The sequence below is a fragment of the Lytechinus pictus genome, chromosome 3, assembly GCF_037042905.1.
Source record: "Lytechinus pictus isolate F3 Inbred chromosome 3, Lp3.0, whole genome shotgun sequence".
Taxonomy (NCBI): domain Eukaryota; kingdom Metazoa; phylum Echinodermata; class Echinoidea; order Temnopleuroida; family Toxopneustidae; genus Lytechinus; species Lytechinus pictus.
In genome coordinates, this window is record NC_087247.1 from 81,402,706 (window position 1) to 81,474,794 (window position 72,089).

Here is a 72,089-nt window from a genome sequence, read left to right on the forward strand (position 1 = left end):
ATGATCTCTTTAACCCAGATAATCTTTCTCTCGGGTGATCAGTTCATTCCAGGTCATAAACTTCAAGGGTCATTGACTGAAATACCTGCTGTTATTACTTCGCATGCTAAAATTTGTCTCACATTAACTTTCTCAAATACCACTATTTCAATGAAATGTCCGAATAATATTACCCTATTTTGACAATTCATTTGATTTACATACTTGTTACAATATAGAGGGGAAACTGCATTATGTGTTTTAGGTGTCTTAATGTCATTGAATACGAACAAATCTATACTCGCATTTCTGTTTCAGTTCATTTTTAACCTCGGAGTATACAGTCTTGAACAAGACTCTTATCAGTTGTTGAAGATAAGGCTTAGATTAAGATTTTCTGAATCGATAAGCGCAGTGCATCTCATGTAACAGTCTGTTTTTTCAAGGTTTAAAAGGTGGCGTACACATGGTACAGCTGTAATCTAAAGAACATGGAGGAAATTACACATTCATACAGAGGTTCGAGCCCTGGTAACGTCTTTCAAACTGTCGGTCACAGGCGTTAATATTCACATTTGATTGATCCACGTCTGCAAGAACTAAATCACTCACCCACCCACATACACCCTCACCTTCACACACACACACACACACTCACACCCCACACACACACACTTGGTTCTGAATATTATTGTAATATATTGTCAAACGTCTTACTACAATACCCCTCTTTTTTATCCCTCTCCTCCCATGAGCGACCTTTCTCTTTCTCTATGCTCCCTGCACACACACACCCTCACCCCCCCACACACACACACTCTCTCTCTCCTTTCATAACAACTGATCTGTCTTGAAGTCAAATGAAGATTTTTTTCAGATTAGTAACTTGTACATAATGGACTCAAATCTGCCGATCAAGCTCACATAACTGAAAGGCCAAATGACAATGAACTTCAAGCCACCATCAAGGCTATACCAATTATCGTGTTTGTAGATGGAACGAGATGGGTGAACATATTGAATCAACACGCGAGATTCACACCATCTACTATTCCACTTTATCATATAATTACTTCCGAACGATTTGGTTTATTTTCTAACTGACCATTTGAATTATAAAATTGTAGGTCCGCTTTGAAGAAATATTGTTCAGGTTGTTTCCTACCTCCTTGTTTCATTTGATTATATTGTCAACTTTTTGGATATTCCATGTTCGCCCGTTTGTATATTTTTCATTTTCCTGCTTCTTCTTTATCATATTCACATTTCCTTTTTTCCTTTTATATTTTTTTTCTTCTTCGCATTTCATTCTTTGTTCTTTCTGTATTTATCCATGCTGATCATTGCCGTTTCGTTCCAAATAATTAACGTACAATATAACTTGTTATATATTTCCATTCGCCTGTATTTTTTAATTGAATGTGTAATTGTGTATCTAATTGTGCCATTTTTATTATTGTCAATAATCTAACTCTGATGGTTACGATGAATTAATAAATAAATCTGTATCATATCTATGCTGATATTCGTTTTTCTTTAAATCGGGACTTAATTTAGTACGGGTATAAAAATGGCAATGATTTATATAGCGCTTTTTGCCAGAGGTAGAGTTTTCACTTAGTGAGAATATTAGCTCACATTTCATCAACCTCCTGCATCAAGACTTTAATCATAATTCTATCATGTCTACAGCCATCTTTACAGGGTAAATGAATTCTCGTCAAATCCCCCCCCCCCCACCCCTTCGATAGCAATACAAAAAATTGTATTGGAAATTTTCGTGTAGACCCTTTTCGGGGCTTCTCATTTTCTGAACAAAAAAGAAAATGCCCCCTTTTCGAAAATCCTGGACCCATCCCTAAAAACTAGTTACAAGCTTAATGAATAACAACCACTTTTTAGTCTCACAGACTTGTCTCTCTATCTCTCCCTCCCACTCTCTCTCTCTCTCCTTCTCCCGCTCCCACCCCACTCTCTCTCTCTCTCTTTCTCACTCTCATTTTGAATACACAACGATATAAATGGGTTATTAATGTTTTTAATAACGCATTAATGTCTTGTTACTCATTCCTTCGTTATTTTACTGCAAAAATGGAAAATGATAGCTTAGGTCGCTTGAGCCCACATCCCTCATCAAATAGAAAAGAAGAGATATAACTGATCCAAGCAATCTCTGTAACCATGGTAACAGTATCAGCAGGGTACAACTGCTGAAAATACTTCTCAAATAATCAGTGTACCTCGGCACTGTAGACATGCCCATAATGTAGGATATATGTTATTTTTATTTTGAAAGTGATATTGAATTTGTCTTCCCGGTAGGAGGATCATCTAGTTATGTTCATTATTCTTCATGTATTTCTTTTATTTCCATATCGCGTACAGCTGTCTTCTGTGACAGCACGGTGTCACTCCTTTATTGCCGTGTGATACTTCAAGTATAGGACACAGGGCGGAGAAATATAATGGCATATACGTAGTTCTGTTGTGGTTCTTTTTTTTTTCTACTAATTATTATAGATATTTTGTAATATACACATAGATCGTAATCTTTGTACTTGATGAATCGGGGAAGGGTATATATGAATCTGCTCATCACTCACCATGACTCATATGAAATTTCATTCTATTTAAAGTATCATGAATGTAGGTAGTGAAAAACCCAAGCCTTCGAAACCATAAAGAATATTTGAAGCAACTTTCTATTCTTGTCATGAGATATGGATCCCCTATCATTCCATCTCATCACCTCATCCTCACCTGTATAATACTATACTATTATAATAATCACCAGAGCAAATAAAAAAATCGTAATTTCACTGAATTATTATTTTTAACATTTTCGTTCCCCAATACTCTACATGGATATTTTGTATTTTACTTTGCTTGATAGTCATTCATTAGCCTAGGGGCCGATGGCCTCAAAATTGGTGAAAAAGTTGTTTGTCAGGTTTTTTTTTCATCCGAAGTTAAGTGACACTTTTGGATACTTTACATCAAATTTGAGTGGCGTATTGCCAAGTTTACAAAAGTGATAACCCCTTCATCGTATATTAGCTGCAAGAAAAACTGTTCATGGGGGTCCAATTGTATGTTTTTCTTTTTTTTTCACTTTTTAGCTGGGAATTTTGTTTCCTACTATTTACAGTAACTTCCTTGATAAAAAAAAATCATATTTAAATTTTCAGGAATGGTTACATATTAAGATGTTATATTATGGAAATGAAAAGGGTTTGAAGATGTGCTACCAACCCAAGCCCCAAAATATCCATCGATAATTCACTTTCGGTCTATCAATATACCGTCTGTAAAGCATTTCGGTAATCTAACGAGATGCTTTAAAGCATTATTTCGTGGTGATAATTGCATATTATGATTATTATATTATGTCGCTTTCATATGTTTGTCCAATGGAATAAATAAGTTGTATAATTTTTATCATATTAGATTGAATATCATATAAGGTCTTAAAGGGGAAGTTCACCATGGCGGAAAGGTGGTTTAAACAAACAAAATATGTTTGTGAAGATTTGCGCTATCAATCAATAAAGGGTAAAGGTTGTGCTTACTACACTGTACTAAGTGTTGACATTTCAATTTGGGTGGCAAAATTGTTACGGATATTTTTTTCAGTTTTTATTTTGTGACTCCAAATGCGAGAAGCTTCCTTATGTATTATGTGATAAAAGTCCCATTTTCTCAGACAATTGAAGACTATTTATATTGTACATCATACCCTTTCTACAAGTAAAATATATTCAGTGATCATAAATCATCAAAAATGAAAATTTATGGAATTCATATAATGTGCTCTATGAGACAGCTTCTCGTATGACGTCAGAAATTCAAAACTTTAAAAATTATTTAGTACGATGAATGTCAAAAGGAAAATAGAAGACCCAAATAGTCACCTTGTTATCATTTGGGTTGTTTATCAGTCCTGCATGGGGATTACATTTTGTTGATATCTCTGTGATTTTATTTTATTTCTTTTAATGAACAAGGACATCAACAGTTTTTGTTGCTGCCTTCTAAGCAATGAATCACAAGTCACGTGACTCAGGCATGTTCATTAAGAGAATGTCCGGTCATGTCTGAGACAGCGATGTAATTTCCTAAATGCTTTCAATAACACTAAAGCCTACCCTGGGTGGTGTTTAATACATCATATCACAACACATTATTTTCTTAACAGTTATTCTAACACTAATATAGTCATTTAATAGTAGACTTAAAAGGGTACACTCTTGATGGAAATTGGTATGCGGTGAAAAAAAACACAGGTCCGATAATATGAGCATAATGCTTACTTGTAAAGGGGCAAATAAATATGTTCCATTACTTGAAATATGATAAAAAACTATTTGACTGAGCGCATGTGGCCGCAACATAGTGATATCAGAGCCGGGTATCAGAATAAATATTTCTCAACTATCTAATCATTTTTTGTATGTTGAAAATAAGTAGAAGTTTATCAAATGTGGATTTTAAAATTGTCAATTCGTAAGGCATTTCACACGTTGAAACTGTTATTATACGATATTTAGCCAAATTTGATGTGAATTCATGTACAAATCCAATGCAAATTGTGTATTTAGCAAAATTTCATCAATGTATCATTATTTCTACTTTTACTGATTAAGCTTGATTAATTTTGTCTTGTTTATAATCAGAATTAAGTCTTCAACAATTTCCATCGAAAAAAACAATAAAAAAACAAAAAGTAAAAAAAAAGAAAAATACATAAGAAACTTAAAAAACAATAAAAGACATAAGAAAAAAATTGAGACACCAATTTTTTTAAAAAGGAAATTCGATCGGGATCCTACAAAGAGTCTGTGAATAAAAATTAGCAATTTTTGGGCCGTATGATAGTTGATTAGAGCAAATGTTTTATTTCATGCATAAGTTAGCATAATTAATTCATTGAATAAAAAATCTTATTATTTCAAAAAAATTAACCATAATTTATGTAGGCTTGTAGATTTTATCGCACACTACCACCGTGCAAATTTTCGCGGCGCTCGCGCGATCGAAGGCCGAGATCACGGGGGGGGGGGGGGGGTGGAATCCCAGGGAATCCGCCTCCCTCCGCTGTGATCGAGATGGGTCCAAATAACCCGGCTCTTTTAGGGTTAAGAGTGAAAATTCAAAATGAGTTTCATGAGTGTGGTCATATTAAATGTGATATACCTCAGCACCATAGATAACATGTTTTTGTATAAACTATGCTCATATTGAATCTTTTAGTATTGTAAAAGTAAATAAGAACTTCGGAAATGTGCACGTAAAGCCCCCATCACACTTATTCCGAATCAAGCAGAATTGGCCTAAATGAAAGTTGGACCAGTTGGTCATTTAAATCTACTTCGAACACCGTTCGAAAATATCCCTCGAATGTTTTGAACATGACCAAAACCGTCGGGACGGCCAAAAGAAGTGACAAAAATATTTCGAATGCACTCAGAATGCAGTCAGGATATTTAGAATGTCCCTAGAATGTCCAAGAACGTAGCACGAAATATCAATCTGACTCCATTGCGGTTCATTTTGACTAGTGTATGATGATACACGTGGTCAATTTACTGAATTTCAACTCCAGTTTGGTGAATTCATAAGTTCCTCCCAAAACTTTCTAGATTTTTTGAATAATTTTTTCTTTCCAGCTTCTGCTTGATTCATGCTGATTCCGAATAAGTGTGATGGGGGCTGAAAAGTGTGCTTACACCTGTACTTCGTTTCACCATGGAGCTATAGCTCCATGGTTTGGTTTCACCTTGATCTTTGTCATATGATAGGAAATAATCTCTCTCTTCTCTTTACTCTCTCTCCCTCCCCCTCTCTCTTTTCTTTCTCTCTCTCTCTCTCTTTCTCTTTCTGTATTATTTCTTTCTCTAAGACTGAAAGCCCAAGATTCCTACCATAATGCATGTCGTGCAAATAAACCGGCGTATAAATAAAATAGGACATGTTTTTATGAGGTCTATAACTTTATCATTTATTGCCATTGTCACTGTAATTATTGTTATGTCTAAATAGGCAAAAGTGAAACGTCAGGTTTACATATAGTCCGGTCAATAGTTCCATGAATGCAATGCTTCTAAACGTTAAGATCTAATGTTATGGGCAGATCGTATCAAGAATAATGCCAGTTTGATAATGGTGTGCGTGTGAGGGAGGGAGGGTGAGTGTGTGTGTGTGTTTGTGTGCAAGTTTTACTTCAGGTCTTTTCTATAAACCGTCCAAATAATAATCTCCTGGTAAAACAGCCTTTCCTCTGAAGCTCTGTCTCTCTTGAATCCATGATTAACAGAAGCACAAGAGAAACATTTGAGTAGTCTCAAATCATGCACGTGTGACTAGAGACAGTCACTATAAAAATTAATCAAGCAAATTTTTCTGAAAGTATGTACTATAGAGAGACGACAGAAGATGGAGAGAAGGCGAGATGGATTAGGAGAAAGGGGGAGTGCAGGAGAGAGAAAGATAGAGAGAGAGAGAAAGGGAGAGGGAGGAATAAATATAAGAGACGGAGGGGGGGGTAGAATGATTGTCTCATTCACATCCTGGTTAGATTATTCTTAGTTAGAAATATGAAAAATTAAGTCAATAAAAAACCGCAGGATATATTGCACATCTTCTCTTCTCATTGTTTTGTTTTTATTATAGACTCCTATCTAGACCATCATTCTCAACGTTGCGGGGGAAGGGGTGGGTCCCAATGTCAATGGCAGACTAATCAATTACCATGGTTACCTAAAATCCAGCCTGTGGAATCCATTGAGACCGTCAATATTGATTAAGCTTTACATGTCACTATATCGTCTGTATGTATAGTGCTCTGTGCGTATACGACTACTGAACTCTCTGGGTCTCCATTCATTCTACTTTATATCAATAACATGATAATATTTTTATGAAAACCATTATATCAGCCAATCATGTGCCACAAATTCAATATCTGTTATCGTTGATATTATTATTATATGATTTATGAAAAGGAATCCCGGTCCGCGAGATCGAGCGCGTCTTTCGGAAACCGGTATAGTTAGTACTATCTGATGGATTTTGCAGTAAAATTTTCTTTCTGGTACAAAAATAATCCAAGTAAATCTCTATATTTTCGTTGACGTCCGTTTTGATGGGTCAGATGTAGGGATCAAGCATCGCGATGTTTCGGTTTCCGGTTTAGTTTAAATGGGAAAGAGTTCCTCACGCAATACGTGCAAACTGAAGACAAGTTATCCCTTGACCTTGGAGCTTTCATTCAGTTTAATTCAACTATGAAATAAGCTCGCCTGTGTGATCCCTCAACACTGAAATTCATTTGTAGAAATGATCCTTTGATATCCATCGTCTGCCAAAGCAATATTTTCTTACTTTTAAAGTTATGGCGGAACTTTATTACTAGCTATATGTCGTAAGAAATAAGTTTCTACTCTTTAGTTGTGAATTAGTTCCCACATTTCGACTTATATACACAATCATTGCCTTTGCCTCCTTAGGGCCAACCCGGGGGTGCTGGGGGTGCTGAAGCACCCCCAAGATTTTCCAGGGGTGCTGCGTGTATTATTTTCCATAGGCAGCACCCCTGGAATTCCTGTAGGTGTAAAATTGGAGAAATGTATGGAAAATGACCAACATTTTGTGTTGAAACCCTTAATTTTTGTTTTGTTTTGCTTGTCCAAATTTTTTAAACCAAAACAACCTGCATTTTATAGTGAAACATTTTTTTTTTTTTTTTTTGGGGGGGGGGGGAACCAACACTGCCTTAAATTTGGAGTGAAAACCTTTTTTTTTTTGGTTGTCAAATTCATTTCAGCAACCAAAAAAAAATCGTTACCAGGGACCTGACCGTCTTCTAATCGATAGAATTGTCGAATAATTTGTTTGATAACATAAGTAGTAGGATATTATTTTTCTACATCAGTGTCGTAATTAGACAGGAGAAAGCAAGGAACTATTTATGTAAAACGTGTCTTAGACTTTTAGACCCCTAATTATGTTTTCTATTTTGTTTTCTATGTTCAGTGTGCTTCTTATAAAAAGGCGCTTTCTATATAAAATGTATTATCATGATTATTATTATAATTATTACATTAGTAAAGTCTGTTTATATTCAAAGATTTCCCCCGGGGGGTGGGGGGAAGGGAGTTGCAAGTTAAACATTACCAACCAGAATGGTTTAGCACTATCGTATATGGCCTTTAACAGTATTGGATTTTATTATTCTAACTCGAGGGGATGGAGCATCACCATATATCCCCCGATTATCATATTCATTTTTCATCCAGCTTGTACTTTTGCTTGGGCGACAACAGTGTAAAAACAAGTATAACAAGTCTTGATTTCTGCAAAGCTAAGCGAAACGATTTCCATGTATTATTTTTGACAAGAGGAATGGGAACAAAATAAATCGTAAATTATAGAGTGAAATTGAATTTGTCGCAGATGACAGTGCTGGTAACTTGTTTATTATTTAGATGCAAGGATATTTCTCCCCACGCTATTCAGGTTTATCTCCCGAGGGGGCAAAACGTGCTCTCCTCTCTGCCGAGATGTTTCGCTGTCATACCACTTATATTTCTAATGTTTTATAATGTTGTATACATCCCATCCTTAAGCATACCAAGTCAACACTTTATCATTCCCCGAATTTTGTTTTAATGCAAAATATGTCATTTCATTTATCAACAAACAAGACTAATTATGATAGAATAATCACGGATCTAAATTATTATTTAGAAAGTCAGCAATGGAATTAGTCTTCAAATTATTTGTGGTCTGCAAATTGAGATTGTATAATGGGCCTATGATTAGAACAGATTTCAAAATAAATAAATCACAAAATATACATGTACATGTAAGGTCGGCTCATATACAACTACCTTGTATTTTTTTCGAATATGAAACTAGTATCAAATCGAAAAGGAGATACTTAATATACATAGTCCGAAATCTCTAACTAAATATGCCCTGAAAGTCAGTATCGCAAAAGATCTTCGACACAGAGACCTCTATTTCATTGGGATCAAAGAGGGCGACTCTTTTGGGAGGCCACATTATCTACTTTCGGTAGAAAAATCTTATGACGTCATTACTTCCGTCTCTAATGATTGGTCAATGATTGATGCGTGAAGTCAATTTCTATGGGAAGATATAGCTAGGGTTACAAAATGTTCTTAGAAATTCGATTGATGTAAATATGTTGCTTTGCGCTTTACAAAGGATTAAATTTTATTACAAATTACTGTTGTTTTTATTTATATATACATGTAGAACAAGACACGTATACTGTATACTACATCGCACATAAAGTTTATTTACTCTCTCAGCAAAAATCTATTGATTCAAGTACTGCAATATTTAAAGATATTTTCAGGTCGTTAACATACTTTGTCAGTCTAGAAAACAACCGCGTTCAAAGTTTCTTCATAACTTATATTCAAGATAAACAATAACAACAATGGTTTCACAGGAAAGGAATCGAAAACCCAGAGGAAAGCATTATCTTTCATTACGTAATTTTGTTATAAGATCGTTTAGAAATAGTAACGGTTAACCGTAATCGGAGTACATAAAAAGGACGACTTCCAATATAAGAAGTCAAGGAAAGAAATTGGGGTGATAAAAGGTCTTGCATATTGTACTTTAAAATCTGCAACACTTTTTATTCTACCATAACCATATATTTTAATTGAAAAGGAGAATTCAATTTTGAGTCGTCTTGTCTTATATAAAGATAAATGTCCTCTTTTTCCTTCTTCTTTTTTTTGTGCTATGTAACAATTGGCAATACTACATTTCATAATACAAATTGTACGTAAATTCGTTCTGATCATATAGACATAATAGAGAAAGTCCATCCATGCACTGATATAACCAGATGTATGATCCTCACTTGCTGTGTATATTGTTCCATTTAAACAATAAATTACAGGTGACAGAATGTATGATGTATGTAAAGAAGTGAGTTTTTATTGACTTTATCTTTTTATCAGGTATATTTCATTAACAAGTCAAGATTATTTTTTTCTTACCGAAATTACGGCAACACTTGTGCAATTGAGAACAAGACGCCGCCCACAATAAAGAAAAAAAGTTTATGTACCAAACTCAACATTGGTATAAATGGGACAATGGCAAGTGAGGATATGATGGAATGGTTCATCCATGGGTGAAAGGTGTTGTGGCTCAGTGGATACGTCTTTAGACTTTGAACCATAAGGTCCGGGTTTCAAATCCAACCGCAGCATTCGCGTTCATTGGCAAAGCATTTATCTACGTTAACCACTCTCCATCCAGGTGAGGTGTAGTTATTATAAATGTTGAAAACACTGTACTAGATGGTTCTTGGAATGTTGCCCCCCCCCCACATCATGCTTCCTTTCCCAGTTTATTCAACATAAATTATTTAGACTGTGTCTACATAGGAAAATAAATATACACTCACTCGCACGATATATCCGGTAATTTAAACTCTTTCCAAAAATCAAAAAAAATATCGTTATATTATTTCTTTATACAATATCCTGTCGTTATAACAATAACGACCAAATTACACTGTCAAGAGCTTCCCTTTTCGTCGTTAACAATCCCGTTTATATAACGTTTGCAATTACAATGAGTTCCTCTGAATGATGACTGAGATCATGTATTTTGAAAAATATGTATGTTTTAGAGGTCATTACGCATTTACACTTTGCAAATTTTCACATTTTGCGATACCATCCTGTTAATATCGTTCCATAAAATTGATCAGCGCTCAGTGCCAATTACTGTTCTGTGCTTTGCGCTCGCATTATCAATGTAAGGAAGATCCCCAATTACTTATCCTTTTCATGATTTACCAGACATGAATAGTGTCTTGTTCAGTAGGTCTAAATTTCGAAATTTTCCGCTCGCGCTTCGCGTTCGCATCAATTGTTTGGTTATATACCTATTCTGTTTAAGTTACAAAAGTGCTTAGCATTTCCATTCTTTGGGTAAAAATGTCAACAAATTTCAGCTAGCGCTTTGCGCTCGCATTATTTGATTAAAAAAAATCTTCATGGCTGACCGCAAGCAGTCTTTAACAGGTATTTTTTCCATCAGTTCATTTCTGCTCGCGCTTCGCGTTCGTAGTAATTATCTAGTTGCATACACATCTTTTTAAAGATAACAAACATTGCCCAGAATGTTCAAAATTTAGGAAAAATACATAAGATTTCCTAAATAATTTAGCTCGCGCTTAGCGCTCGCATTATAAAAATAAGAATTATGATATGATATAAAAGAATAAAGCTAAGAAGTGACTATTAGGACTACCCCTTAAAAAAATCATCTTCGAGCAGCCGATCGGGGAAAATATGGATGAAAAAAAATTCTGGGCCTCCCCTATTGGCGAAGGCTGGATCCGCCCCTGTGTAAGGGGTGTGTTTCTGGGAAGGATTTTAGAAGGTTGATGTGTGAGCGATTGGGTCTAAATGGGGACAAATCGTGTGTTATGACGTTTGTTTATTGTATTAACATTATATTCAGTCATTTTTTTATTCATAATATTCATTTTTAATTTGTTTCATTATCAACCGTCTGGAGCGTTGTGGCCCAGTGGATAAGTCTCCTGACTTTGAAACTGGGGGTCGTGGGTTCGAATCCAAGCCATGGAGAAATTTCCTTCAGCAACAAATTTATCAACATTGCGCTGCACTCAACCCATGTGAGGTGAATGGATACCCGGTAGGAAGAAATTCCTTGAATGCTTGAGCGCCTGGGCAGCCTAGCTAAAGTCGGGGTAATATTGATAGCAAGCCCGCTGGGAGAACAGTTTTCAAAATTTAAGTGGCTTCCCTAGGTAAATATACCTAAATTATTATTATTATAACCTTTAATAATGAATAAATTATGTTGGCATACAGAACAGGGACGGAGGAACTGGGGGCAGGGAGGCAAGTGCTGCCCCCCCAAAAAAAAATTGCCTTTTTTTCAAAATGAAATACCCTTTTTGAAGTAAAACATAATACTTTTCAGGTTAGAAAATCACAAAACTTTTGACTCGTGCTTCGCGTTCGCATCAATTGTTAAGTATATGATATTCGTCCTGTTCATGGTTACAAAAATGCATAGAATGTCCAGTTTTTAGGTTGAAATATCACACATTTTTGGCTCATGTTTCGCGCTCGAATCAATTATTGTATTTTAAGGTACTCATTCTATTCCAAGTTGCAAACAGTGCTTAGAATATCAAGTTTTCAGGTGAGAAATCACATTTTTCTGGCTCGCGCTTCGCGCTCGCATAAATGATTGTTTAGTAAACTACTCACCCTGTTCATACAAAAATGCTTAGAATGTCAAATTTTCAGGTTGGAATATCATTCATTTTTGGCTAGTGTTTTGCGCTCACACCAGTTATTGTTTATTAAGGTAGACATTCTGTTCCTGGTTTAATAAAAATGCCTAGAAGGTCAAATTTTCAGGTTGGAATACCACATATTTTTGGCTACTGTTTTGTGCTCGCACCAATTATTGTTTATTAAGGTAAACAATGATATTAAGGAGGCAGTCTGTTCCTGGTTTATTAAAATGCCTAGTATGTCCAGTTTTCTGGTGAGAATATCATACATTTTCAGCTCGCGATTCGCGCTCGCATTATTTGATTGGTGAGATAACTAGCCCGTATCCTATTCAGTCACTAAATGCAATCTTTAAAGGTTCCTTTTTTGGTCAGTATATTAAAATTTTCAGCTTGCGCTTCGCGCTCTTGTTAATTATTTAATTAGATTTGCACCCTTTTTTTCATGATTACAAAAACTGATCGGAATGTTTACTTTTCATGTCTTATTACATAAAATTACATAAAAATATGAGCTCGTGATTCGCGCTCGCAACATCTCGCAAGGATGCCATTTTAAAAGTAATTAGGTCCATAATTGACCAAAAAGCGAGTTTTACAACTTCAGATTTGAAAATGTTTCCATACCACTCACTCGCGACAAAAAAAACTAAATACATGTCTTGTCAATCAGAAATCACTTCCCCAAAAACTTTGTTCAACCTAATTACTCCAAAAAACACAACTTCTTTACACAGATGATAATCTCATGGTGAAAATATCCGTTTGCACCATAATGCCCTTTTTGGCATATAAGTGCCCTTTTTTTTTGCCCCCCCCCCCCCACGAAAATGCGTTCCGCCGCCCCTGATACAAAACAAGTAATGCGCCAAATGATCAGTTGTTATCGCTCTATCCGATAGAAGAATAAACTTATTAAAACCCGGCATGGCAATAATTAGGACTTTTTGTTAAGTTGAACCACATTGATTTATATTTAACATGTTTAATGAAGGCAAGCGGACATCCGTCTAATTTTGAATTGTTGAAACCTCTGATAACTTCGATTGTTCTTTTGTGCACTTTTACTCTTATCTCGAACACGAACTTCGTGGATTATATAAAGTGGTAGAACTTTGTTAACCTGCCACTGAACTACACAGAAATCATTTTTAAAAGGATCCTATGATAAGTGATGCAGATATCCCTTTTTACACTTGATTTCTAAACAGTGAATAACTGGAATGTTATGATTAGATGGGATAGTACTGTCACGTTGTTCTACATGATTTGTTTCTATATCCTGATATCTAATGGAAGTAATTATTTTCCTTGTACTTGTCGTTATCCATTGGCCCATATATTGTTGAACACGTGTTTCATCTTATTCATTGTGGAATAAAATGTAAATCTACGATACACGAATAGTTCTCTACAATATCACAATCTTAATTATTATATAATCTATGGTTAAAGTTGGAATTAAAGTTGAATACCAACACCCTGGTATTGATCTGTTTTGAAATGGAAGAAAATAAGTGTTTATTTGAATTGAAAAAGTTTTAGATCATGCATTCGAATTTCATGGCAACAAAATTAAATATGCGTGCAAGATCAAGGGCCGCAGAAACGGGGGGGGGGGGGAGGCTGGGTTGGCTTCAGCCCCCCCCCCCCACGTTTTTACAAAACCGTGTACAAAAACGTAAAAATTACCATCTGATTATGATTTTGTGTGTGTGCATGGTCATTTGAAAACCGTTCCTCGGCCCCTGAAGATTTCCACAGAGTATATAGAATGTAGACCTTTTGCGCATGTAGGATCTCAGTAGAGAAATTCAGCACAAAAGAGCCAGTAGACTTTCATTGTTATGTCGGGTGTTGCTCTATATTGCTGATGGATAACTGGTTTTAGTGAGCAATGACGTCATATAGACCAGAAGTGGAATATAATATCCAGGATATTTGAATTAAGTCGGTGTGGTTTTTTTTTTTCCATTTACTACCAGAGTACGAATTAATATGCCATGGTATATAGTTAAACGAAAGAAAATCTTATTCTTGGCTAAAACACAAACATTTTTTTGATGGAATGAATAAAAACAATTTTTCAGCTTACACTACTGTAGTCTCTTGTTGAGGCACTGAGGGCTGATATTTTTACCACAAACCTGGCTCACTACACTCGCTCGTGATATTAATCGACAAATCAAGAGCAGCCACCAGGGCCTCGTCAAGAGGCTAACACTACTGTCATTTAGGGAATTAATATATAAAAGATAGTAAATCAGCTAAATAAAAGGTAGAAACTTGACAAGACAAGGCTAGTCAATTTTGACGCGATACTATCTCCCTGCCCACCCTCCCCTCTTCCTCTCTCTCAAATAATAGTAAAAAAAAAGTAATGGGACAAACTTTTCATGATAGGAAAAACAAATTACTTGTTTTGCCATTATTTCAAACAGATTTATTCTGAGTCAATGATGACAGTCTGTTTGTCAGCACTCATTTCGCATGTTTAGATGATTGGAGTCTTATTCATTCTTTCCACTGAAAAAGATACAAATAAGAAAATAATAAAAAATCTTGTTACTTTAACCATTGTCCACCAGGATCATCAATAACATTGTAATGATGAAGATAATAATCATAATGATAATTGATAAATAAAATACAATTTTGTATTAAAGGAGAATGAAACCCTTGAAACCAGCTGAATCCATATCAAAGAGAAAAATCAAATAAACATATTGTTGAAAGTTTGAGGAAGATTAAATGAATAATAAGAAAGTTATGAGCATTTGAATATTGAGATCACTAATGCCATGTAGATCCTTCCAATTGGCAATGCGACCAAGATCTGTGATGTCACACCACTGAACTAGAGATACGTATCTCTAGTTCAGTGTGTCACACACGTACAACTCCCTCATTACTTTAGTACTTATTTCACTTATATTCTCACTTTTATAGAGTCTATCACAAGGTGAGGTGTTCTCTTTATGAGAGGACAAGTACAGAGGTTTCACAACATTATATCATTGATGAATCGTTTGTCATATGATTAGAATGAGCAAAAAGAGATGTTTTGGGGTATATTTTCAGCGTCCAAAAGGGGAGAGTTGTTCATCTGTGACATCATAGATCTTGGTCGCATTGCCAATGGCAATGGGAGGATCTCCATAGCATTAGTGATCTCGACATTCAAATGCTCATAACTCTTCTATTGCTAGTCCTATTTTACTCAAACTTTTGTTGATCTTATTCTTTGATTTTTCTGCTTTCACAAAAGCTAACTTGCTCCAAGAGTTTCATTCTCCTTTAATGACGTCATATCAATATGAAGTCATAATGGTGAAGGCTAACATGTGAGAACTATGGCGCAGTGTTATTCCATTGACAAATAACAACTGGAAAATAATGTTTTTTTTATATGTTTGTATTCCTTTACAGTTGCGTTCATGGTTACGATCTCTCCTGCAGTAACTTTCCAATGTCTCGACTGCAATGAAGTCCAACTCGACTGCCAAGGCGATTTCTGCGTCCCCATCGAATGCACGACGTCAACAATATGTACAGGATATTGTTTGGTTGCTACATTCCAGACTACCAATGGATCTGACCCTTTGAATCAAAACATCATTGGAATGTTCTCCTGCATCAATGATACCAATCCTGACATAGTGGGAAAGAAACATTGTCAGGTAGAAAGTTATTGATTGCGTATAATCAATTTAGTTGCAACAATTTTTTTATGAGGATGTCACATTTGTTTTTTTTTTAAGATGGCAACCACACACCACTGAATCAGACAACGGTTCTTGGCGTCGGAGTCCATACAGGCATGGGTGTCGATCGGTATTCTTGGTTGGGGGGATGATTGACACAAATGTTCTTGTGGATGGGGATCTTCCAACATTACCCCCACTAAAATCACAAGTTAGGACATAATTTGGGAGTGGTTGATATGCATGGTGTTCTTGCAGTGGCGTACCGTGAGTCACGGCATTGGGGGGGGGGGGGGGCACCAGCAAATTTTTTGAGTCACTTATATGCTTTCACACTGCATTTCCTTAACCCCATACTATCCTTAACCCCGGACTATCCTTAACCCCATACTATCTTTTTTTTCCGATTCACACTGTCTTTCTTAATCCCGTACTATTGCTTAGCCGGGGTTAACGCCTTAACCCCGGGCAATCACACAACTCATGAATATTGATGATTTTTACCATACAGAGCGCGATTAACGTGCAATTTCGACTTCTGTGATTGGCTAATGCTTAGCCCCGCTTTTGCTTAGCCCTGTTTCGTTTCACACTGCATCTCTTAGCACCGCAATTGTGGTACTAGCACCACAATAAGCCTGCTAACCCTGCTTTTTTGCAGGGCCAGATAGTATCGTACTATTTACCGTGCTAGCCCACTTTGCTAAAACGTAGTGTGAAAACGAAGTGGGCTAAGCTTAACCCCGGGAAATTGGTGGGGCTAAGACCCCCCTTAGCCCCACCAATTTAGGAAAAAAAAGTGCAGTGTGAAAAGCATATTAGTGAGCGCGCGAAGCGCGCTCAGTTGCCAGGTATACTGACCTAATAGGGACATTTTAAGGACAGTGCCATTAAACGGATATGTTTCTCACTGCTCAAATAATGCGAGCGCGAAGCAAATTTTTGTAATCATGATACATACCTGTCTCGCTAAACAAACAATGCGAGCGCGAAGCGCGAGCTGAAATTTTTGTAAATATTGACCCCAAACAAGGACTGTATTTTAGGAATCCATTAGGAGTATACATATCTCACCATAGTCATCTAATGCGAGTGCAAAGCCCTTGCTGATTTTGCTACATCTAAACACATGAAGCACTTTTTGTAGTCATTGTAATCATGATAATACGCATCTCGCTCATCAAATATTGCGAGCGCGAAGCGCGAGCTGAAAATTTAGGATATTCAGACCTGAAGAGAGGCATTCTAAGGCCTGTTTGTAAGAATTCACTAAGACCATACGATACGTATTTCACTAAACAAATGATGCGAACGCGAAGCGCGAGCTGAAAAATGTTGATATTGAGATCAGAAAAAGGGACATTTTAAGGACTGATTTTTAGGAATTCATGAAGAGCAGTCATATCTCACCAATCTACTAGTGCGAACGTAAGCACGGACAGGAAATGTTTTATTTAACACCTTAAAATGGGGCAATCACTTTAAGAAGTCATGAAAAAGAACCATATGTCACTACATCAAACAATAATAAGTCGAAGTGCGAGGAAATATATTTGGTGTATATTGACTTAAAAACGTTAAACAGACAATGCGAGTACCGGGAAAAATGAAGACATCTAGGCCTGAGCAAAATAAAGTTATGAAAAAATGTTTCTTATGTATTATAACATAACATTATTATAATATAACATTACAATGAACAATAATTTATTTATTCCCACTACGTTTCTCTTCCTTTCTCCTCTTCCTCGTTTTTTTTTGGCCAGCCGATGGGGGGGGGGGGGGCACGTGCCCCCATGCCCCCCGTAGTTACGCTACTGTGCTCTTGGAAATTCTTTCGTTGTTGCAGTGTACTGTACTTATATAATTTTTTTGAAAATTCAATTTGTGTTACAAGTAAGCCTATTTTAAACTCATACGAAAGAAAAAATGACAAAAATTGTCTGGACCATGTACAAAGTGATCTGTTTATTGAACATGATGTATACAACTTCTCTCTTAAGTCTAACCCGACTGGCGATATCTTTTTTCTTCTTAATGCATGATGATAATATGCAGATTCGGACAAATCAAGACTAGCACAAATTACAAACTGTGTGGCTTCTCGTGCGCCATCGGGCTTACCGTCATTTCGTAGACGACTTTAACCCTGGATTTTAACATGGTTTAAATGCTTTATAAGTGCATAAAACAAAAACAAACATAAAAACAATCAAAACTCAACTGTCATGTTATGATATTTCTCCAACATTTTCTTGAACAATCAGTGTGTAATATCAGCTAATATATGTGTTAAAATGAAATTTACGTACCGCACGAGTGTGCTCATATAGAATGCAAAACTGTCATCCCTTTCCAAACTCAAAAGAGATTTCTTTTTGCCAAAATAAGAAAGAGTCAATCAAGTTTAGTTATTCAAGTCCATAACAATAACAAGAATAACATGGAAAAAAAAACATCCGATGTTCATATCCGAAGATACGCTTTAGAGAGAAATGAATGATTATTCTTTCTGAAACCATTAATTGATTTCACTAATTAAAAAATTGTAAAAATATGATCACATTACCACTGGTGGGATGGAACACCCTATCAACAAAAGTTGTTTTTCGTCGGGGTCCTTTTATGTCATGTGTTAAAAAATATCATTTACATAAACATTTCATTCTTTTTCATCTTGAACCTCCACCCATCTGTTTAAAAGTCCTGGAAAAGAATATTTTTATTTAATAACAATATACACAAATTGCGAGGGAAACAAACTGATTGATGGCATACTATAATCATCACTATAATCATCATGATCAAACTTTTCATTTTTCATCATCATTATTATAAATTTTCTACCCTAAATTATTGGGGGGGGGGGGATGATAATACAGGCCATCCCCCCACTTGAAATATTTGGGGGGGGGGATATATCCCCCCCCCCCCCGTGATCGACACCCATGCATACAGGCTTTCGAGATCAGTTGTTACTATATAGCTTCCACCCTCTACTCTGCATCACCCGTAGTGTCCTCATGACCTCCTCCTTCTTCTGAACTCCGACAGGACACCACAAAAAATAGCATTACTTCCCCCATGTTCCTTGTGTCCTTAGCCATGTTAGTGGTTTATAGGATCTTTGGCAGGGGATGCCGAATTGCCGACAAACCGCCATCTCATTCAGCGGCGAGTGTTTTGGTGTTTGGTATCGTTATACTCGAAAATAGGAGTAGTATTTAAACCGATTTGTTCTTTATTTGGAATAAACAAACAGTCAATATTTTTTACCCAATCAGAGTAAAAGTTTCGATACATAATTGCTACGGTATGCAGACTTGTAAATGCACTATCACCATTTGATGTAGATCTGTTCGATTAAATCACTTGAGTTTTTTTTTCATTTCTGTAGGTAGAGCTAGATGAGTATAGTTACTCATCGGAAGGATCTTATTCATGTACCTGTGATAGTGATGTCTGTAACAAGGTAATATACATGTCAGAGGCTACTCTTCCTGAAGAACCTACGGTATCATCACCTTCCAGTGAGGCTACAACCAAAACAAGCAATTCACCAGTTAAGAATACTGGTGAGTTTCTAGATCTGTTTAATCACTGTTAAAATAGGGTGGTGATACACATACGCCGAAAGTTGACTGAAGCCGGCGTCGGACGGGGCTTCACTTATGTGTAACACCTAATTTTGTTTATTGCCGGGCTGAAACCGCCTTGGACTGAGTCAAACTTTGGATGTGGTTTGAAGGTGCCTTCACGTCGGCTGTGTATCACCCTATGGTATCACCCCAAGTGGACTCAGGCCGGCTTGACCAATGAATTAGAAATAGCGAACAATATTTATTACTAACGAAATGCCCAAGAAAGGCAAGGACACGTTGCACAGTATCACCATTCGCTGCTGATACTGTGATTACTTTTGGTTGCTCAACTGTCAGACTGTATGAGAGTACCATTTAAAAAAGGTTCGGATAGTTCAAATTAAGAAAATGACCACTTGCATGACTTGTGAACCAAACAACACTTAACAAAGTAGAGTGTTTGATTTTGAAAGTAAAATGTCAAGCTGGAAAGTCATTACAGATGTTTTATTTAAAACTATCTTAATTTCCATACGTTGTGTGTCGCTTTGTTGTAAGTTTATGTTTCTAGTGCGTGATTGTATGTGCGATCTAACGACCCGACTGCTTCTAACCCTCACCTAAAGCATTTAAAAGTTGCAATAATATTTTTACTAGAGAAATACATTCTAACATTCATCAAACAAATCAAGAACGGTGAATATTCAACAGTTCAATTACCATCAGAAAAAAATACAAACTGGAACTTACCTTACATATCCAATGCTCCTATACATCTATATATAGATCCTGCTCTGTGACATGTTTATAAACATGATGAACTAAGAAAAACTTATCAAGATGCTTGAATTCCAACTCTTTTAACTTAGCATGTCGTGTTTTATGTGTTTATGTAACATTCGTATTCTCTTTCCCCATGTTTGTTTCCTAGCATTGTTTCCAAGGTTTTTTTTATAATTGTTCTTGTTTCATCAACAGCTTAAGAAGGGGCGCGGAATGGTCCTTCGAGTGGGGACTGACCATGAACGAAAATCACAATAAGATGATAGTTTTTACGTTTTTGTACACGCTTTTGGAAAAAAGTTGCCCCTCCCCCCGACGGTTCCTCGACCCCTATTTAGATTTCAGAATTTTTTACGGTAAACTAAATATATATAGATCAAAAGTAGCTAGTTACGTGGTATTGTAAATAATGGTTTCAGGCCGACGCTCTAGAATGATTGATTAAGTGACTCCATGGTAAATGAAAGTGTAGCCTTGAATATATCTCAGATTAACCATTCAATATTTCTCAATTCTTCCACGTAAGTAAAGATAGTTACTCCCATTTAACAGAAGAAAGTTGATTACGATCTGAACCCAGTAGCAAATTGTTAACTATACCAGGCCTGACTATACATTTTAAAAAATATGAGGGTTTTCGTGTGATTTCAAAAGCTCGAGTGTTGTACATTTTGAATGTTAATGGTGCCTTGATAAGGAAAAGAAGTTATATATTTATGTATTTTCATATATCCCACTAGATCCAGATAGAACAGAAGGAGGTACGAAGGATCAGCTGTTGGATCGTGAGATTCTTGTCATCGTTGTATGTTCAGTTGTACCAGCAGTCCTTCTCACTATCGTAATTGCTGTTGCCGGATACATCCACATCACTCGATACCGACAACCAATGATGGATGAGCTACATACACAGACCCAGACAAGTAATACAGAGAGTACGAGTATTGATATGACAACTGATGAGAGCGAGACAAAGCGAATTGGAGAAGACAGCCCTCCAGATAGTCCACTTCATCTCAATGGAAACTACCTTCCAATTACTCTAGATGAACTCATTGGCAAGGGACGCTTCGGTGCAGTGTGGCGCGCCAACTGGAAAATCAATAACGGTACAAAAGAGCGCACCGTAGCTGTCAAGGTCTTCTTCGAATACGACTCAGCATCGTGGAACGTCGAAAAAGAACTTTTTACCGACCACTCGGTAATGATGCGACATGAGCACATTGTGCAGTTCATCTCAGCCGAAGTCCGTCGTGTTAGCGTGACAAGTCCGACGCGTCAATATTGGCTTATCACAAAATACTACAAGAATGGTTCCCTGCACGAATACCTGCGGCAACGTACAGTGAATTGGATCGACCTCTGTAAACTATGTGGTTCTGCAGCCAGAGGATTGGCACATCTTCACGCAGAGACGTATGGCTCTCAAGGATTACACAAGGTACCAGTTGCTCACAGAGATCTGAAAAGCACTAATATCTTGGTGAAGGATGACGGTACATGTGCTATTGCTGACTTTGGTTTGGCTATTCGACTAGATCCTCAGTCTTCAACGGATCAGCTGGCTAATAGTGGTCAAGTAGGTTCTACTCTCATTGTCTGCATGATCTCATTAATTATCCATCAATGTATATGTATTCCCTCGCAGCATTTTACACAGAATTATATCAGTTCTTGAAGGTTCTTCACCATGTAAATTCTGTATACCGTTATCTAGTGTTAATTTCAAACCGAGCTCATTGAAAAAATGAATTCATACCGTATACAATATCACTCAAGCATAAGCAGAAAAGGAAGTTATTTTTATAGCTAACTATAGTCATGACCGTTTTATCAGGCTTTCCAATACAGTTGGCTGCCTGTCATACGTTTGACCATGATTTTATCAAAGACAATAGACTGGTGATGGAGATGAAGTGAGATCAAGGATACTAGAGTAATCCACAGTGACATTTTGGTGTTTAGTGACATCCAATATGCGAGAGAATTTAAACAAGAAAGGAAGGAAAATATTAGATTTCTTCCCCGTTTCTTTCTCTTTATTATCCAAAGTTGTCTTTGAAATGATACACACAAAGTATTATAGGTATAATCTACAAAGGTAAGGATTGGATGACAAATTGTAAATGACAGTTAGAATAAAGAGAAGTCTTACTGAAAATAACTTGATCCATTCGATATCGACCGTGTTCTAATTTCTCATTAGAGAAGTTTGGGGAATCATGCTAATCAAAGAAGGACATCGTGAAAAACTAATGAGTTTTTGTGTGAACGACATCAAGAAAGAAGATGATAATATTTTGCTCACAATTTCAAAATGGTTGGTATGCATGCATAAAATAAAAACGTCATCAGATAGGCCTATAAATTAATAAATTAATCTCTTGAATTAACTGACAATAATAACGGATTGTATGTATTTTGTAGGCAAACAGATCTTGATTGCCACCTTCAAAATTCATAATGATTTAATGAGAAAGGGAATTGCATTATGGTGAGATGAAATTTCATTTTATTCAGTTTGACGACATGATTTAGGTAAACCAAAATTAGTCTGCATGCAGAGACCCTGATTGAAACTTTGATCAACAAGTGTGTCTCCACGCAAAGACTAGCACATAAAAAACTTGCTGTTTCAATTCCTGAGCGAGGCATGAGTAGGTTGCAATTCAGACCCTGTACTCGAGTGAAGGGTTTGCACAGTAGACTATACCAAAATCGGGATACTGGGAGAGGGAACACTCAAGCTAAAACACCAGAACAATTCCTCCAAAACATTTACACAACCTCCCACATGCATCATTGTATATGAAATATAATCAAAATAAAATGAAAAACGAGGAAAGAAGAGATGATCGTATTGTTCCTGTGAATGACACCCTGCTCCGAAGACACTGTCATGATCTAAGTCAAAGGTCAAAACATAGCTGGTGACACCGAGAAACATGACGTTTTCTGAAATATCCAGCTAAGTATATATAGAGGATCTGACACAAAGGTTCAACCTACTTTTCGTAATACGGAGTCAAATATTTTGAGATCTTATATACAAATAATATACCAATTTTCGTTATATTACAACTTTAACCATTTACTCAGAATTGTCACATTAGATTTGAAATGAAATTCAAGTCATAGTAAGAACTTGAAAAGGGTATTATAAGGGAAAGATATTGTTACATCGGTAAACATTTATAACTCTCGTATCAGCAGTTATGTTTTATATTGATAATTTCGATGTGTCAGGTGAAAGTATGGTATCCGAATATACCAGCATTATAACCAGAAGAAGCAATAAAGACACACAGTAATTAAGAAAACAATGATTTCGAAATAAAAAAAACACAACAAATTTGTGATTTTATTTTTTCACAATGTTTTCATATCAATATCAAATACATGTAGCACACCCCTTTTTACAGATCAAATGTTTAATACTCTTTGTTTCAGTACTGAAAAGTTGCAATCATTTCAGAACATTATATTCTTAATAAGCATTGTCAAAACTTATATAATTTCATGGTATCATATTTGTAAATTGGCGAAATAATACTCTTAAACAATAATTCGCCTTTAAAGAAACACGGTGCTTCAAATCAAACTAACAAGTTCAAGCCTTGAAAAATATTTGAATAACATTCTAAAACAATCTCGAAATATTTTGAGAAAATTATTGGCAACAAACTTATCATCAAATTATTAAACTTACATTCATTATGAAATAAAGAGTGTTTATCTTTGATCTGGTCACCAAGTTTATTTTGTCTAAATATTCATTGTATCAGATGTTACCAAATCAAACAATTCTGTGTAAATTTCGTACCACTCTCTCCTTTTAATCAAAGAATCATTACCTTTAGTTGGCGAAAGCATCCCTAATTCTAATGTCATATTCGTGGTACGCCCTGACAAAGAGTGTTTAGACAATCTTTGACCTCTTGACACTCCGTTTATCTCGTGTGACTAATTGATATCCTATCCAGCTTGAAATGATTAGCATTGATTGAAAATGATGGGATACTAACAATAATAGTGGGATGAAGAGAAAGAGAGAGTGAGTGAGTGTGAGAGAAAGAGAGGGGGGGGTCCGTCAGCTGGATAGTGATATTCAGGAAAGGTTTTACAATTGGTTGCTTGTATAGAGGAACTCAATGGTAGGAAACGTTTCGCTTCATTTGTTGAAACAAAATAATGGAAGAGATTAAATTTTGCTTTGATAAAGTAGGTGCTGATGCCCTTTATTGTTTCTTTGTTTTGAATATAGTGCACATATGTGGTATCGTCAGTATATCAAAATGATTGATATGTTGTCCATAAATCCAGCCTGCGTACGAAAGTTTTCTTTAATAGAATTGTACTCTAGTCACATTGACAACCAGAAACATCCAACTTTCATTGCAATGTACATAATTGTGTACGTGTATTTGTTTTCTTTATTCATTTTGATATTTACTCAATAGTTTACTCTTCTTCATCAACTGTTATGATTTTCCCGATCAGTGATCAGTCAATAAGTAATATGTAACTATAAATTCAAAATTAGAAATTAATTGATACCGAATTCACAATTATTAGAACCATACAATGTAATTACAAATCACGTCAAACAGCAGAAATAAAACAATTAATATATCGAATGGATGATAACAATAGATTAAAGGTAATCATTCGTGAATAACAAATAGAATAGCATCGGTTAAACATTCTCTTTCTATGTTATTGACATATCACTTCTTTAACGTGACAACCGTGGATTAAATCAACTTTAATCAGTGAAAAGGGAAATAAATTCGGCCCTGGTAATAAAGCATATTATAGTCCATTAAACCCTGTCTGTTGCCTCGTTAAATAAAAAGTGTTAGATGATCAAGGTCTATGAATCTTGTTTTCATTAATGTGTTTTTCTTGTCTATTTTTAAAAAGACTCATCACTTTGAAATAACATTGACAGGTGCAGTACCATCATTGTCCACGTAATGGTGGTGGTAGTGGGGTAGGGCTATATCCGTTGTAGTCCATTATGTCTGATTTGCACTGTTTTATAATTGCAAACAGAACGTGTTATTCAATTTCATTCAATTTTGATCTCTTAATCATAATCAACAGAAGCTGTAGCCTCTCAAATGCTCTTTCATTTTACGTCATACGTAAGCTATAAGAAGGTGTCGACACAGAAGTCGTCATAGGACATTCTTGTTTCCAAGATTGTAACAAGTAAGCTTTGATAAGCTATATAGCATCATATAAGACAGTATCTTTACTCTAAATCTTCACACACAATAGAGCTTTCAGTGTAGTCAATCATGTTACATTTCTAAAAAGAAAGTAAAAGCTTGATTATGTTGACGAAAGATTGTTGAAATTAATCTGTATGATTCTCTCTCCCTGTCGCCCCCTCTCTTCCCACACCCTCCCCCCCCCCCCTCTCTCTCTCTCTCTTATACAGGTTGGTACACCGCGATACATGTCACCTGAGGCCTTAGAATGTAAGGTAAATCTTCAGGATATTGAATCATTCAAGCAGATGGACACCTATGCCCTGGCTCTTATCCTATGGGAGATCACCTCAAGGTGTACATTACTTAAAGGTTTGTTCTTTCATCTTCATTCTAGCGTTACTTTACCACTTCATAACAAATCGTTCTGTCAGGTAGAAAATTAGAAAATCACCTGACCATATTCTTGTGTTAAGGTTTTTTTTAGGGGGGTGGGGTGGGTGTGGATTTCTTATTGGGTATTTCCTAGCTCTTCTTAGATGCTAGTAATAAAGATTCTCTTATTGATGTGTCATAATGTAAAGATTCATTTTTGGGGAATAATGTTCAGTCTTCGATAATTCAAATATTCATGTAGGTAAAGTGTATTACATAGACAAGAAAGGGTCTCTTGTACAGCAACGGGAGCTAGTAAGCCAGACTAGTGTTTTCTTATATGCATCCAAAGCCCAGCGCTTGTTTCCGCCAATTTCCGCCCTCTGTCTACAACTCTTATGATCTCAGCATTATTCTTGATGAAGACGACGTTTTCTTCAAGACATTTATAATATGAGTAACAATGTAACCTCGGGTTTTCTGCTCCTTTAGCTAAATCAGGGAATACATGTTAGTTCAGACAGTAACGTCATTTTTAATTAAGTTTAAGCTAATAATATCTATAATGTATTGTGCCCAACCCCCAATTAGTCGGAATTTACCCAGGTTAGAATCTTCCCAATAATTCGGTGTTCTTGGCCATTTCAGGAATCAACTCATTGGGGCAACATTTTTGTTTGTCCTACTGTTTTAAATAAGCTGATAAACGTGGTTTAAGGCAAGCAGTAGGACCAACATTGCCATTAAGTTGACTGTCAGCAGGTATCATTAGAGTCACTGGCATCTACATTGATATAAAGAAATTTTTTTACCAAAGTGTGAATTCTTTGTCAAAAAGCTGAACTTGAAAAATCACAAAAACACCTGATGTGTGAAAGAAGTGATACGAGAAAACTTTACAAATTCAAATATGACAAAGAACTCCGAACCCTAATATTTTATAAAAATCATGTTGATTGATATAAAACCACTTCAGAAGCACTGAACTAAAACTAATTTTACCCACATTCTTGGTTAATTAGGACCCTTTACCCGATTAAACCATGAAAAACTCGCGACCGAGGAAAAGTGACAGACACTCAAGATTTTAAGTTATTGGCCAAGTTAAAATAAATCATTCCTTTATTGAATCTTTACGATGAATATAGTGACCAGTTTCAGTAAGACATTCTCGGTGAATTGTGCACACCTGTAGTACTAAATAACTTAAGCCTGTGAGTAGGCATAGATTACATACAAAAGACCACTCAGGCGCGGATTCAATGGGGGGGGGGGGGGGAGCCGGCCCCGGCCCCCTAATTTGGGGCAACCAAAAAAGTGTCCTTTTTAACTTGAGAAATACGCTGAAAACAAAAAAAGTAAGAAGAAGGTATTATACCCATGTTTAATTTACGCCCTCGTAACGATCGGCCCGACCCCCATAGACCTATACTCGCAGTAGCACCGCATTCTGTAATGTACGCAAACCACACTATCGCACCCGGGCGCCCATCAAAGACATATTCTCCAGATAATACGGGCATGGGTCCATGATTTGGGTTTCCTGCACGCCATCAACGGCCGAGTAGCTCTGCATATAGGAGGATTACCATGTATTCGCTCAAGTAGGCCGTAAGACAATATTAAAAAGTGCCTAAAATTTCCAGTTTTCAGGCCTTATTGTTAACATATTTCGCGCTCTCATTAAATATTAGATTGATAAATAACAGTTTCATGAATTCCTAATAATGAAATTGTCCCTTTTTTCAGAATGGAATATCGACAAGTTTCATCTCGTGCCTAGAAAGATAGTCATCATTTTCATGTGATGACAAAATGCTCTTACAATGTAAGTGCTAGGTCTAATTAATAATTAAAAAAAATCAGCTCGGGCTTCGCTTTTATCATTTGTTAAGTGCGATCCATATCCACTTTACAATTTTCCTACACAATGCTTGATATATTGCTTAAATTTGACTCTTCAGATCGTTATATCATTTTTTCAGCTCGCGCTCGCGCATTATTGATTTTTATAATAAAATAAATGTATCTAGAAAGCCCAGACTCTAGGTCTCAGTCTTATGAACACGTTCAGACATGTTTATTGAGATACTCGGCTTGTTCAAAACGTGCTTAAATTATCCAGTTTCATACCAAAATATATTAAAATGTTCTTCTCGCGCTTCGCGCTCGCATTATTAATATAAGAAGATACCCAGTTACTCATTTTTTTTATGATTTACAAAACATGAAAAAAGTGTCTCGTTTTTAGGTCTAAATCTCCACATTTCCGCTCGCGCTTCGCGCTCGCATTGATTATTTAGATACCTATCCTGTTAATGAAAACAAAACATGATTAGAATGTTCAGTTTTTATGTCAATGTCAAAGGTTTTCAGATCGCGCTCGCATCATCTGATTGTTGAAATATGTATCGTTTTCATGGGCAACTGCAAACAGTCTTTAACGGGTCCCTTTCGATCAGGCCAAAACGTATATTAACAATTTCAGCTCGCGATTCGCGCTCGCAGTAATTTTTTAGTTACATACACATATTGTTCACGATCACAGACATTGGTCAGAATGTTCAATTTTCAAGACAAAATACATGAAATAAAAAAAAAAAAAAAAATCAGCTCACGCTTCGCGTTCGCACAATTCATTCAATTAGGGCTTATATGAGATTATTATATATTTATGTTTTGTAAAAGAATAAGCAAAGAAGCATGGAAGTGACTGTTAGGACTACCCCTTCAAAGAAACTAACAAAAATCAACTTTGAGCGGCCGATCGGGGAGATATGGGTGAAAATATAGTGCCGAAAGCTTTGTTTGTTTGTTTGATCATTTATTTTCCATAATCATAAAAAAAACAGTTCATTACAATACAAATTAAATACATGCAATAATATACATTCATAAGATAAAAGTAAAATACATATAAACAGTTTACAGAATGCCTTTCAATGAAAACAAGAAAGGGTAAATACATGCTAAATTATTTGAAAATGAAAAAAAGGGAAACTAAAATAAGGCCATGTGGCCCTGTAAAATAAGTTCCCTTATATCTATATTTAATACAATAAAATATATCATGTGTTACTGAAAGACATGTTTACACAAAAGAAACAAAAAGAAATGTGTCAGAGGAACATCGACAAAAAAAGAATGGCAATACATGCACTACTTGGGGTACATGTACATGTCAGTATTTGGACAAAAAGAATGTTTTCAAATGTTTTTTAAATGAGTTTTGGTTATTACAAAGAGAAATATAATTTGGTAATGAATTCCAAATGATTGGAATACTACATCGAGGACATTTTTCTTCATACATAAATAAAACTTTTCAACGATGAAAATTATATCGATTTCTTGTATTGTAATTGTGAACATTAAGATTTGAAGAGAACATAGTAGAAATATTATATGGAAGTAGATTGTGAAAATACAAGTAACCCAACACTGCTGTTTGATACTGATATAAATCACTTATATTCAAAGTTTTTAGTTTTATAAAGAGAGGAGCAGAATGGGCAAGGTAATGGCTGTTGGTGCAAATTCGCAAAGCTTTTTTTTGTAATCTAAATAAGGTGTTTATTTTTAACTTAGTACAATTACCCCAAACGCTGACACAATACGATAAATATGGTAATAGAAGAGCATTATATAATGAAAACAAAGAATGATTTGAAAGTTAGTATTTAAGCTTAAATAAAATACCAATACATCTGGATACTTTGCAAATAACATTGTTAACATGGGTATCCCATTTTAAATTACAGTCAATATAGATTCCAAGAAAATTTACAAAATTTACCCTCTTTAGAGGAATGGAGTCAATGGAAATGGTAATGCCAGTCAACGTGTTTGAAATATCAGATAAGTTATGTAAAGAGAATATCATGAAATTGGTCTTCTTTTTGTTTATGAGGAGTCTATTAGCTTTAAACCAATTACACACTTTAGACAATTCGAAATTAAAGTTTTGTTCTAAGTTTAAAAGGTTAGGTTGCGTATAAAATATTGTTGTGTCATCTGCATACATTGTAAAATCAAAATTACCAGAGGATTTAACTATGTCATTTACATATATCAAGAAAAGCAAGGGGCCGAGAATAGACCCCTGAGGAACTCCATTATTTACCATAAAACGATCCGATGAATATTCATAAAAAACAGTATATTGATATCGGTTTTGTAAATAACTCTGAAACCATTGATGTGCTATGCCCCTTACACCATAATATTTAAGCTTATATAAAAGAATGTCATGATTCACAATATCAAAAGCTTTGGAAAGGTCCATAAACAGACCTATTCCAAAGTTGTTATTTTTTATGGCTCCAATTATTTTGTCTTGTAAATTAATCAAAGCATGTACAGTTGAATGGTTTGAACGGAAACCATATTGACTACTAATAATATAATTATTATTATTCAAGTAAGAATAAAGACGTTTGTGCATACACTTTTCTAATATTTTTGACAGAGAAGGTAAAATTGAAATAGGTCTGTAATTTTCAAAATTATGACAATCATCTTTTTTATAAATAGGAACAATTTTAGCAATTTTCAGTTTGTCTGGAACAATTCCAGTAGCTAAGGATTGATTAAAAATATGTGTTACTGGTTTAACAATTGAATAAATAATCTTCTTTAAAACAACAGTGCTAATAGAGTCAAACCCACATGACTTAGTATTTTTTAGTGTTTTACAAGTTTCAATAATTTCACTTTCATTTACCGGTATCAAATATAACGAAACAGCACTTGGAGTTGTCAGATAATCTTTGAAATCAGAAAATAAATAACTATTATCTTGAAGTAATAAATCGATTGCCTTGGCACATGAATTAATGAAATGATTATTAAAATCATTCGCAATTTGCTGTGGATCATCAACACGTTTATCATCAAATATAAAATACTTAGGAAGATATTTTTTTGTTTTTCTCAGTATGTTATTCAAAACAGACCATGTGCCTTTAACATCATTATGATAATTGTTCAATTTATTGGAGTAAAATGATTTTTTGGCGTTCCTCAAAATCTGATTCACTTTGTTTCTAAAGTTTTTGTATTTATTTTCATGAGATAAAGAACGATTATTCAAAAATATTTTGTAAAGCTTATTCTTTTTCCTAATATAACGTAAAATTTCAGGAGTGATCCATGGTTTGCGGATGTGATGTTTCTTAGCGTTACATTTAACATAAGGTAAATGTTTGTCAAATGCATTTAGTAATTTGGATAAAAACAACTCATAAGATTCATTCACATCAGAACAACAATATATTGAAGACCAGTCTGTAACATACAATTCTGCAATCAATGAATCAATACCATCTTTCGTAATCTTGCGAGATAATATTTTAGAATTACATGCATCGTTTGAATTATATTCGATTTGAGAAAGATGAAAAATTGGCAAGTGGTCAGAAATATCCACACTAAAACTTCCACTATAATTTATACAATTTATAACATTGGTAAAAACATTGTCAATTAGAGAAGTAGTATTGGCAGTAATACGAGTCGGACTTTTAATGAGGGGTATGAGACCATAAGAAGAATTGATACTCAAAAAATTGGCAGCATCAGAATTATTAAGATGTTTTAAGATGTCAATGTTAAAATCCCCAGCAATATACAAATTGCAATGTTCACATTTAAGCTTACATAACATGTATTCATAAAATTTCAAGAACTCGTCAACATTACCACTTGGTTTTCTATATATAACTCCAACTGTAGTTTCGATGTTATAAAGATTTAAGACATCAATAAATAAATATTCATAATCATTAACCTCATTCTCATAAACGATATTTCTTATTCGGTATTTTAACTTATTTGATACAAAAAAACCTACACCTCCTCCTCGACCAAAGACCCTGTTGGAATTCAAAAATGTATAGCCTTCCAGCTCAAAAGGTAAAAGTGGTATATCAGTAATCCACGTTTCAGAAACTGCAATAATTGAAAATGATATATGAATTGTTGATATAAATTCTGAGATTTTTTCAAAGTTTTTCTGAAGACTACGAGCATTTATATGCAGTATACTCAGTCCAAGATGTTTATGAAACTTCATATTAAACTCATTTGGTGTGTAAGTAGAAGTACTTGTGTTCACAAAATTAAACATATTTAAATCTGGATCAATATCTATTAACGGATTCATATAAAAAAATGCAGGAATTCATGTTTTCCAATGCATATGTACTGTATGTTTAAATCAAGTTGCAGATATATGTTCATGAATACTGACTGGTGAAGATAAATACAAAAAAGACATAACTGATCATGTTCCTCTGACATACATTCAAATATACAAAAATGGAATGAAAAAGGGTACATACTATCTAGAAATAAAGGACAGAAAAAAGGTTATCAAAAAAGTACATTAAAAAGTGAAATTCTGAAAGCATTAGCTTTATTAAAGTTCCGTAGGAAGGGTGAAATCAAGTAACATATATATCATCCATCCAGGAAAAGGTTAAAATTAGTTTACCATGTTCTTCCTCGTGTCATCTCTATTCTCTAAAATTATAATCGTAATTATAATCATTTAAGTTGATCTTTGCTATGAATGACCTTAGCTGAAGCTGAATCCGCCCCTGCCACTTTTGCATTTTAGATAATATTGTTTGTATCATATTGTCTAAAATGCAAAAGTGGCAGGGGCGGATTCAGCTTTCGGCAATAGGGGGGGGGGGGGGCGAAAGATATTTTCACCCATAAAAAAATCCACCCTGGACAAAACGCATTAATGACATCTCATGAGTCAAGTAGAATAGGATTGTGATTAATAAGGCGTTCCCTTATTCATTTCCTCCCTCGTTCCCTTCCCTCCTATATAACTTTCCTTTCGCCATCTTATGAAAGTACAAATGTATTGAAGAATAATAATCGCATAACCCGGAAGTAACAGACTGCTTCTTCACTTCCGATGCCTCTTGCTCGGCCCGTGGAGGAAATTACGTAGGAGAAATCAGACCTACTTATCCAAGGCCTTCCCAGCCATTTTTTTCCAGGTCGGAGTTGAAGATGTTTGAGGCGAAACTGGAAATAACTAGTATATTTCTTCTAAGAAAACAATTACTACATAAATGCTATCTTTCAGTTTCCACAATAGCAAGTACCACCCACTTAAACTACGATTATGACAATAAACTTATCTCCAGCAGGCGCGGATCCAGGAGGGGGCCGAGCCGGCCCCGGCCCCCCTATTTTTTTACAACCTGCAGAAAAAAGTGTACTCTTTAACTTGATAGAAACTATGAAAAACAGAAAGAAAAAGAGGTATCATACCCATGATGTGTAATTTGCAGCCTCGTAGCGGCCGGCCCGACCCAACCCCGAAAGGAAACAAGAAAAAGGTGAGGGGATCAATTGGAAAATAGGCTTTATATAAAAAAAAAATCGCTAGCGCTTCGCGCTCGCATTGCTTGTGTAATAAATCCCATTCAAGAGGATTAATGGCACTTATATATCCAGTTCTGAAATCAATTTGCACACAATATTTTAGCTCGCACATCAAGCTTTCATTATTTTGTTTGATTTAAACAAATTGTTTACCAAAATTTGTCAAAATGCTCCTTTATCATGTCAGTATATCAACAAATTAAGCTCGTGCTTCGCGCTCGCATGTAATTGTTTGTGAACACACAACTTGTTCTTTATTTAAATAAAAACGCGCTTAGATTGTCCAATTTTGAGCTCGCGCTTCGCACTCTCATTATTTAATGGGTGATACTTCTACCCTCTTCATTAATCACTAAAAACAGTCCTAATTGAGTCCCTTTTCACGTTACTATAATAAAATTTCGGCTCGGGCTTCGCGCTCTCATTGTTTAGTTGGATACTTATCTTTTTTCATGATTATAAAATCTCCTCAGAATCTTCAGGTCTAAGGAAATAAAATATCAAATAATTTGAGCTTGCACTTCGCGCTCGCATTATATATTAAGACCACATGTGATACCTTATTTTGTTGATAACAATAAAAACTAACATATTCTTAAAACTTCAGTCTTTAGTTAGGACTACCCCCTGAAAAATCAACAAAAAAATAAGATTATAGCGGCAAATCGAGCAAAATGTTGATGAAAATATTTTTCGGCCCCCCCCCCTATTGGCGAAAGCTGGATCCGCCCCTGTCCAGTGACATGTCCTTGAACCAACCATGCATGAACACGTGTATAATAATTCATCAATTATTTGAAACCATTATCCAGCTTATGTTATGATGCTTTAGCATATGAAATTAATACCTTGGTCACATTTGTTCTACGGCGGCCGTACGGCGAGTCGAAAACAGCCGTTTTAACATTTGTTTGTACCAGCTACATATAAGTGGTTTTAGTAAAAATGAATAAAACGGCTGTTTTCGACTCGCCGTACGGCCGCCGTAGAGCAAATGTGACCATGGTATAACTATCTGAATGACAATTACAATATCTTTATTATGAAAAATTATCTTTGGCGTAATTTGTAGCACAGTTCAAGTCCCACACGAGGACCAATAAGTGCAGATACGAGCGGAATGTTTTTTTTTTCTGAATACAAACTTTTTAATCCATGTGGGAAATTCCTCTAATGCAGTTTAATGCTGGGTTTGCACTTCCGAAATAATCAACTCCAACAAGCCTGATTAAAATATTTTTGACCTGGTCTGTCTTACTCGGTAATGTAATCGGTGTCAATTGGTCGTCATGGCTATGTGCCGTGGCCGAGTGGTCTAAGGATGTGTTCGGGGTTCGATCCCCGGCCGCGGTACATAATGCACATGAGCAAGGCATTTAATCGACAATGCTCTTGTATCCTGCATTCAATTAAATGAACACGCTACACGCATTCTTGCTTACTAGGTGTGCTTGTTAACAAAAATATATTCGGATATTTTAAAAAATTTGAGTTCTTGAATTGTCAGTCAAGTTGATCAAGTCTATCACTTAACCGAACTAGACCAACCAGACCGAGATCAGTACACGGTAATGCGATCCAAGCAAAAATTAATGACTGTCTTATCTATTTCACACTTTTCCTCCTCATCCAGACATAAATGAATACGAGCTTCCATTCAGCGGTAGTCTTGGTGACCGTAGAGCTAGTCTGGAGATGATGAAGACACTTGTAGTACTGAGGAGAGAAAGACCACCAATTACAGACGAATGGCTCAGAAATCCAGTAGGTACCATTGATCACTTCGGTGACATCTATTAAAGAATATTTTCCTACTGAATTGTCACTTCTTTGTTTCGAAAGAAAGATAAATGATGGCCTTCAATATAATTGTTCATTCCTAGGAAATGTTAGAGTAGGCCCTGTATTCCTGTAATACATTAGCGACATCAAACAACCAAATCCTTTCTATAATTCCGTTGTCGTCGATCGACCGATACCTGCTCAACATAAAACACGTAGGAATACTCATAATACAAAGTCAGATTGGCCGTCTAGATAAGCATGCAATACCAGTTCAATTCAAGATTGATTAAAATCATGAGTAGCAATTAAATGGCGGAATCGGTCATATACAAAGTATCGTCGTTTACAATTGAAATCATTTTACCAGATGTTCTAATCTATTGGGTAATTTGGATTGAAATCATCGCAGTAATGATCAGTTTGTATGCCAAATATATTCCGAATTTTCCTTTGTCAGATCGTTAAAGTTAAAACTGTCCCACTGACTTTAGAAATTTTCCACAAACGTCATGAAAGTTGTCCAACAATGTTTAAAACTCGGCAACGATCAATTGTAGATAACATGGGATCTACTAGGGTCTACTTAATAAAATAAACGAATGCTAGATTTTCATTGTAAAACTCACTTCAGCACCGATCTACTCAATCAATCTTTACCAAGATAGTCAGTCTAATTCATCAAGCATGTCAAGTTAAATCAGGGGAGTGTTTCATCAACATTTTCATCTGACAAGTTGTCAGATCTGACATCTTTCTCTGATGTTGATTGGCTGAGAGGTACTGTTACTATGGTAACTGTCGGAAAAAGTGGGACTTGTCGGATAAAACGTCCGACAAGTCCTTTCATGAAATGCTCCCCAGGAGAGAACGAAAAGGATGCAGTCATGCAATTATTTTGGACGTATTCAAAGTTGACCAACTCGATCAAGCCCAATCAAGCAAGTTTTGATTGGCATGGTGATCCGGGGATAGGGGTTATTAACAACGATCTGGCTCCCTGCCCAAATATTATGAACTCGTTAAAATTTGTTAACCAGGGCGATCTCGACTGACGCAGACGAACTATAGGTTGGGGAGCAGAGTCTTACTAATGACGTTCGGGGGAGCAAAGTCTTACTAATGACGTTTGGGGGAGAAAAGTCTTACTAATGACGTTTGGGGGAGAAAAGTCTTACTAATGACGTCTGGGGATCAAAGTCTTACTAATGACGTTTGGGGGATCGAGCAGAGGCTTACTAATGACGTTTGGGGGAGCAGAATCTTACTAATGACGCTTGGGGGAGCAAAGTCTTACTAATATCGTTTGGGGAAGCAAAGTCTTACTAATATCGTTTGGGGGAGCAGAGTCTTACTAATGACGTTTGGGGGAGCAGAGTTTTACTAATGACGTTGGGGGAGCAGAGTCTTACTAATGACGTTTGGGGGAGCAGAGTCTTACTAATGACGTTTGGGGAGCAGAGTCTTACTAATGACGTTTGGGGGAGCAGAGTCTTACTAATGACGTTTGGGGGAGCAGAGTCTTACTAATGACGTTGGGGGAGCAGATTTTAACTAATGACGTTTGGGGGAGCAGAGTCTTACTAATGACGTTTGGGGAGCAGAGTCTTACTAATGACGTTTGGGGAGCAGAGTCTTACTAATGACGTTTGGGGAGCAGAGTCTTACTAATGACGTTGGGGGAGCAGAGTCTTACTAATGACGTTTGGGGGAGCAGAGTCTTACTAATGACGTTTGGGGAGCAGAGTCTTACTAATGACGTTTGGGGGAGCAAAGTCTTACTAATGACGTTTGGGGGAGAAAAGTCTTACTAATGACGTTTGGGGGAGAAAAGTCTTACTAATGACGTCTGGGGATCAAAGTCTTACTAATGACGTTTGGGGGATCGAGCAGAGGCTTACTAATGACGTTTGGGGGAGCAGAATCTTACTAATGACGCTTGGGGGAGCAAAGTCTTACTAATATCGTTTGGGGAAGCAAAGTCTTACTAATATCGTTTGGGGGAGCAGAGTCTTACTAATGACGTTTGGGGGAGCAGAGTTTTACTAATGACGTTGGGGGAGCAGAGTCTTACTAATGACGTTTGGGGGAGCAGAGTCTTACTAATGACGTTTGGGGAGCAGAGTCTTACTAATGACGTTTGGGGGAGCAGAGTCTTACTAATGACGTTTGGGGGAGCAGAGTCTTACTAATGACGTTGGGGGAGCAGATTTTTACTAATGACGTTTGGGGGAGCAGAGTCTTACTAATGACGTTTGGGGAGCAGAGTCTTACTAATGACGTTTGGGGAGCAGAGTCTTACTAATGACGTTTGGGGAGCAGAGTCTTACTAATGACGTTTGGGGAGCAGAGTCTTACTAATGACGTTTGGGGGAGCAGAGTCTTACTAATGACGTTGGGGGAGCAGAGTCTTACTAATGACGTTTGTGGAGCAGAGTCTTACTAATGACGTTTGGGGGAGCAGAGTCTTACTAATGACGTTGGGGGAGCAGAGTTTTACTAATGACGTTTGGGGAGCAGAGTCTTACTAATGACGTTTGGGGAGCAGAGTCTTACTAATGACGTTTGGGGAGCAGAGTCTTACTAATGACGTTGGGGGAGCAGAGTCTTACTAATGACGTTTGGGGGAGCAGAGTCTTACTAATGACGTTCGGGGAGCAGAGTCTTACTAATGACGTTTGGGGGAGCAAAGTCTTACTAATGACGTTTGGGGGAGAAAAGTCTTACTAATGACGTTTGGGGGAGAAAAGTCTTACTAATGACGTCTGGGGATCAAAGTCTTACTAATGACGTTTGGGGGATCGAGCAGAGGCTTACTAATGACGTTTGGGGGAGCAGAATCTTACTAATGACGCTTGGGGGAGCAAAGTCTTACTAATATCGTTTGGGGAAGCAAAGTCTTACTAATATCGTTTGGGGGAGCAGAGTCTTACTAATGACGTTTGGGGGAGCAGAGTTTTACTAATGACGTTGGGGGAGCAGAGTCTTACTAATGACGTTTGGGGGAGCAGAGTCTTACTAATGACGTTTGGGGAGCAGAGTCTTACTAATGACGTTTGGGGGAGCAGAGTCTTACTAATGACGTTTGGGGGAGCAGAGTCTTACTAATGACGTTGGGGGAGCAGATTTTTACTAATGACGTTTGGGGGAGCAGAGTCTTACTAATGACGTTTGGGGAGCAGAGTCTTACTAATGACGTTTGGGGAGCAGAGTCTTACTAATGACGTTTGGGGAGCAGAGTCTTACTAATGACGTTTGGGGAGCAGAGTCTTACTAATGACGTTTGGGGGAGCAGAGTCTTACTAATGACGTTGGGGGAGCAGAGTCTTACTAATGACGTTTGGGGAGCAGAGTCTTACTAATGACGTTTGGGGGAGCAGAGTCTTACTAATGACGTTGGGGGAGCAGAGTTTTACTAATGACGTTTGGGGGAGCAGAGTCTTACTAATGACGTTTGGGGAGCAGAGTCTTACTAATGACGTTTGGGGGAGCAGAGTCTTACTAATGACGTTTGGGGGAGCAGAGTCTTACTAATGACGTTGGGGGAGCAGATTTTTACTAATGACGTTTGGGGGAGCAGAGTCTTACTAATGACGTTTGGGGAGCAGAGTCTTACTAATGACGTTTGGGGGAGCAGAGTCTTACTAATGACGTTTGGGGGAGCAGAGTCTTACTAATGACGTTGGGGGAGCAGAGTCTTACTAATGACGTTTGGGGGAGCAGAGTCTTACTAATGACGTTTGGGGAGCAGAGTCTTACTAATGACGTTTGGGGGAGCAGAGTCTTACTAATGACGTTTGGGGGAGCAGAGTCTTACTAATGACGTTGGGGGAGCAGATTTTTACTAATGACGTTTGGGGGAGCAGAGTCTTACTAATGACGTTTGGGGAGCAGAGTCTTACTAATGACGTTTGGGGAGCAGAGTCTTACTAATGACGTTTGGGGAGCAGAGTCTTACTAATGACGTTTGGGGAGCAGAGTCTTACTAATGACGTTTGGGGGAGCAGAGTCTTACTAATGACGTTGGGGGAGCAGAGTCTTACTAATGACGTTTGTGGAGCAGAGTCTTACTAATGACGTTTGGGGGAGCAGAGTCTTACTAATGACGTTGGGGGAGCAGAGTTTTACTAATGACGTTTGGGGAGCAGAGTCTTACTAATGACGTTTGGGGAGCAGAGTCTTACTAATGACGTTTGGGGAGCAGAGTCTTACTAATGACGTTGGGGGAGCAGAGTCTTACTAATGACGTTTGGGGGAGCAGAGTCTTACTAATGACGTTTGGGGAGCAGAGTCTTACTAATGACGTTTGGGGGAGCAAAGTCTTACTAATGACGTTTGGGGGAGAAAAGTCTTACTAATGACGTTTGGGGGAGAAAAGTCTTACTAATGACGTCTGGGGATCAAAGTCTTACTAATGACGTTTGGGGGATCGAGCAGAGGCTTACTAATGACGTTTGGGGGAGCAGAATCTTACTAATGACGCTTGGGGGAGCAAAGTCTTACTAATATCGTTTGGGGAAGCAAAGTCTTACTAATATCGTTTGGGGGAGCAGAGTCTTACTAATGACGTTTGGGGGAGCAGAGTTTTACTAATGACGTTGGGGGAGCAGAGTCTTACTAATGACGTTTGGGGGAGCAGAGTCTTACTAATGACGTTTGGGGAGCAGAGTCTTACTAATGACGTTTGGGGGAGCAGAGTCTTACTAATGACGTTTGGGGGAGCAGAGTCTTACTAATGACGTTGGGGGAGCAGATTTTTACTAATGACGTTTGGGGGAGCAGAGTCTTACTAATGACGTTTGGGGAGCAGAGTCTTACTAATGACGTTTGGGGAGCAGAGTCTTACTAATGACGTTTGGGGAGCAGAGTCTTACTAATGACGTTTGGGGAGCAGAGTCTTACTAATGACGTTTGGGGGAGCAGAGTCTTACTAATGACGTTGGGGGAGCAGAGTCTTACTAATGACGTTTGGGGAGCAGAGTCTTACTAATGACGTTTGGGGGAGCAGAGTCTTACTAATGACGTTGGGGGAGCAGAGTTTTACTAATGACGTTTGGGGGAGCAGAGTCTTACTAATGACGTTTGGGGAGCAGAGTCTTACTAATGACGTTTGGGGAGCAGAGTCTTACTAATGACGTTTGGGGGAGCAGAGTCTTACTAATGACGTTTGGGGGAGCAGAGTCTTACTAATGACGTTGGGGGAGCAGATTTTTACTAATGACGTTTGGGGGAGCAGAGTCTTACTAATGACGTTTGGGGAGCAGAGTCTTACTAATGACGTTTGGGGGAGCAGAGTCTTACTAATGACGTTTGGGGGAGCAGAGTCTTACTAATGACGTTGGGGGAGCAGAGTCTTACTAATGACGTTTGGGGGAGCAGAGTCTTACTAATGACGTTTGGGGAGCAGAGTCTTACTAATGACGTTTGGGGGAGCAGAGTCTTACTAATGACGTTTGGGGAGCAGAGTCTTACTAATGACGTTTGGGGAGCAGAGTCTTACTAATGACGTTTGGGGGAGCAGAGTCTTACTAATGACGTTGGGGGAGCAGAGTCTTACTAATGACGTTTGGGGAGCAGAGTCTTACTAATGACGTTTGGGGAGCAGAGTCTTACTAATGACGTTTGGGGGAGCAGAGTCTTACTAATGACGTTTGGGGAGCAGAGTCTTACTAATGACGTTTGGGGGAGCAGAGTCTTACTAATGACGTTTGGGGGAGCAGAGTCTTACTAATGACGTTGGGGGAGCAGAGTCTTACTAATGACGTTTGGGGGAGCAGAGTCTTACTAATGACGTTTGGGGAGCAGAGTCTTACTAATGACGTTTGGGGGAGCAGAGTCTTACTAATGACGTTTGGGGAGCAGAGTCTTACTAATGACGTTTGGGGAGCAGAGTCTTACTAATGACGTTTGGGGGAGCAGAGTCTTACTAATGACGTTGGGGGAGCAGAGTCTTACTAATGACGTTTGGGGAGCAGAGTCTTACTAATGACGTTTGGGGAGCAGAGTCTTACTAATGACGTTTGGGGGAGCAGAGTCTTACTAATGACGTTTGGGGAGCAGAGTCTTACTAATGACGTTTGGGGGAGCAGAGTTTTACTAATGACGTTTGGGGGAGCAGAGTCTTACTAATGACGTTGGGGGAGCAGAGTTTTACTAATGACGTTTGGGGAGCAGAGTCTTACTAATGACGTTTGGGGGAGCAGAGTCTTACTAATGACGTTGGGGGAGCAGAGTCTTACTAATGACGTTAATGACGTTGGGGGAGCAGAGTCTTACTAATGACGTTTGGGGAGCAGAGTCTTACTAATGACGTTTGGGGAGCAGAGTCTTACTAATGACGTTGGGGGAGCAGAGTCTTACTAATGACGTTTGGGGGAGCAGGGTTTCTTGATCACAACGATTATCAAGGATATGAACATTTTGTATAATGGTTTTAATGGTTTTAAAATAATGTTTTGAACGCAGGGTCTAACGATCATCAAGAACACAGTGGTTGACTGTTGGGACGAGGATCCTGAGGCTCGATTGACAGCATCGTGCGTAGAAGCAAGGTTCCAAGAGCTCATCATGTGGCACGAGGGAGAACCACACGCGCAGTCCTTTTACACAAACAAAGGAAGAAGAGGCAGAACCACTTTAGTTTAAAAATAAAAAATAAAAACAATTGAGATGGAGCCTTGAAAAGCGCCAATCTTGATCAGTGACAAATGTTGTGTCATTGGTAATTCTGGGCCATTATTACCTATTATCTTCATTGCTTTTTTAAAAAGCCAGGCCATGAATTCATCGTAACGGTCTCAACAGAACATTTGTAGGCTCATCGTTATGCTCTATTATGTGCGGAAATAGAAACTCGTCAACGGGCAAACAACTCAAAGCAACGCAATGTTCAAGACCCTTTTTCGCTGAAGTCGCTGCAATTGGCAACCTCGGCGTATTCCGTTCTTTCCAGACGCAGTCACCATTAAATTGTCCTATGGCCAGTCTACGAACAAAATTCAAATAAAATGAGAAGTTGATAAGAATATCGATGAGTTGGATAATATCCAATGTAAATATATTTTCGAGCACATCCCTTCTCCTTTGAATATCTGACGACCGGTGCGGCGATGCGATACACATTTGCATTTGACATAAAAATTTTACATCACAGAACAATCAAATTTTCGAAGGATGCTAAATTCGGACAGAATTGTGAAACCAAATAATGGAGTTTATAGAAACTTTGCGTTTATTCATTTTGGCCTTGTTAATGTGACTCCATTTCTACATTGTCACAGTCATATTGAGTTTTCTGAATATAGAAACCTGGCGGTATCATATACGGGTGATTTTGAAAAAAAAGATCACTCAGCTTAAAATATGCTTGCATGATATTTTCAGATATTCAGCACCATATTACTTGTGTCCGATCATGAAGTTCATAACAGAGCCTTTGATAACCAATCGTTTACCGATTTAGCTGGTGCCTTATTCCTGACAGTATTATTAGACGGAATTTATCTCCAAGGGACCCACCTACTGCGAGGAAGGCCTATGCATAGGGTATTTAATGATGCGAATCAGTGGCAGGAGCCTATCTACTTCTGCGTGGTAGGCCTATACAAGGGACCCATCTACTGCGATGAAGGCCTATGCATAGGGAATTTAATGATGCGAATCAGTGGCAGGAGCCTATCTACTTCTGCGTGGTAGGCCTATACAAGGGACACATCTACTGCGATGAAGGTCTATGCATAGGGTATTTAATGATGCGAATCAGTGGCAGGAGCCTATCTACTTCTGCGTGGTAGGCCTATACAAGGGACCCATCTACTGCGATGAAGGCCTATGCATAGGGCATTTAATGATGCGAATTAGTGGCAGGAGCCTGTCTACTTCTGCGTGGTAGGCCTATACAAGGGACCCATCTACTGCGATGAAGTCCTATGCATAGGGTATTTAATGATGCGAATCAGTGGCAGGAGCCTATCTACTTCTGCGTGGTAGGCCTATACAAGGGACCCATCTACTGCGAGGAAGGCCTATGCATAGGGCATTTAATGATGCGAATCAGTGGCAGGAGTCTATAACTTTGAGGGGCACTTATGGCGGATGGGGCTATAGTTATAAAACGATGCGAACTAACACATTTTTTATCTTTTTAATACAAATCTGTTGTGATAGATTTTGAGATACTATTCTGAAAATAATGTTATATCTCATTCTTTCCCTTTCGTTCCTTTCTCGGTTTTTTTTTCTTTGTCCTGAATTTTTTTGGGGGCCGGCCTCCGAAGCACCCCTACCCCCCCCCCCCACTCTCTACGATAGTGAAGCAAATCATTAGTAAACCACTACTCAGGATGTAAGAAACATTTGCATTTTTTCTTACCTTTTCAAATTTACTGTTTATGAATTAAATACGACTTAGATCTAAACAAGTAAGACATTTGTACGCATGTTCGTCAGCATACTCTGGAGTCGTTTTAATAAATTGACTGATTTATTGATCATTTGTTCTAACTGCATACGGGAAATGTGCGTCTCACTCGTGCATTTCAAATACAAACGTTTACACAAGAAATGAAGCTAACAAATGAGATGACAAATATATATCAATTACAAGTTAGCAGAAATAGTCTACTTAATTAAAGCAGGGTTTATTATGTTCTTGTAATTTAACTATTGAATTAACAATCCAAATCAGCTAAAATCGATGTATACTTCCAAATGTTACACGACCATAACTAATATAATTTATAAATTGATCTTTCAGATCAAGGCATAAGAACAACTTTCGTCTCTGAATGTGATCAGTTATTTCAAGGAGACTTTATTAACACATCTCTATATAGATAAGCCGTTAGTATGAGAGATGATAATATTCACTTTCACCATTCAGTTTACCAGTCCAATTTCATTTTATTTGTCATTACTCACAATCTGATGTTGTTTGATACGATACAAGGTCGTAATATTTATGTGCGAATTCTTCTGCAATAAATTCAAATTGGTGCCTTTTGGGTAGTATACCCTATAGCGATGAAAAAAAAATCGGTTGTAATTTCATGATATGTATATATTATGTAAAAAAAATATAAGAATGACAATAGTCATGTTTATTGTGTATGTATAAATTTGGATTGTATATTTTTCTTTAATCGTGCTTGCATATTTTAACGTTTGTAAATGTTTATAATAAATTGCATGCAAATTTGTCATTTATTACATGTATTAGCTTACAGGTATTAAAAGTAGTTATGAATAATGCTCTGATAGAAAATATGGTGCTACGTAGATTTAAGACCAAGTTAATCGTTAAAAAAAAATTTATTCTTCAATACATAGTCGATATCATCTTCACTACAAAGTATGTTGGAATTTTTTAAAGTAAATTGATTGAAAATTATATCAGTTTATTAAACATTTATTCATATTCCAATTTTAAAATTTAGAATTTAAAATCATCAGCAGGATTAATTTATCAACAAATCGAAATGATATGAAATGATTTGTAAATATTGTATTTGAATAATTTTGATCAAAGCAATTGTTTACAGAAGAATTAACAATAACAAATACTTATAACTTTAAGAGTCGCCATTTTTAATTGTCATAGAAGAATAATTCAACATACTCAAAATACGGCAGTTTTTACGATGTGCCTTTGACAAAGAAACAAAAGATCAATATCGTCAATTGATAACTGATATTGTAAAGATATTGGTAATTTATGACCAGTTAATATTTGTATATTTTGAAACAAGGTGCAATATTTGATATATTTTACGTGTTGATATAACCATTATATTTGTCTACACATAGCTATGCAAGGAATATTTTCTATTACCTTCATAATCATGACATAAAATAGGTTACTTCTTTTCAGTGACTTTATTTGATGAAAATACTTATGCAAATCAGACAATTCTACACGTAACACAAGAACTATGAGGCTATATCGTTGATTTAAGTTGTATACTGATGTTCGATGTCAGTGATAAATTATGGTTTTGTACATAATTCTTTAAATAAAGAAAAATTTTGAGGTCTGGAACCTTGGACTTTGTTACATTTTCTTAATTTCCCCGTGCTTGGATTTCTCTAACTGACGTCTCTTTCTCCAAATATATTATTTAGATTCTTTTCTTGCAGTACAGAAGGCTCTTGTCGTATTAGTCAGTTTCGCTATGTAATTTCGCCGGATTTTTTGGAGAAATTGAAAATTATACATTTTTGGAAAGGTTATTTTATGAGGATTCAGAATAACAATGTTTCCATTTGCACCGTGACCTATATGACCGCCATCTTGGACTTTTCAAAATGGCCGCCAAAATAGGGTTTTCGACAATATCTCGGCTTCTGAGTAACCTAGAATCATGATTTTGACACCGAAACCACCTTTTATGAGGTCAAGGAATATATTGGTATCAAAATCAAAAGCTTTATTCAAGAAAGAAATCATTTTCATGTCTTTTTCTACGTATTTCCAGACAATAATTCACATTATATTTCAAATTTAGGTATTCCAAATTAAGCCACCTGAACATACCTTGCAGTAAGGTAAATGATAAACCAGTGCGTCATACATGCTTTTACTAATCATTTAGCATGTGTTTCAGGTCACGTGATTAGGTCACTGGTCACTTAAGGTCGATGAACTTTGGCCTTGCTGGCCGGGGTATCAAATCTTAATCAATGTTAAGTGTCAAAAATTCACCATAATAATAATAATAATAATACATAGGATTTATATAGCGTCTTTTCCATTTTGATTAAATGCTCAAGGCGCTTTAGGAGAGCGAAACATAAAAGTAAAGAGAACTAGGAGAAGTACAAAAAAAGAAAAAAGGTAAATTAAAAATGAGGAAAAATGACTGTCTTCAAACCTAGTACCTGCTGGTGAACAAATGAAATTTTAGGTTGCCCTTAAAAGATGTTGCAGAGTTTGAGTTCTTCAGCTCCTGTGGTATTGAATTCCACAGGGCTGGTCCGGCATGAGCAAAGGCTCGATCGCCCCAGGATTTTTTAGATAGTGGGATTTGCAAGAGACTAGATTGGGATGATCGCAGTGTGCGTGCAGGTTGATAGTGGTGTATAAGAGACTTGTTGTAATCGGGTGCGGATCCATTGATGATATGATGAACCAAAAGTAGAATTTTGAAAACTATGCGATCCTTTATGGGCAACCAATGGAGGTCTTTGAGAACAGGAGTGATGTGATCGTGTTTATTTGACAGAGAAACAATGCGAGCTGCTGAATTCTGAAGTTTTTGAAGTCGGGTAATTTTAGAGTTAGGTATGTTAAAGAGAAGACTATTACCGAAATCAAGACGTGAGGAAAAGAGTGAGTGCACTAGTTTCTCTGTTGCAGAACGAGTCGAATATTTTCGAATGAAACCAATGTTGCGCAATTGATAGCGGACAGATTTACAAATACTTGTGACCTGATTTGACATTGACATTTGGGAATCAAAAATGACACCAAGATTGCGGCATGAATCAGAGAGAGGAACAGGATTACCGGCAATGAGAATGGAGTCTATTTTAAGTTTACTTAATTGAGATTTGGAGCCAAAAAGCATGAACTCACATTTACTGTGGTTTAGTTGCAGTGAATTTGATTTCATCCAGGTGTCAATGGCAGAAATGCAATTTTCCAAAATGTGCAAAGCTTGGGAAGCTTGAATTTGGTCCGGTGGAAAAGAGACAAAAACCTGAATATCATCGGCATAAATATGGTAATGAACAGGGTGATTTTGAAAAATATGGCGAAGACCGAGTAGGTAAATTGAAAATAAGGTCGGTCCGCCTACAGAGCCCTGCGGTACTCCACAACCTAATGACGGTGAGGAGGATGTGAAACCGTCAAGAACGACAGACTGTGAATGGTATGATAGGTAAGATCTAAACCATTCAAGAGCCTGGTCCTGGATACCTAAGCTTGCAAGAGTATTGAGAAGTATATTGTGATCTACAGTATCGAAGGCCGAAGACAGATCTAATAGGACCATTGCGGTAGCGCATCCAGAATCCATTTTCTGCAATATGAAACTAGAAACGTTTATGAGTAGAGTCTCAACACTGTGGTGGGGTCGGTAAGCCGACTGAAAAGGGTCAAGTAAATTGTGTTCTAACAAATAATCGTTCAGTCTAGTGAACACAACTCTCTCAAGGATTTTAAACAGAAAGGGAAGATTGCAAACTGGACGATAATTCTTCAAGGTTTCCCGATCCAAGGAGGGTTTTTTCAACAGAGGACGAATCAGAGCAGACTTTAACAAAGAAGGTACAGTCGCTTGATCTATACTGAGGTTCACAATTTGACAAATAATTGGGGCAAAAGTGGAAGCGCAATCCTTAACTAGAATAGTAGGAACAGGATCTAACTGGCAAGATTTGGGAGGCAGTTTACGGATAAGGGAAATAATTTCGTCTGCGCTGGTATGTTGAAAAGACCCGAGGTAGGAAGAGGTGACTGGCTCTAATTCAGGTGGCACGTTATGATGTAGACTATTTCGAATTTTATTTACTTTAGAGTGAAAAAACTTGATAAATGTTTCATCCATCGAACTACCATCGGTGTAATTCGGTAGAGGAGCAGACTGCCTCCGGTTCAGAAGTCGATTTGCAACGTTGAACAGTTTCTTGTGATCATTCCCACAGTTCTCGATGAGTCTGGTGTGATATGAGCGCTTGGCTTGTGAAACAAGGTAGTTCACACGGTCACGCTGAACACAGAATGACTGACGGTCTGCTTGGAGCTTGCCGTTGTTGCGCCATATCCTTTCAAGTCTCCGCCGCATCTTCTTTGCATCAGAGATATCAGAGTTATACCATGGACTCTCCTGATGTGATTTGACTTTGCGAGTCCTGGCTGGGGCATGAGTGTCAAGTAATCTGCAGAGTTCTGAATTGTAACGAGTGACAGCGTCATCAACGCCTTCTGTACGTGAAGCCATAATGTTGCTACTTGAGATATCGTTGACGAATACAGTTCTATCAATGCCCTTGATATTGCGAGAAGAAGAAGTTACATCTTTCCGTTTCGGCATGTCGAAGCGTAACTTGTAGGTCACAGCGGAGTGGTCGGAAATTCCAGTGAAGACTCGTGGGTGGGAAAACAACAGCCTGTCAGAGTTCCGAACCAGAATAACGTCGAGAATATGACCATGATCATGTGTGGGTGTAGTCACCAGCTGGGAAAACCCATGGCCATCTATGAGATCGTTGAATTTCTGAGTGTGCAGGGATGAAGAGACATCTAAATGTATATTAAGATCTCCAGTAATAATCAATGGAGACAATTTATACAATTTCTCATCCAATAAATCCGAAAAATCATTAAGAAAGAAAGAGAATGATTGAAAACCTGGTGGTCTATACATTACTAGAATCTCAAAACTAGTAGTGCCATTAGATACCATAACTGACATAGATTCAAAAGATGTACAGACATTAGATGAATTAATGACAACTGAGAAATTATCTCTGAATAAGAGCCCAACACCTCCTCCACGTCCGGAGACTCTAGGGTGATGCAGAAAAGCAAAACCAGGGGGAGTGAGATCTGCAATGATGGCATCATCTAATTGAGTCAGCCATGTCTCTGTAATAGCAACTATATCAAAATTATTATCAGAAACAAAATCTTGAAAGATGGTGGACTTATTACGCAGGGAGCGCGCATTTAGAGTACATATTTTTAGAGAGTTCTTGAATCTGTCCTGACCAGCTCTTTTTCCTCGATGTGTCTTCGGCCCTCGAGCAATACCTAGGCACAAAATCCTCTTCCAGGCTGTGATGTTCTCTTCACGCCATTTTTCAGATTTATTACCTGGATTACAAGAATGCAGAAATTCATTAGTATGACCTATAGAGGATTTAGGTAATAAAGTACCAATGATCTTGCATGAGTTTCAGGGCACATGATCAAGGTCAAAGGTCATTTTGGGTTAATGCAATTTGACCATGTTGTAGTTTCACTATCCAAGACAAAACTTAAGCAAAGTCAAGACTTAACTTCAAGACTTAACTTTCATACATTTAGTCATCGAGTAGGCCTATCAGCAAATCGATGAATGACTTTCGGGTTACTGGGCGAAGTTCAAAGGTCAATCGTTGGTCAAGTCAATTTAAATGTAAAAAAAGTTATGACTTTTTATTTTAGACATATTTTTGAAAGTATAAGGACAAAAATGCATAGGCCTATAACGTTTAAAAGATAGCAGAAATTAGATGAGTATAATTTCAGGTTATTGGTACAAGGTCAAAGTTCATTTCAGATCAATTAACTTGGATAAGAATTCTTATTTTGTTAATTACCTGCAAAATACTTAATAACAATAAATGAAACTTGTATGAGATCGGTATTGGATATCACAAATGATATGAAATAAAAAGCATGTTTTTAAGTCAAGGTCAAGGGTCATTTGAAATCAATAAACTTTATTATCAAATTAATGGGGGGTTTTCTTTTCATATAAAAAATTAATCATTTTACAAGTACGGTAGCTTTCAAAGTCAGTACTGCTGCTACATGTATATTGGTTTGTGTACTGCAGGCGATCTGTCAGAATTCAACTTAGAATACTTTGACAACAATTTACTGACCCCACGTGCCAAATGATCTTCTCTAAGTGACCTGAAATTCCATTCGATACTCGAGAACTACATTTATGTAATATTATTTAAATATTATGTCCTTATACTTTCAGAGTTGTGATGCCATTTCAAAACATAATCCTTACTTAAGATTGAAATGTTGATAGCACAACATGATATGGGTAATGAAGTATCACTGATCATCTTAGTTTCAGGCTGTCACATGATCAAGGCCAATGATCATTTAATGATCTAAATTGTAGTGTCAACTGCGACCATGTTCGTGGTATCAACATTAAAGGAGAATGAAACTCTTGGAGCAAGTTAGCTTTTGTGAAAGCAGAAAAATCAAAGAATAAGATCAACAAAAGTTTGAGTAAAATAGGACTAGCAATAAAAGAGTTATGAGCATTTGAATGTCGAGATCACTAATGCTATGGAGATCCTCCCATTGGCAATGCGACCAAGATCTGTGATGTCACACACGTACAACTCTCCCATTTGGACACTGAAAATATACCCCAAAACATATCTTTTTGCTCATTCTAATCATATGACAAATGATTCATCAATGATATAATGTTGTGAAACCTCTGTAGGCCCTACTTAATTGTCATCTCATAATTAAGAACACCTCACCTTGTGATAGACTCTATAAAAGTGAGAATATAAGTGAAATAAGTATTAAAGTAATGAGGGAGTTGTACGTGTGTGACATCACAGATCTTGGTCGCATTGCCGATGGGAGGATCTACATGGCACTAGTGATCTCAATATTCAAATGCTCATAAATTTCTTATCATTCATTCAATCTTCCTCAAACTTTCAACAATATGTTTCTTTGATTTTTCTCTTTGATATTGATTCAGCTGGTTTCAAGGGTTTCATTCTCCTTTAACATCTTAACCAAGGTGAGGTTTTATAGTGTCATCAAAAATTTGAAAGTGGAAGGACATATCTCATGTAAAAAAGTTTTCAACTAAATTGATGAATAACATTTCAGGTAGGAACTCAAAGGTTGTTTGGGTCAACTGTTTTCAACTGAAATAAAGTGGAATGCCTCAGGCAGCATCACCTGCACTAAAAATTCAATATAGAAGCAGTGCTGATCTCAAAAGTAAATACCTTTCATGTAAGATGAATGATATTTCAAAAAGAGAAAAATAGCATTCATCTTAAATCCAAAGTTCATTGATCTCAAATGACCTTTTACCTTGACCTAAAAACTTCCTTTCTATTTCATAGCATTTGTTATATATAAAAAAACATTTAATAAAAGTTTAATTGACTGCAATATTTACTTCAAGTATTTCAAGATTATGAGCAAAATATACATTTTTATCCAAATTGATACTTCTGGAATGACCTTTGACCTTGGACCAGTAATCTTAAATCATAGTAATCTAATTCCTGATACCTGTTAATCTTTATATCCATGACCACGAAAGAAGGAAAGAAAAGGAAAATTGGAGTAATATGATAATCGTTGTCTGAATATAAGGTCAAAATTTATCAGAACAATTTATATTTGTATTAAAAAGGTCAGATTTTTTGCTTGCTGCATGGTTCACAGCTTTGAAGAAATTTTGTTACGCCATGTCTGGCCCCCTCAAATATTTAACTTAATACTGATAGATAATTTTTTTTTTCAATTAAAAATCTTACATAATCTCTTTTTAATTGTCTTAATTTTGACCCCTAAATGACCACAAACCTTAAAATGGAGAACTGAAATTCATTTATCAATTTTTCTGAATCTTGATGGCCATTATATGATTTTTTTAAAGAATAGTGGCTTGCTAAATTATGCCTAGCTTGAAAAATCAAATCTTAACATTGGTTAAATTTTGAGAAGTGAAATCACAACACGGTCAAAGTGCAAAACTGACACTTGAAACTCATGCAAAATGGTCTGTGATACTTTATTACCCATACCCTCTCTAGGCTATGATGATCTTTCAAATTAAACTTTAGCTTGTTTAAGATTTCAAGATACCCCAACATGGTCAAAGTTCAGTGACCATATATGACCTTTGACCTTTATCACATAACCTGAAACACATGCTAAATGATTAGTAAAAGCATGTATGATGCACTGGTTTATCATTCCCCTTACTGAAGGTATGTTCAGGTCACTTAATTTTGAATACCTAAATTTGGACTTTAATGTGAATTATTGTCTGGAAATACGTAGAAAAAGACATGAAAATTATTCATTTCTTTAGTAAAGCTCTTGATTTTGATACCAATACATTCCTTGACCTCATAAAATGTGGTTTCGGTGTCAAAGTCATGATTCTAGGTTACTCAGAAGCCGAGATATTGTCGAAAACCCTATTTTTGGCGGCCATTTTGAAAAATCCAAGATGGCGGCCATATAGGTCACGGTGCAAATGGAAACATTGTTATTCTGAATCCTTATACTATAACCTTTCCAAAAATGTATAGTTTTCAACTTCTCCAAAAAAATCCGGCGAAAGCTAAAAAATTAACATAGTGAACCTGACTATATGGTAATTTGTTGTTATAATAATGTATAAGAAAGCCTCGATCGTTTTCTCTTAATCACTCTCTGCTCCCTCTCTCCTTTTGTCTTTCCTCCATGCAGCACGCATAAACGTTTTCAAGGAGGAACCCCCCCCCCCAAAAAAAAAAAAAACACACACACACCCTCCCTCAAACGCACACATACACAAACACACACGCACCCTCACATATATCTATACACAACAAAGTCCCCCTTTAAACAAACATCCATAATTTCCGAACCAAAGCGAGTTTTTAATATATTTTTACATGAGCGTGTAGTAGTACATCATGTCTTTATTAAGGTGACCCGACAATTGCTCCGCCGACATCTGCTCCGCCGACAACTGCTACGCAAAATACGACAACTGCTCCGCCGACAATTGCTCCGGACAGTTGCTCCGCCGACAGTTGCTCCGTCGACACTTGCTCCGCCGATATTTGCTCCGTCGACACTTGCTCCGCCGATATTTGCTCCGTCGACATATGCTCCGCCGATATTTGCTCCGCCGACATCTGCTCCGCCGTAAATTGCTCCGATATTGCGACATTTAAATTAATTCGTACTTTCATGCGCATAACAATTGCAGCACAGGATGAAGACGTCAATTTACAAATGTGTATATTATAATATATATATTGCAAAGTAAATTTGATTACATGACATACACAGGGGCCGCGGAACTGTTTTCAAAGTGGGGGCTGGCCATGCTAAAAATCACAATCATATGGTCATTTTTACGTTTTTGTACACGGTTTTGGAAAAAAAGGGGGGAGGGGGGGGGGGCTGAAGCCCCCAGCTCCCGGTTCCGCGGCCCCTGATACATAACATAGAAAGAAATAGAAAAAAGGGATAAGCACAAAGGAGGGATGTATATTCTTGATTCTTATTCCTTGGGGGGGGGGGCATTTGTTTAAGTTTTATTTCGTGCCTGGTGATTAAAATGAAAAAAAAATACGCGTGTTCATGTAATTATTATGACGGGACAAAAAAAAAATTCTTAGCGTCAAAATCGCTCTGGCTAAATATGCTCCGAAGTGGAGATATTTGCTCCAGGTGAAATTCAATAGGTATGCTTTATGTTTACAATAAAAAAAGGCGTATAAATGTCCCCTTTCCAGGTTAATAACATCTCGTGCTTCGTGCTCGCATTACAAATTCAGTGCGATGCGTTATTGGGTTTCATGAATATGTAACTATATTATTACTGGTATATATATATATGTATTATTGTCTTTTAGAAACAACATTATTTGTTTATACGTTATGAGAGAGATACATACATATATTCATTTATTAAAATATATTTATATTGTTGCTATTGCACAGAATAGAAAAAAAATACAACCGAAGCCTCGTCTTATAGTAACTCACCAGTAGCGTAATGAGCCAACAAAAAAAATGGAGGGAGCCAGACAAGGATGACATTTAGTTTCCTTTCCTTTATTCTTTTTTTTTCATTGGTAGGGAGAATGGGGGGGATCCGTGACCCCTAGCACGCCCCTCCCCTATCTGTACGCCAGTGATGATCATGCTTTCGTTTGAAACAAATTTAAAGAAAAAAGGTGCAAGGGTAGATAAGGCCCAAGACGTATTAAAAAATATTGATAAAAATATGAATAATTGTAATGCTGATAAATATACAATAAATCAAGCGGTAACCAATGAAAATTAATATTGTGGAAGAACAAAACGAGAAAGAGGGAGAGAGAATAGGGGCGCGAATGTATGGTGTATAAGTTGCTGGAAAGCAGAAGGGCAGGGGCTGATCTAGCCTTCGCCAATAGGAGGGGGTGGGTTTATAGCCATATTTTCCACGATCGGCCTCTCGATGATGATTTTGGTTTCTTTGAAGGGGTAGTCCTAAAGTCACTTCTTAGCTTTATTCTTATAAATCAACATAAATATATAATATCATAATCCTTATTTATATAATGCGAGCGCGAAGCGCGAGCTAAATTTTTAAAGGAAATTTTATGTTTTTTTTCTAAAATTGGAACATTCTGGTCAATGTTTGTTATCCTGAGAAAGATGTGTATGCAATTAAATAATTACTACGAACGAGAAGCGCGAGCAGAAATGAACTGATGGAAAAGGAACTTGTTAAAGATTGCTTGCAGTTAGCCATGAAGACGTTAAATACTTTAAAAATCATATAAAGCGAGTGCAAAGCGCGAGCGGAAAATTTCGAGATTTAGACCTACTGAACGAGACACTCTATTCATGTTTTGTGAATCATGAAAAGGATGAGTAATTGGGGATCTTCCTTTCATTAATAATGCGAGCGCAAAGCGCAAGCAGAATTTTTTTTAACGTATACATTTTAAAGTGATCGAACAGATAACCTGTTAAGGATTGCTTGCACTTAGCCATGAAGACGCTACATATTTCAACAATCAAATAATGCGAGCGCGAAGCGCGAGCTGAAACATTTTGAAATTCTTACATAAAGAATGGAAAATTTCAATCAATTTTTGTAATCGTGAACAGGATAGCTATATACTAACCAATTTAAGCGAGCGCGAAGCGCGGGCGGAAAAATCGAGATTTAGACCTAAAACGGGACACTCTATTCATGTTTTGTAAACCATGAAAAGAATGAGTAATATGGGATCTTCCTAACTTGATAATGCGAGCACAAAGCGCGAGCAGAACATTTTTGATATTGTGATCTGAAACTGGATAATGTTTTAAATAGAATAAACTATTTGATTTTCCGACGTAAAAAAGAGTCAATTTCTGCTCTATATTTCAAGCACTTTGTGAATTTGTGAGGTGGATATGGATTGCACTTAATAAAGAGCTGATATGTTCTATTATTACTTTGAGTTTTGACATATATAGGACCGGGACATCCTTAGGACATGTCATCATATGAAAATAATGACTATTTTCCTATTCCTCTTGCTAAGCGCGACACAAAACAAAAGGGACAATTTAATTTCTAAATTAATATCTTACTCATTAATGCCTAATGACGGCACGAAATCTGATGATATTATGGTCTGAAAACTGGACATTTAAATTACTTTCGTAGTCATAAATAGGATGCATCAGTTAATATATTTTTAACCATGAATGCGAGCGCAAATCGCGAGCCAAATTTTTTGACAAACTGTCATTAAATGGGGATTTTAAGTATTTTATTTGTATATTCAATATTGAGAAATACATAACTCTCCATTCAAATGCGAGCGCAGCGCTAGCTGATACGTTTTGACAATCAGACCTGAAAAGGGATATTTTGACAACTTTACGGAATACACGAAAATAATAGGTACCTGATATATCAAAATTTGCGAGTGCGCAGCGCGAGTAGAAAATAGTAAAATTCAGACCATAAAACTGACATTTTTACAGAGCACTTTTTAAAAATCAATTTGTAAATCACACAAAATAATGAAAGTTCGATTCCCGAGGTGAAATATGTTTTGTATATTGACTTCCAAACTTGATATTTAATCTCCATAATCATTGAACAAGATATGAAAAATCACCTAACAGGCAATGCGAGCGCGAAGCGCGAGGGAAAATTTTATACAGTGACATGAAAGATTCTTTTTATTTTCCAAGTCTTTCCCTCATCTTATTTTATTTACTCGTCTTCCTCCTCTTCTTTTTACTCTTCTCTTTCCATCTTTTTTCTTTCTTTCCTTTTTTTTTGTTTTTTTGTTTGTTCAGCCAGTGGGGGGGGGGGGCCCTCGGCCCCTCCCCTGGATCCGCCTATGTAAGAGATATTGTGTCCAGCACCCCCCCCCCATTCTCTCCCCGCTCAAGACCGGATTGAAACCAATGATAATAATATATGAACAAAAATCCAGATTCACAATTCCAATGGGGAGTGTGTCATTCCCCTTCTGCGTTATTTGTCAAGACAGTGGCGGCGGCAGGGAGAACAATTTGTTTTTTTAAGCAGAAAGCTGTGATGATAGGGGAGAATGAAATAAATAGACAAAAATAATAAGAACAAAACAACAACAAAACAATTTGTAAGATGTTCATGCAATTGTATTATCGGAGCACATGACGGCGGAGCAATAGACTGCGGAGCAATTGTCGTGGAGCAAATGTCGTATAATTGGAGCAATTATTGGCGGAGCAAATATCGGCGGGGCAATTGTCGGCGGAGCAAATATCGGCGGAGCAAGTGTCGACGGAGCAAATATCGGCGGAGCAGATGTCGACGGAGCAAATATCGGCGGAGCAAGTGTCGACGGAGCAAATATCGGCGGAGCAAGTGTCGACGGAGCAACTGTCGGCGGAGCAACTGTCCGGAGCAATTGTCGGCGGAGCAGTTGTCGTATTTTGCGTAGCAATTGTCGGCGGAGCAGATGTCGGCGGAGCAATTGTCATGGAACCCTTTATTAAAGATCAAGAATAACAAGAACCAGGCCCGGCAACCAGCGGCGTAACAGGGGTCGGTGGCCAGGGGGGGGGGGGGGGGCAAGAGCCAAAAATTTCCCGGTCATATCATGGTATGAACAGGCGTAATGGTGTAATGAGGCGACTATTTTGAGAAGGCCAGATATTGCGTATCGGGCAGAATTTATCTTTAAAAACAGTTGCGAGCGAGCGAAGCGAGCAAAAATTTGAACCTTTTTAATACAAAAATCCAATTTTGTGATAGATTTTGACATGATATCCAGAAAATAATATATTTCACTCTTCTCTCTTTAGATTCCTTTTTTGTGGTCTGTACGCCACTGTAAACAGGATTCTTTGTGGCAGTAGCGTGAAGAGTACAAAAAGAAAAAAAAAACCAGGGGAGCAGTATAGCACATGTGCTAAAAATCTGCTTAATATAAGTCCCGAGCGAGCGAAGCGAGCGAGAAAAAAAATCACCTTTTCATGATAATCTAACTTTGAGCTATTTTTGACATTATATTCAGTAAATAAAATCATATCCTACACTTTTCCTTTGCTTTTCTTTCCTACTTTTTTTAATTCTTGTTTGTAGAACTTTCTGGGGCCATGGCCCAACCCTTCCATACGCAGTGCTGTGCGGTTGGGGTCCGGGGCGGAGCCCCCGGAACTTCTTGATATCAAAGCCATTTGAACCTCGCAGATTGCCGCTATTTCAATCGAATCGCGGGCATATACAGAATATAGCTTTTACACATCACATTTATTCAACCCAGTTGCGTAATGAACCAAATATTTTTAAGGGGCAAAACATAGCAATGTGGGAAAAATTAGCAAAAAGTCGCCATCGTGCAAAGCGAGCTGGAAAAAAATTGCCTATTGAAATTAAATTCTCATTATGTGATAGATTTTTCCATTATATTCAGCAAATAACACATTTCATTGTTTCCATTCATTTAATTATACGTTGTCTCCTATAATTTCTTTTATTTCCTCTTGGGTGTGGAACCAACCCCCCCCCCCCCCCGCGCCTGTATGCCAGTGATTGAACGGGAGCGTTAAAGAGCCATTTAACGGTTATAAATGAAGAGCCCCTATATACTGCGTGGGGTCTGGGGCAAAGCCCCGGTAGCTTATAGCACAATGCTGTATGACGTCCATCTTTCTTCCCGCTCTTTAATTCGTGTTATTATTTTTTTCTTGTCCCTTTTCTTTGTTTTCCAATTTAGCTTTTGACTAATTACATTCTACTTTCGTTTCCCGCTATTGTTTGCCATTTTGTCATCTTTTGATTTATTTCCCACCGTGCTATTGCATTACATAGGCCTCTTTCGGAATGATTTGTTCTTTCACAAATGTTCTTCTTTCGTACATTTTCCCGCTTTCCTTCCTTTTCCATTAAAAAAAGTCTTCGTTTTATTTCCCTTTTCCCTTTCCTTTTTCTCCTTTCCTTTTCCCCTTTTCTTCCCCTTTCCTTCCCCTTTCCCTTTCTTTCTCCCTCCTTTTTATCTTTTTCCCGTTTTTCTTTTATTTTCCCGGTGAAATCCGCCAGGGGGCAGCTTGCCCCCCCCGCCCCCCCCCCCCCGCCTGTTACGCCACTGCCGGCAACCTCTCAGGTTGGCCGGCAGGTTGAATTTACATTATAACATGATACATAAATAACAGTACATTATAATCATAATACATTATTATATTACTGTTCGATACAGTAATATAACGCTTATAACATTAAATATCTAAAATACATTACAAATAAATTCAAACAACGATGGATGCATTCACATGGTAGGCAGAAAGGTAGAGAGAGAGTGAGAGAGGGGGGGGGGAGAAATGAGAGAGGGGAAGAGTGAGAGAAAGAAACGAAAAAGCATTAGATAGATAGGATCGAGGAAGAAAGATTTGAATAAAACATTATGATACAGTTCAATATAATGATATACAACAATGCTATGTAATAGTCAAAACAAGCGCTATCGAGCAGTAGGATAGAAAGAAAGATAGAATATATATATAGAGAGAGGGAGAGAGAGAGAGAGGGGGAGGGGGAGAAATAGACGAAAAAGTGGTAATGGAAAAAAGAAGAGAGATCGGAATAATATATCATTTACTGATCAATATAATTTTATAAGCTACCCTCTGAGTAAATTTTATGGACGTATTTTATGTCATGCTTCAGTGAGCACCACCAGAAGGCAAAATTGTCACTTTTCAAAAGTCACAAGCCAAATATCATGATTTTGATCCCACTTTATTGGAACAAATTCCACATTCTCATCATTAAAAAAAAAATAGAAGGTGTGTTAAAGGTACTTTCTAAAAGACGTTTTTTTTGCTAAATTTCACGGTTGAATAAACGCAAGTTAAAATTTGCTATAATTTGATTTTTTACACATTTATATCGATAAAAATGATCGAATATGATGACAGTTATTTTTGGGAAGAGTATCTTCATCAATATTCATTGTTTCACGGATCAATGGACATTTAATGAAAGCAAAAAATTTAAAATATCATAGGCAAGTATTGTTTCATTTTGGTAACTGAAATAATCTTTTCTCAAATTTTTTCGTTATGTTCATGACAAATTAACATGCTTCAATGATTCAAATGCGTTTAATTAAACATTCACGCTTGAATGAACATGTGGAATGTGATTAGCTTTATAACGTTATTGGAAAAATGCAATTGCTAACTTTGGATATCTGTCACAAACCTCCTTGCATAGTTCATTTGATTTGATTTTTGTATTAAAAAAATCCCGATGTTTAATGCTTCAGTGAGCACACAATATTCGAAAATTATGCAAATGAGAAGTAAGTTTAAGGCCTTGGCCCACTCTGTGCCGTATCGAATGATTATTTTGGTGTGCGCGCCTTTTGGATAGTATTAATCTGAAGCCATGTGCGAAGTTTCATGAGAAATTGTTGGCAAAAACCGTCCATGAAACAAACCCTCATTTTATTTTTGTTAAAATTTTTGACTTCCTCTCTCATAGACATTGTGTACACTATGGGTGCATATGTTTAAAGGTATTGTTTAACTTTGTGAGCAGCCGATTTAAAAAATTCTCAAACCAACATGAAACATGTGTGCAAGTGCATGTATTAGAACTAATAAACCCTGAAAACAACCATTATTGAGAATGAAAAGCTAAAACTACAAGGCAAACCCCGATTTTGTAAATAGGCGTCTTATAGACGCCTAAATAGTACACATAAGTGTATGGGATGAAATTAAGATGGTGTTTTCGGTCACTTTATATTTCAATTTTTGAAGCACTAAATAATTATTTTCGAACGCAATTTTTTCTGGGCTTCATTTTTGTAACATATCACAGACACAGGTGACAAGTGTGACCTTCTAGCTCAGATTTTTTAAAAGTCAAACCAATGTTAACCAATCACTTTAAGAATAGGTGACCCCTTATTCATTATGGTGGAACTTTTGTCATTTGGCAGTTATGTTTATCAACCTACGGGCACAATTCTGTGCAAAAATGAAATCGATATGTTTATTTATGGATGAGTGAGCATGCATCCAAGTGGGAAAAGGGGAATTTTCAATGTCACAGACTCGTTTTGAGGGGTAATAAAGTGAATAATGGGGGAAAATTCGGTTTCAAATATGACTTAATTGATGTTGTTTTTATCATCCATCAGTTTTATCACCACACACTTTCCGAACTTTTTACATTTTCATGGTTGAGCGAGCACATTCAAAAACTTGAGAATGAATACGCTTTATACTGCATAAATGTATTCTTTTCCTAACAATTTCTCAGGATCAGTTGAATTTATGGACAAATCAGTGGTGGATCCAGAATTTTCAAATGGGGAGGGGCCGAGTAATTGGGGGAGCCACCAACATTTTCCAATTTTAACATGTTTTAACAAGTTGTAGGGGATACTGCCATAAACCCCTATGATGATACGTCACAAAACATTGTGCTCACTCAACCATATAAACATACGATATTACAATGTTGTGTGAGGTGGCTAAATGATGGATAGTAAAACAGCATTAACACCATAAACTTCACCTAAAACAACCTTTGCCCAACTTTGTATTTACACAATGTAAAAAACCACTCTTGTGACTTTCAAAAAATGTCATTTTTAATTCAATCTTTGATAACTCATGCATGACTCAACCGATTAATCTCATTTTCCCCAGGAGTTGCTTAATGATTGTAGAAAACCATCTACGAGATTTCATATTTCAAGATTATTCCGTTCAAAAGTTACAGCAACTTGATTTAGGGGGACTTACTTTTTTATGTATATATATATATATATATATATATATATATATATATAAAATATATAAATATATATATATATATATAATGAACGAATTAATCGAAGAAAGGTCGAAGAAAATGTAACTTCAACTGCTTTTTCTATTATTTTTTTCTATTTTTATTTTTTCTATTCCTCAGAAAGTGAAATTACGGGCATTTTTAATCTTGGAGTTAGCTGGAAATTAGTTTGCTCTGCCTTCCCCTAGATAACATTAACCCGTTAAGGCTCGGCATGAGGGGGGGCGGTGGTTTTCAGTCTATACATAGCAGGAGTGATTATGAATTGTGCACACACTATATTTATGTGCACACTTTCTAACGACATTTCCGTACAAATTGAAATCTATTCCGATGATTAGCGATCCACCTGAGAAAATAATCCTACTTTAGACGTACGCTGGTGAGTTCCAGAAGAGCCTTATAATTTTATTATAATTCAAGAAAAGCTTGAGGTAAATCCTCGGGAATATCAATATCGTAATATAGGCTAATAATTCAAGTTGTCATTTACAGCAGTTTGATTTAGACTCGAATCTAACTTCCAGCTTATATTACTTTGTCCATTTAATAGATTATCCAAGATCATTTAGTCCTTGATTATATATATATCATTATCATACAAGCCAGTAATTCAAGGAGCTGGTCAGTCATATACAGCAGTTTGATGTAGACACGTATTTTATACCAAGATTTACAATTTGCATACGATTAATAAGTGCTTGGTATCGCAAAATCTTAAAAACAGCCTTAAAAACGGACATATTGAAGCTTTTCGACATCGGAGTAAAATCACACGAATGACTAGAACGCCAGAGCGACGCAATGTATAACAGAATGAGACAATGGTCGAAGAGCTTCAATATGTCCGTTTTAGGCTATTTTACGATGAAGATTATTCCTTAATAGTCGGGATGAATGGGTTTATAGTCCGTATATATGATGCAAGACGTAGTTTTTGAGTGTTTTTGTTCCTAATGTTTTTGGCCACGCAGTGAGGTTGACAGCTGGGGGGATGGGGGGGGGGGGTCGGGTCATGTGGGTTGTTTTGGGGGTTATCACCCAATGTTGACTCGTACGCCAAGTGTTCCTCTTTAAAATCTTCTGCTCATTACACAATATTGGTGTCATACATAATTCAATACAAATAAAACATCAATATTCACTAGGGTACTCTTTATAGTCTGAGACAAATTACGCGCCTTCTGCTAATCATTATTTGTATTTTGTTTTCTCTCATGAAACAAATTACTTTGTTTTTCCTTTGTCAAATCATCTTACAATATAACCATATATAACATAGTACACGTGAATATTACTTTACATAGCATACGCAATAACACATCAAAAGTATATTTGAATGTAATCAGAACATCTTAACATTGAAATGCAAATATATCTACAGCAATATTATGTTCTTCAAAATATTGATACAAATTAGTTAATTCTACATAAATGTAATGCTCAACATACAATAAAAGTTCAACAAAGACTTAACAATGAGTTGAATGTTAATTTGCCATCTTGGCATTTGTTGGAAATAAATGTATTTAGCATTGAAAAAATGAATTAAATCAAAGTCTATAAAATCTTACTAAAACTAATTTTAACTTAAAGGTCAAGTCCACCCTGGAAGATTGTCGATTTAAATCGATAAATATTCATCAAACAAGCATAATGCTGAAAATTTCATCAAAATCGGATGTAAAATAAGAAAGTTATGACAGTTTAAAGTTTCGCTTATTTTTCACAAAACAGTTATCTGCACAACTCAGTTTATGCAAATGGGAGAGTCGATGATGTCCCTCACTTACTCTTTCTTTTGTTTTTATTGTTTGAATTATACAACATTTCATTTTTTTACAGATTTGACAAGGACAAACTCGACTTAACCATAGACTGTTAAAATAATGGTAATTCAACATGTTTAGGGAGGAAAGTGTTTTGTTTCACATGACAATGAGACACTCTAAAAAAAGATTGAGTAAAAATTTACCCAATATTGTGTAAGGGAACAAGGATGTTTGCTGCAAAATTTTTCCCTCATATTGGGTATAATGCAAGTTTAAAGGGTAAATTTCAACGCGACATTAATCAAACTTACAAAGTATTTGGTATCATTTTACCCAGCAAGCATACATGTTCCCATTTTACCTGATATTGGGTTAACTGTTTTTAGAGTGGAAGAAAATTCAAAATTTTCACATTTCATATAATAAAATACAAAAGAAATACTGAATGGATGACGTCATCGGTCTGGTCATTTGCATACCGAAAAGAATGTGCATATAATTCAAAATTTAGAACTTTTTATTTTACATCCGATTTTGATGAATTTTTCAGTGTTTTGCTTGTTGGATTCTTCTCCTTTCATTTTTTCGGGAGGGGGGTGGTGAACTTGTCCTTTAAAATAACGTTATCTTCTCAAATGACTTTATTTTAAGACTGAAAAAAGGAATACTCTTTCTGTTTAGATTTCTTGAATCACCAACGAAGTGTTTCTTATAATCATCTTTTATTTTTGATTAAAGGGTATACAGTCCTGACAAAAAGATAGGTTACATGTTCTTAACAAACATGATAGACTGTTACATAATAACACGCAGATACAAAGTGTCTTCAGGAAAATGAATTGAATGCTTATTATTCTATGGGGCAATCAGTCGACATCCGTTTTTGTCATTTAATCATCGCCAATTAATATGACATCTTTATTTTTCATTGAACCGATACTGTAAACAAGGTTCTTAATTTGCTGTTTGTGTCTTTAGAACTCCACCACTCTGTACTTCAGACATCAAAGCAGAAGGGATAAGATTAATTATGTCTAGAAGAAATGTTGTCCCCGTTAGAATATTATTATGTTTGAATTTGAATGTATTAACACCCTTCATTCACTTGACACGAACATTTTGTTTTACAATATTTACAATGATAACATAAACAAATATTTATAGCAGTATATCGTATAAATCAATAATACATTTTCCATAGATTTCCAATTAATTGTAGCTTATATATGCATATACATATATACATCTACATACAAAGATAAATAACGTATTGAAATTTATCATAGAGAAAGTATGTATAGCATATAATGCAATATAATGAAACTTAATTGTATATATAATTCAGGTATACTGATATATCTTTTGTTTGGCGTCACCTGTGCCTATGAGGCGAAAAGTGAACTATGAACCGCAAGTCTCTTCTCCCGATATAACTAATTGGCAGTGGCGTAACAGGCGGGGGGGCAGGGGGGCAAATTGCCCCCCCTGGCGGATTTCACCGGGAAAATAAAAGAAAAACGGGAAAAAGAAAAAAAAGAGGGAGAAAGAAAGGGAAAGGAAAGGGGAAAAGGAAAGGAGGAAAAGGAAAGGGAAAAGTGAAAAGAAAACGAAGAAAAAACTAAAAGCGGGAAAATGTACGAAAGAAGAACATCTGAGAAAGAGCAAATCATTCCGAAATAGGCCTATGTAATGCAATAGCACAGTGGGAAATAAATCAAAAGATGACAAAATGGCAAACAATTGCGGAAAACGAAGGTAGAATGTAATTAGTCAAAAGCTAATGGACTGCATACAACATTGTGCTTTAAGCTTGCTAAATTTTATGCAAATAAGCTACCGGGGCTTTGCCCCAGACCCCATGCACGCAGTAGGGGCTCTTCATTTATAACCTTCAAATGGCTCTATAACGCCCCCCGTTCAATCACTGGCAGACAGGCGGGGGGGGGGGGGGTCTTGGTTCCAACCCAAGAGGAAATAAAATAAATTATATGAGACAACGTATAATGAAATGAATGGAAACAATAAAAGGTGTTATTTGCTGAATATAATCGAAAAATATATCACATAATTAGAATTTAATTTCAATAGGCATTTTTGTTTCCAGCTCGCTTTGCACGCTGGCGACTTTTTACAAATTTTCCCACATTGCAATGTTTTGCTCCCTCAAAATATTTGGTTCATTACGCAACTGGGTTGTGTAAAATTAAGCTTTATTCTGTATATGCCCGCGATTTGATTAAAATAGCGGCAATCTGCGAGGTTTAAATGGCTTTGATATCAAGAAGTTCCGGGGGCTCCGCCCCGGACCCCAACCGCACAGCACAGTGTATGGAAGGGTTGGGCCATGGCTTCAAAAAGTTCTACAAACAAGAACAACAAAAAAAGGAGGAAAGAAAAGCAAAGGAAAAGTGTAGGATATGATTTTATTTACTGAATAAAAAATAGCTCAAAGTTAGATTCTCAGGAAAAGGTGATTTTTTCTCGCTCGCTTCGCTCGCTCGGGACTTATATAAAGCAGCTTTTTAGCACATGTGCTATAATGCGCCCTTCGTTTTTTTTTTTTTTACTCTTCACGCTACTGCCGCACAGAATCCTGTTCATAGTGGCGTTCAGACCACAAAAAAAGGAATCTAAAGGGAAAAGAGTGAAATATATTATTCTCTGGATATCAAAATCTATCACAAAATTCGATTTTTGTATTAAAAAGGTCAAAATTTTTGCTCGCTCGCTTCGCTCGCTCGCAACTTTTTTTAGATAAATTCTGCCTGATACGCAATATCTGGCCTTCTCAAAATAGTCGCCTCATTACACCTGTTCATACCATGATATGACCGGGAAATTTTTGGCTCTTGCCCCCCCTGGCCACCGACCCCTGTTACGCCGCTGCTAATTGGGGGGGGGGGGGGGTGCAGGTGAACCACTACACTGGGGTTTCCCCTACTCTTAAACGAATAGTGCAGTGCACGTGCAAAGGTGGTGACTCTCCTCTGCACAGGGCCTCCCGCTAACGTCCTATCCAAGTCCCATCCAAGGGATAGAAATTATCAAATATGTTTTCATTATCAAGTTTCATTATGTATATAAATTTGTCTTCATTGCTAAGACCTTTAAACTGCTCATATACGTTTCAGCTATTTTGTCAAACAATACCCTCTTTCAGTTGTTTGTACATTTCATTTCATTATCGTGTGATATTCATCCCCATGGGCGGAAATCCCAGGGGGACAGGGGGACGCGTCCCCCCTACCATTTTGGAAATGGGGGACATAATATCAAATGTCCCCCCTACTAATTGTAGTTTTTTATTATGGAAAAAATACATAATTCAAAATCGAAATTATACACATATATCCTCGAATTTCGAAATATCTATAAACAGATAGTTTTTGTTGAGAACTTGGATAGGAAAAGAAAAGGCATACCGGCCCGACTATTCTCAAACTCGCATCTAGCCCTATATGCCAGTCAAAGAGTGATGACATTGATGACATCGATGGCCATTTGTAAATTTCATAACTAATAAAAAAATGACGAAAAAAGAAAATCGCCTCTGGATACTTATAAGTAAATTTAGTGCATAGATGGTAGACGAGAATGTTCCATACCCAGTAAAAACATACCTTTGTTAAACCAATTCATTTTCCCTTTATTCTAAATTTACTTGGAATATAAGAATATTTTCATTGTTCGCGTACTCAGTAAAAAGAATAGTTTTCATGAGTTATGATTAATCCTTCACAGTGAATTTGAACTGTGTTTAATCCCCTAAATTTGTTTTTAAATACTCTATTAAGGAGACTTTTATATTCCATTTTTACACAAAATTCCTGCCGTACGTGGGAGGGGTCATCATAGGTAGATCCAGGGGGCGAAGCGGTGGCCCGCCCCCTATTGGCGGCGCAAAATAGGAAGGTGAGGAGAAAAAAAAAGAAGAAAGATAGGACGAGGAAGAAAATTAAATGATGGAAGGAGAGGGGAATAATTGGAAAAAAGAAAACTTTCAGGTCATAGTATAAAAATAAAAATTCGCTCGCGCTTTGCATTAATACACAGTTATTTCAAAACGACCTTAATTTTTTTTCTTCACTTTTTAGATCGAAATATATAATCAAATCATTTATTTATAGGAAGATATCCATCTTTTTCATAATTTGTAGGTTTAAATCTTTAAAAAAAATTAGCTCGCGCTTTGCGCTTGCATTGTTTATTGAGATAAACTGCTTGTTCTTTATTTCAAAAGTGCTTGAAAGATCCAGTTTTCAGATCTGAATATTAAAAAAAATCATTTCGTGCTTCGCGCTCGCATCAGTAATATGGTTGAGTCAGATACTATCCTGTTTATTGCTATAAGGTGAAAAGAAGATGACTTTCTTGGTCGGAAAAAAAATCAGGCTACGCTTCGCGCTCACATTAATTAAAATTTAGTTAAATAGCTACCCTGTCCTTGATTTTAAAATATGCTAATAGTACCATTTTTTAGGCCAGAAATGACATATCTTCAGCACACACTTCGCGCTCGAATCTAATGTTGTTTAGTAAAATTCCTATCCTGTTCATGATTTGAAAAAGTGTTACGATTGTCCAGTTTTTAGGTTGGTAAATACAAACTTTCGTCTTTTGCTTCGCGCTCGCATTAATTGTTTAGATTCTTATCCTATTCATAATTCTTTTAAGGTGCTATGAATGTCCAGTTTTTAGGTTGGAAAAAAAAAACTTTCAGCTCGCGCTCGCATCTATAATTTAGTTGAATTCATATTCTGTTCATGATTTGGAAAAGTGTTACGAGTGTCAAGTTTTTAGGTAATTCCTCTCCTGTCATGATTTGAAAAAGTGTTACGAATGTCTAGTTTTTAGGTTGGAAAATCAAAAACTTTCAGCTCGCGCTTCGCGATCGCATTATTTATTGAGGTATTTCATCTTTAGTTAGTAATACCTCCCCTCTTCGAAATATATATATATATATATATATATATGTTTGAGTTAGTAATTATGTAGAACATAAAAACGGAAAACTCAATTGTGTCCCCCCTACCTTCAAGGAGAGATTTCCGCCCATGTTCATCCCCAAACACTGGCGGATCCACGGGGGGGGGGGGGGGGGGGGGGGGGCAGCCGGATCGTGCCCTCCCCCTTTCGAGAGGCACAATTAAAATTTGTAATGTGAAAATGCCGTTAAAACAGCTTGAAACACAATTGTGCCCCCCCCCCCTTGAAAGTGAGGATTTTTTTTTTTTGCTTATCAATTTTTTTCGTGGACGAAATGTAGTTAATTTTGGGTTGAAAACATTTTTTTTTGTTGTTGCTTGTCAAACTTTTCCTCGGGAAAATGTGCCCCCCTGCAAGAGTGAGTGTGTTTTATCTGGGCGTCTATGTCTTCCAGTTTCAATGAGTAAATTTTAGGAACTTACTCCAAATCGACAGATTTTTTTTTCGTATTTTCTGATAGCATATTCTGCTTAAACGTTTATATGTTCTCAATTTATTTTGTTCAACATCATTTGCTCGCTCCTTGCGTATATCAATAAGAACTGATGGAAAATATCATCTATTTTGTTCTTTTGTGCGTTTCTTCTTCTATTACTCTATCAATATCGACTATATCACCTAGTTCTAAACAATTCTTATTTACATCTAAATAAATGTCAAATCCTTGAAGAACAGATTTCCTAGCCAGCATTCGCAATTATATTTTTGTTTTCTTCAAAGGAGTGGTGTAGCAAAGAATCATCATATATATTTATTATCAGTGGCGTACCGTGGGTCACGGCATGGGGGGGGGCACCAGCAACAAAATTGAGTCAGTTAGTAGGCACGCGAAGCTCGCTCAATTGCCAGGTATACTGACCCATAAATAGAGACATTTTAAGGACTGTGCCATTAAACGGATATGCACCTCACCTAAACAAACAATGCGAGTGCGAAGCGCGGGCTGATTCTTTTTGTATATATTTACCACAAAAGTGACATTTTAAGGACTATTTCTTTTAAAGAATTATGAAGAGTAAACATATCATAGTCATCTAAGGCGAGGGCTGAGCGCCTGCTGATCTTGTTAGAATTACACCTAAACACATGAGGCACTGTTTTGTAGTCCTTGTAATCATGAACATGATTCGATTCTCACTTATCAAATATTTCGAGCGCGAAGCGCGAGCTGAAAACTTTGATATTTAGACCAGAATAAGGGACCTGTTAAGGACTGATTTCGGACTGGGGCAATCATTGTAAGTAGTCATGAAAAAGATGCATATGTCACTACATAAAACAATGATAACTCGAAGTGCGAGGAAATATATTTGGTTTATATTGACTTAAAAACGGGATGTTTTAGTACAACAGGAGTATGTATCTAGTTAAACAGACAGTGCGAACACCAGGAACGATTAATACATAGGCCCTGAAACAGACAGTGCGAACACCAGGAACGATTAATACATAGGCCCTGAAACAGACAGTGCGAGCACCAGGAACGATTAATACATAGGCCCTGAAACAGACAGTGCGAGCACCAGGAACGATTAATACATAGGCCCTGAAACAGACAGTGCGAGCACCAGGAACGATTAATACATAGGCCCTGAAACAGACAGTGCGAGCACCAGGAACGATTAATACATAGGCCCTGAAACAGACAGTGCGAGCACCAGGAACGATTAATACATAGGCCCTGAAACAGACAGTGCGAACACCAGGAACGATTAATACATAGGCCCTGAAACAGACAGTGCGAGCACCAGGAACGATTAATACACAGGCCCTGAAACAGACAGTGCGAACACCAGGAACGATTAATACATAGGCCCTGAAACAGACAGTGCGAACACCAGGAACGATTAATACATAGGCCCTGAAACAGACAATGCGAACACCAGGAACGATTAATACATAGGCCCTGAAACAGACAGTGCGAGCACCAGGAACGATTAATACATAGGCCCTGAAACAGACAGTGCGAACACCAGGAACGATTAATACATAGGCCCTGAAACAGACAGTGCGAACACCAGGAACGATTAATACATAGGCCCTGAAACAGACAATGCGAACACCAGGAACGATTAATACATAGGCCCTGAAACAGACAATGCGAACACCAGGAACGATTAATACATAGGCCCTGAAACAGACAGTGCGAGCACCAGGAACGATTAATACATAGGCCCTGAAACAGACAATGCGAACACCAGGAACGATTAATACATAGGCCCTGACCAAATTTTGTTTCATTAAGTTCTGAACAGAAAAAAAAATCGTATGTAATATAACATAATAATGTACAATAATTTTTCTTTCCCACGTTTCTCTTCCCCTTTCCCTCTTTTTCTCCTTGCCTCCGTTTTTCTTTGCGGGGGAGGAGCCAATGGGGGGAACGTGTCCCCTCGTAGTCACGCCAGAGGTATTTTACCAAACGTTTGTTTAAAATGCTACAAAACAGTTGTCCAATAGAGCTCAAGAGGCATATTCATCGATTTTGCTGGGTTGTAATTTGTTTGTAATCTGTGTTATACAACCGTACTTCTCTTTGCATTTTGCACATTTCATAAACTTAAATGTTGTCCCCATTAGAATATTATTATGTTTGCAATTTGTGTTATACAAAGGCGTGCCTAATTTTCTTTTTTTTTATTTTATTTTCTCAGCGTATCAGTGCATAATCTGGCCTAACATCTTTAAGATTATGTGACGAAACTAAAACTATTTATTTACCCGAGAGCCGGTGCAGACTTAGCCTCTTGTCGAGGCCCTGGCGGCTGCTTCCCGAGCGAAGCGAGGGATTTCCTAATTCGCTTCGCGAATTAGGCATGGCGCGAGCCTGCGGCGCTCTGCTTCGCTCTCTCCCTCGCTTCGCCATGTTCGCTCGGAAAGCAGCCGACAGGGCCTCGACAAGAGGCTAGTGCAGACTCGGCTCGCGGATTATCCTTCGTCGCGTTTACACGCTGCCCCCAGCTCATGGATCACTCGGCTCGAGGATCAGTGGATTAGAACTACGGTCATGAAACGCGCGCTAATTGTCGGTGCAGACTCGACGTTTACTCGGAGAAAAATTGCCATGTGTGCACCGGTTCGCGGTTCTGAATGCTGTGTCTGCACCGCGAGCCGGTGCAAGCTAATCGCGTTTACACGCATGAAAAAGGCGAGTCTGCAACGGCTCTTGGGTTTACACCGCGAGCCGATGCAGCGTGTAACAGGGACCGCGGAAGCGGGGGGGGGGGGGGGGCTGGAGCCCCCCACTTGTTTCCTAAACCGTGTACAAAAACGTAAAAATTACCATATGATTGTCATTTTTTGCATGGTCAGCCCCCCCCCCCCCTTTGAAAACCGTTCCGCGGCCCCTGTGTAACATTGTCACAGCAGTCTTGCCAAAACCGAATCGAGATATTTAAACAATCATCAAAATATGCTGCTGCCGAAACAGTGAAGTGGACACTGGACACCCACTTCTCTGCTCGAACTGTATATCCAGATTTCTTCAGACTATATCTTAAAAAAGTTCATCTCTCAGATAAATTATATTTACCAATAAAAGTTAAAAAGCGTATTTGAACAAGAACATGGAAATTATATTATAAATGTTCCTCTAAAAAGTATCATACTCTGCATACAGCTCCTCGTAATACGTCTTGATATGCAACTCGAAAGTTTCTGTTGCTGAGCGCATAAATAAAAGGACTGATAGAATAATATATTGGATTCAACCAACCTAGGCTATACATGAATGTTGTAATGTTATTCTGTTCGTCATCCGTGATGATATTTTTCATCCACCAAGGTACCCATGATAGACATAGAATCACGTAAAGAAGAGACATCATACGAATCAGAGGTAATTCTCTTTTCTTGCTGTTTTTATTTCGTACCTGTAGCTTTGGCTTCAAAGGACCACGCGATAACCCGCATGAGTTTAATGTAATACGATTATCTCTTAATGAACCTTCATGTAAATCAAGGTTGGTTGTTCCTTCGGTACTTTCTGATCTTATTGTACGAAAAGATGGGTATAAGAGATGTGTTGGTGGCGTAGTCGATATGCTTTCCTTGATTTCCTTCTGTTCTTGCACCATTTGGTTTCCATGAGTAGGACATCTACCCGATTGTATGTTTGAATGATGATTGGTGATTCGTAATCCTTGGTCATTAACGCTTATGAGATTAAGACTTATGTTTGGGATTGATATTTGACTTTTAACTCGTCGCCTGCTTTCCCGAATAGCACCAAGTGTCAGAGCATGAGCAAAAGGTACAAATGTCATCAAAGGCAGAAAGAAAAAACAGAGAATGATATTACTGTATAGCCGACTAAGAGCAGTGCTATCATCAAGCATACATCTGTTAGTTATACGGTCTTTCTTAACGTCAATTTTCATGACG

At 37.0% G+C, this 72,089-nt stretch overlaps 1 protein-coding gene across 1 annotated transcript; it reads left to right on the forward strand.

The window, feature by feature from the left end:
- Positions 1-15,739: 15,739 nt before the first annotated feature.
- LOC129256625 (TGF-beta receptor type-2-like) lies at positions 15,740-45,209 on the forward strand. Its single transcript, XM_054894782.2, has 6 exons — positions 15,740-15,990; positions 19,412-19,589; positions 21,119-21,957; positions 25,825-25,966; positions 35,010-35,140; positions 41,624-45,209. Exons 1-6 carry the CDS (start codon positions 15,748-15,750, stop codon positions 41,801-41,803), a joined length of 1,713 nt encoding a protein of 570 aa, XP_054750757.1. The 5' UTR covers positions 15,740-15,747; the 3' UTR covers positions 41,804-45,209.
- Positions 45,210-72,089: the final 26,880 nt, after the last annotated feature.

What these genes read in the sequence shown, in the direction of transcription:
- LOC129256625 (XM_054894782.2), top strand. Translation starts at nt 15,748, where the DNA reads ATGGTTACGATCTCTCCTGCAGTAACTTTCCAATGTCTCGACTGCAAT. An exon ending in AGCTGGCTAATAGTGGTCAA is followed by an intron (nt 21,958 to 25,824) that starts GTAGGTTCTACT and finishes TCTCTTATACAG; the next exon opens with GTTGGTACACCGCGATACAT. An exon ending in ACGAATGGCTCAGAAATCCA is followed by an intron (nt 35,141 to 41,623) that starts GTAGGTACCATT and finishes TTTTGAACGCAG; the next exon opens with GGTCTAACGATCATCAAGAA.